Source organism: Lepeophtheirus salmonis, chromosome 1, assembly GCF_016086655.4.
Source record: "Lepeophtheirus salmonis chromosome 1, UVic_Lsal_1.4, whole genome shotgun sequence".
Lineage (NCBI taxonomy): Eukaryota > Metazoa > Arthropoda > Copepoda > Siphonostomatoida > Caligidae > Lepeophtheirus > Lepeophtheirus salmonis.
Window position 1 is genome coordinate 2546289 of NC_052131.2, and position 72089 is coordinate 2618377.

Consider the following 72089-nt stretch of genomic DNA (forward strand, 5'->3'; position numbering starts at 1 on the left):
AGTCTTGTTCAAAAATATGTTGAGGGTCACCGAACTTTCTTTTGTAAATCTACTTACTAATATAATTCACTTTCAAATAGGTACTCAATAAAAAAACTTAAAATTAATTTTTAAAGATTTAATTGATTGTCAAAGGATTGTAAGTGAAGATACATTTTGATTTTAAGCAACAAATTTTAAATTTTGTCATTCTGGATTTTCAATAACTTTGAAGATATACCCTTGAATTAGTACTATTTAGAGATGAGGCAAAGTCCATACACAATAAGTCCCAGTCGAGTCTAAAGTATTTGCTTACAAGTCCAAATCCACGAATATTTCCATTGAGTCCAGTTCAAATACTTTTAGGTGTCCCAATGAAAAAATTGAAATAATTTTGGATTGTCAAGATTTAGCTTTCTAGTCCAATTTACAAGTCTTTGATTGTGTGATCCAGTCGTGTTCTATGTCTTCAAGATATGATTATGGTTGTATTAGACCATGATTAATAGTTTTTAATTGGTCTTAGATTCTATAAAATGGTAATTAAATATGAGAAATTAACATCAATACTAAAACATTTCTCAGATACTAAAGATCTCATTAATTATTCATTAAATCCCTCTTAGGGACAAACCAAAAACATTTTGCTAATGATTGTAAATTATAAAGAAACAATAAATTTTATTTGTACGATAACAACTTAGAATTGTTATGGACAGCCTTGAAATCAACCTCCAGACATTTATAAATACAAAGAAAAACAAAACATTATAATTAAAAAAATTATTATTTTTTCTGTGTAAATGCAAAATCTGTTGTTTTGTCTATATGTAAGTAAATATAAGGGAATAAGATATTATTTCAAACACTACTTATATTTTTCATACATAGAACAACTATTAAAAACTGATGTATCCATAAATTTAATGATTTTCAAATAAAAAAGAAACAGTGTTACATGAATTTTCATGTTATTATACATATTTGATATTTTTACTATGCATTCAATTTATTATAATAATAACGCAAATCAATATAACTTAATTTTTTCCCAAATTATTTCAATATGAATGCACAACCTCAATTTTTGTCGTGAAAATACAGATAAAATCCAAAATTACTGATGTTTGCTTTTTTAATACACACTATGTCACTTCTGGAAAAAACGAGGAACTATGAATATTATGTTGAGTTGTAGATGTTTGAATTTTTTTTTGGATCTTGACAGGAAAAGGCTGCAAAAAAAAAAAAGGCCTAACATATTTATTTTTCATCAAGATCATGACAAACTTCACACATCAATATTCACCAAGAAATAACTTGACTCAAATAATTTTCAATGATTGAAATATGTACTTTAAAACCAAGATTTGGCTCTGTTTGAAAGGTCAATAAGTATTTTTTTTTCCTGTTGATTGTATTTCTACCACAAAAGTTGTGGAATATATCATAATAAAAAACTTATACATATATCAGGTTTCTTTAGTAGGATACGATGAGCAGCAATACAAAAACATCGAGTTGCCTAATTTTGCAAAAAAACAATAAGATAAAAAAACCTTTTTTCCTCTTGGCTAGCAGTGCTGGATAGGTTTATTTCAATAAAGCATAACTTTAAGAGAAAAAAACAAACAACGTCGCACTGCTCAAACTATCAAAAAGGATACATTTATAGTTATAATGATACCCTAGTGTATTATATATATATAATTATCTGTTATTCATATATCAAAGGTGCATTTTCGACAATATCAAGATGTTATTTATTCCCAAAGAAACGCCTTAAAACAATTTTTTTTCCAGCTGATCTCAAAGTTAAATATAAACACACATTGGGTATTCTAATACGGGGTGGTCCATTGAAATCTGAGCATTTACTAAGTCAACAATTAATGAAGGTTGAGTGATTGAAATTAGATCGTATTTCGATATATTAAAGCATAAACAACTAATTACAAAAAAAACAAAAAACAATCTGAGCAATTTAACTTACATACAAGTTGAAAAATGACACTTGAACGTGATCCACAAATTTCTGTTCGCACACTCCAAGCAGTTTGGCGTCACAAGACCATCGTCTACGCCGTCCAAACGTTGGAGAGGAAGGAAGGCTCTCTCAAAAAGGCCAAACTAGACTCCAAAAAGTTACAGAAAACTGCTCAGACCAATTCCATAAGTGTTGAAATTTTAATGTACAGCATTTTATATAAAATATGTATCAAATTACTTCTACAAAAGAACCATTGTGTATTGACGATTTAAAAAAAGTTGTAATTCATATTTTTTTTTCAAACTATGACCTTCTGTTTTATATTATTTTGACCTTGATTTTCACCTTGTAAAACATACACAAACTTTAAATTTTTTCCCATGTAAATTAGAGTAAAAAAAGTTGTTATTTATGCTTTGTTTAATTTTAGACCATATATCCATGTTTAAAAAAAAGGACTCATCTTTAATAAGTTTGAATATTAAAGACAAAATTTCAGGGGGTAATATGATTTATAAAGTTTTTCCAAAACCCCTACATATATTATATACATATACGCCTGCAATATGAATTCTTGTCTGCAAAATCAAAATTGTTTTTTAAGCTAGTTGAATGTACATAAAACATAAAGGAAATTGAATAAAATAACCACAAAAAGTCCAATGCGAAAAAAACTAATTAAAGGTTTTCGTAATCAACATGTCACACACAACTATTTTCAGATATGAAGTCGAATATTTTCTATGTTTTTAAACTATGCAATTCAATTATTTTGTTGTTCTGTTATTTTTACGTTAGAAAAGTGTTCAAAATTAAGTAATTATGAAAGCTAAAAACTACCAAAAAAGAAAAGAAAAAAAGATAACTTTATGCAAGATTTTAAAATGATCATAAAACAGTTCAATTTTATATAACAAGTTGAATTCGTATGTACAATATGAACATGAAGAAAAATGTATGACTTTTTTTTTTAATTATTCAGTTAGTTTAATAAGAAAAAGAATAACCATTTGTCAGAACAAGAAAGACAAATAAAATGTGTAATGTTCATTTAATTTAAAAATAAAACAAAGTGTCATGACATAAGAATATATTTTATTAATGTAAAAGATCAACATTCTATAGAAATGATAAATAAAAAAAGCTATAGAGAATAATTCATTTGAGTTTAACTTTATTTAAATTTTATTCATTCACAAATGGTTAAATAATTTTATTATTTAATTAACTATATAATTTAAAAATGGTCTATTGTACTAACTTTAAAGTTAGTTTGATTAAAGAGATAATTTTGACAATTGATTAAATCTTTTTCGCGAGTTAATTAATAATATAGGTTTTTTTATATATCTTTTGGAAAAATATGCCAATAATTTATATGTTGAAATTTTTGTTATTTTTGGGGGGGTAATTGAATTAATTGCAATGAAGTCTGATCTAAGGAATCAGCTTACCATTGAATGATTGTGCAATTGGTATTTACCTGATGTGCAATTTATCATTGCATCATTAGCTAATTTCATCATATAATGTTTTTAGGCTTTTTTTTACGGCAATATTCTAAATGATATGTATTCACATAAAGTTGATCCGTTATAGAAATAAGTCTTTTTAGTTTGAATGATGTAATCTATTAACTGATAGCCCTAGCTGACATAAATGTTTTGAAAGGAATGAAACAAAGCTACAAAGATGTTTAATTTGAATATTGTAAATTTTTAAGTTTATTAATTAAATTAAAACCTTTATTTTAAAGTACCAGTAAATATTTGGTAAATTTTGCTATCAAAATCCCAAATTTTTTAAGAACATCTTCGAAACAATCAATAAAACGGAAAGTTTCTTTCTTATCTCATTTCAAATTTTGATGTAACATTCTAAAAAACATACGTATACAACTACTTATATATTTGTAAAACTTTGATATGATTTTCAGTATTTAAATATTATAATTGATTGATGAATGTGTTGATATTATGTATTAGCATGATGATTAAAATTCATACCAGGTGTATAGTTTGAATTTTTTTTGTAATATTTACGAGTATTTTGTCTACAGATTACACGGTACAATTTTGGAAGGGGTTTTATATCAGGGCTCAATAAATATGTATAGATGTATTTTTCTATAAAAGCGATACCTATATTTTGCAAGAGAAAAAAATATCATAACAAATGAATTCTCCAATTTTTGTTTCAAAGTAACATCTAAACATATAGTCATCATAGTCCCACAAAATTACATATATTTGCACACTTTTTGTATAATTTTCCTCATCAACTTAATTACAAAGATCTGTCAAAAATCGTAGACATTCCTCCTTTTATAACTGTAACTGTAGATTTATAATTGTTTCGAACACATATGTATATTATATTTTATTGATGCTCGTTGTGGTCATGCCTGGGATTACATTCAGATCTTTAGTCTTTTTATACTAAATAATGATCAAAAGGGAAAGAAGTGATTCAAACTATCTTGAAGATCAGAATAATTAAAACTTTTGATCTATCTCTTTTTTTTTCAAAAGTTTTTGGTTGATTTTCTTTATAATTTAAAATTATAATTAGTAAATATCCTCTTAACAAAAATGTGAAAATCTTTATGAGTATCTTGGTTGTGAAAAATTTAATTGTTAAAATCAAACAATGATTATAATATTTCACTTATTATGTTTTTACTCCCAGACCACAAATTGATAGCTTATATGATTAAAAGGACATAAATAAGACGTACAAATTGTACCTTGTACAATCTGATTGTTATTAGTTGTACCTTTTTTATAACCTGATCAATTAGAAATATTTACAAGTATTTATATCCCCTTAAACATTTTCGATTTATTGAGTAATAGTAACATCATAAATCAATTTTTCTTGGATAGTGATATTTTGCAATAAATATTTAGCCCCATAGAAGTAAACAAGGCGTTACATACTTATTAAATGTGAATGAATTCATTTAATTGATAAGACAAGACAAAAAAAAATGTGACAATTGAAAAAATAAAAGAGAATCTTTCAATTTGGACAATGATATTTCAAAAACCTGAAGGTTATTCTATTTATTGTAAGTAATCAGTGTTACTAATTTTTGTTTTATTTTCTTTTGTTCCGTTATTTTTTTGTTTGCTTTAATTTTTTTGATTTTCCATGGTGCATTTATTGATTTGTCATTCTTAATCCATCTATTTATATGTCATTGTGCGTAAATTTTAGTAATTAAGCCTACATTACTTCCCTTCAAATCCTACCGCGTGTACTTCTCCGAGGGTGTTATGAGCTGTTCTGTAACTGTAATAATCATAGCTTTGTTATTTGGGGAGTGATTGGAGGGGCTATGGATAAAAAATACCTATTAATTGACCCATACTACTGCTACTGAAATTTTTTAGGACCATACCCCCCCCTGGCCCCTGGTGATTACAGCCTTGCTTGTATAGTGTAAAACTTATCACATTCCCAATCCATATTCGTTTTTTCTAATTCGTCTTATGAGTAAATGTATAAATAATAATAACCCATGAAAAGAGCGACCTGAAACCTCAGTAAACAATTGCAGAACTTGTTAAATTATAAGAAACTAATGAAGAAATATACAAATAAATTATATATATATATTATAACGCATAGCATATATTCATAACTTTTATCAAAAATGGAAGAAAAATATGGTACACAAAAGGTATTACACGTATATTCCAGTCTCTAAGGTTGATAAAAAGAAAGGGAAGTAATCGTGTAAGTAAGGCTCTTAAACCATTAAAACAAACTATTTATAATCTATTAATATAATTTAGCATTACTCTATTTGTAAGTACTTTTAACATACAAGTTACAAAATGGAGAAGATTAACTTTAGCAAAACATTAGCTTGATACTTTGATGAATACAGATTAATGATAAAATGAATATTTCTAATAGCTTATATCTTTGACAGAGGAAAAACATAACTAAAACCATATTGCATTTTTGCAACGAATATAATTGAAGAAATTAAATTATAAAACTTAATAATACTTTGCGATCTCATTTCGAATGTACTTTACATCGCATAGTCTTTCAAAAGGTTGCAAATAAAAGCGGAATCAAAAAACATATGTGAAGTATATTGACTGTGGGGCTCTTGGAGGCTTCGTTTCCAACATCGATCCCGAAGACTGATTGGTTGGTGATGGCATCCTCTTCCAAAAACCTTTATATAGTTTTGTCTTTTAAAGAAACGATGTTCAGTTGTATGTCATTGTAGAAGCAGTGAATTAAATTACTGTTGATTGAAGAAAAAAGAAAATATTATAAAATGCCTAATTAACCCAAAGTTGAATCAAACATTTGTTATGTGAGATCGTTGATATGAAATGTGGGATCATTTCCACCATTCAAGAAGAAAATATTTTTCTAATAGCCCATGCCAAATAATAATTTTTTTTCCAGCAAAAATGCAGTGCATATTGAACAAGTTTAGATTATCTCGGAGGTCAATTTTAAAAAATTTAACCCCATTGATTGACAAATTTATAAAACGAATTTTGTAATTTGCTTGTTATTGCTTATGATTTTAGTGTATTAATATTTTTTATGTGAATATACAATATAAGTTTGAATAAAGTATTTTTTTTGTACTCGGGAACGAATGAGTAAATCATTATAATCAATTACAAGTTTTAATTTAATTATATGCAAATAAATGAAATATTCATCTGTAGAAAATAAACGAATATATTGTACCTTTGAAAAAATAAGTATATGAGCTTGTCCAGTGTTATTAAAAAATATTATTGTAAGAATATTTCAGTCTTTGGAGTGTCTTGGAGTGCATAAATATCCCAAGAAAGTAATAGAGGATTTAAAAAAATCGAAGCTAAGCGGATTATAACTCAATATTGCTCAGTTTCTCAGAATTTTCTGATTTTTGAAATTAAAACTCTTGTCCATTTCTATGAAGAGATATTTTTATTTTATTAAAAATTGGTCATATTGGAGATAAATAAAATCTTTATAAAAATTTTTTTTTGTTAAAAATTAATTCTTTTTTATTCAAAGTTACTGGCCACTATTTTTGCTGAGATTAAAAAAAAATTAGTGATTTTATCTGTATAACTCGATTAAAATTAGCTTCACTATTTTTCGATAAACACAAGAACCACATTAAGAAATACGCATTTTTTTCTATTTAACGATCCATTGGTTATATATTTGCAATTATGTTTATGAAGTTTTTGAGCCAAAAAGTTGTCAAACTGCTTAAATGGATGATTTAAAAAATTGTGTATCAAATATGATAAGTATGGCGTTCTATGGTGAAAAACATATTATATCCTATTGTGACTCATGAATTAATTAATGACTGTTACAAAATTGATTGTATTTCTATGAAGGAATTTTGAAAAACAATAAAATAATATACATAGTTAAAAATAATAAATATTAATGAAAGTTGAAAAAGAAAAGAAATACATTAAGATAATAGCTTGCATACAACTATTTAATATTTATGTATGTACTTGTATTTCGTAACAGTTATTTTTTATATGAATAATATATTATAATCCTTAGTAATTATTATTTGGTATGTTTTTCACAAATAAACATTATTTTTGTGCCTTATTTGCTTGTCTTTTTGTTAATAAATAATACTCGTGTTGGGATTCAGTTTGGATATTCTAGACCGCTGTGAGACCGTTAAAAATTTAACAAATTCGGTCTTTTTCGGTCTGAATATGTCTCAGATAAAATGAATCATTATTGATCCATTACCATGCCATTTTTTTTTAAATAAAAAATTGTCAAAATGGGATTTATTTATTGGAAAAGAGAAAAATATTTTTACCATTTATATTTCGGTCTATGATATAAATTTCAAATCTAAGGTATGACTTTCAGTATATTATTTGAACTTATACTGTGATTTTTAAATATTTAAAATAAATAATCATCTGTTTTTGCTGATGTTTTTATAAGAATAACTGATTTTCTTGAATAATATCTCATAAATATTCTTGAAATAAAAACCTTGTTGGTAAGGAAAAAAAAATGGATTCTAATTTTTTCAAAAAACAAGCAGTTTTAGCATTTTTTCAATACACGTTTTTAACATATAAAAGTTATGCGTACTAAATATTTGGTATTTTTTTCCGTTTCAAGATATATTTCATATATATTTGCAATTACATCCATAATGAAAATCCCTCAAATTTTTTTTTCAAACAAAATATAAGCTAGACATTCGTACATTCGTATTCTTATTAAATTGGATTGCTAATTATATATCCAAAATTTTCGATTTCTAGAATGATGACATCACGTAAAATACTTTATTAGTGAAATGTAAGCTCTAATTCTTTTACTTTTTTGCAATATTGGTATAAGCCATGAACAAAACTAATAAATTAATCGAAACCAAAATTATAAAATCCAGGTATAAACCAGGATACCATAAAATATGTTCACTGAGTTGAATAAGATCTTATTTTTTTTGGTAGAAGGGTTTCATTTGTGCCTCACAAAGTATTTGGCCATTATTTTTATATTAAATACGACATGAAATATGTTGACTACTTTATATTCTTTTATAACTAAATAACCAGCAGATTTCTATGACCTTGGTTGACAATTTATTTATAAGTATAAAGTTATAATAGTCGTAATTTATGTAAGGGATATGTAATAACATAAATTATCATCTTTGAGTGGGGCCTTAGATATATATTTAAATCTAAAACTATGGCAAAACATAAACAACGCTGCCTTGTCTTTCACAATACAATTACATATCCCTCTTCAAAAACAAAGTGAGGGAATATCATGATATGTATGTATTTGTAAATGGTTTTGTCTCAGCACATTATAAATACTTTTATTTTATATATAAACTAGGACGTACCCATATTAAATATTTATTTCGAAATATTTTATTAATGCTTTAAATAACTCCAGAATATAGTAAAACTTTTCGAGACACAACATAATAATTAAATTTTGTGTATCTTTCAACCATAATGAAGATAGATACTATGGCTAACTCACTAATCCTCTTATTCTTTTTTTTTTATTTGAATTCAATATACGTTCTCCCTTTTCCCATTTGCACAATAATTTCTTTTTTGTACTTTTAATGAAATGCAGAATCCTATCATACAAACATATAACAATGTCTTATTTTTTTTTTAATGGAATACACATTTAGCACAAGAAAAAAGTTTACTTTGATATTCAATTCCCTGCAAATAGGATACATGTTATTTTTAATCATATGCTATTATTTCCTAGAATCATAAAGGTTCGCTGATTTTACACTAAATTGTATTTTAGGAAAATAAATTATAAATTCATGGATATTAGTGATGCACAATTTATCTCCAGGCCGATTCTTTAACCTGCAGCTCAAACAAATATAAGCTCGTTCATCACTTCTCAGCAACCCAATCCTCGCATCAGTAATGAATTTATCACGGTTCTGAGATATATTTAGTTAATCTACAGATATACAAAGTATATTACATTAAGATATCTACTTCCGTACCTGGTGGAAACTCGAAACTTACACACTTGGAAAGAAAAAAGAAATTAACTTACCGTTCTTTAATTATACCTTTAACAAAAATCTATATTAATCTTTTTCTGATACATGCAAGCTAATGTCAAATTGATCTATTCTATTTGGCTATAGAAGCTTCTTAAAAAAAAATAGTTCCAAGTATTGTGAATGAAGTTTGGGTCCATAGTAGACCAATCCTCGTCAGCGGAGGCCGTCATGGACTCAACACTCGGGTGACAGATTCTAAAACCTCTCCTCTCGATGTGCGGCAGAAAGAAAAGTCGAGGAGATTGACATCCGGACTTTATGGTGGCCACATACTCCTGTCCCAGAAAGCGATGTTGTTAGCTAATACGTTAGTAAGTTTTGCAGTTTGAGTAGGGGCCTCTCTAGATGAAAGACAACGTTGCTGTAGGAGAAATTCTTCTGTGCCCAGGTGAGCAGATTGATCTTTTAAATTTCGATGTACATGGCTGCCGTGAGCCTGTAAACCTCCAGGAACCAGATCAGGGGCGTTTGAGGGCATCTGCCCTAATAATGGGATTTTCCGCAGCCCTCTCTCCTCTCTATGGTTTCGTTGAGGTTTAGTCTCTTCTTAGCATTGTAGATGGTCTTACGAGCCATACCCGTCAGCCTGTTGGAGTGTTCCCCCACGATAACATTTCTCGTTTGATTTAAAAAAATTTAAACAGGAACAGGTGCTTGAGATATATGGCTACACATACAATTACAGACAGTTCTAAAATCTTCTTACAAAACCTCTCAAATCAATATAATTCAAGTTTGATTATTTTAAGCTTCCACCAGGTATAGTAAGTTGCTTCGGTATATTAGTGTTATTGAGTTAAAACGGTACTTACGCATTTAAAACGGTGCTATACTAAATTGTTAATAAACTTATACTTGCAGCATTAAAAAATAGGGTCTGCACATAAATTAATAAGCCCTCAATTAAATTGTCCCCCATAAAAAAAGCGAGAATGCGAGTGGTTGTTTTTATAAAAAAATCATTATTGAAGCTCCTTTCTATTATTGTAGCCGCATGGAAATTGCAATAAACGATATTTTTGTTGAATATTTTCTCAAAAATGATTCAAAACGAATCCAAATAGCGAGAATAATTTCGGACCGAAGCTGAACAAAAATATTGATATCTTCACAAAACTGGTTTTAATAAATAAAAAAAACCTTATTCATTTTTTTTTATAAATATAAAACTATGACAAACTCCCATTACTTACATATCCTGTCCTGAAGTATAAAAATACGAGCAATTAACAAGAAAACTTATATGTTTCCTACAAATCATAAAATAATAATTTCTTGAACAAAATAATTTTCCCTTCTTAATTATACTTACCGAGGTATATACCTATATATATCCCTCTTTAGATTAGACTTTTTCCCCTTTGGCATAAATATAAAATATTACTCCATATTTCTTTCTAGCCTGCAAAAAATGAAAAAATAATAATAATATATATAGATATTTTTTGGAAAGATTGAAAAAATATTTACTGTGTGAAAGTTACAAATAACTCTATTACTCATATAAAAAAATCTGGATCACCTTCAAATTCTACATATGAAGGAATGAACATGAAGGGGGTCAAAATACCAAATTATTGAGTCTCCAATTTATAAATTAACAATGTTATTTTGCAATAATAATGGCACTCCTTAATTATTCAAAAAAAGAATGGGAGGATGTAGGTATAGAAATGAAGAAAAAAGAGAGTTGAAGATAGCCTTGAGATTTATGTGTGTCAAATCTATATATGTAGAAAAGTATGTTCAAGTACAATACACCTGATGATTTTCTTCTTCTCTGATATGTGCCAATCTGGATCCTAATATAAGTTGTACAAGTACTCTAATCCAGGAGTTCTCAAATAGTCTTCCACTAAACCCCACATTCAATCTTTATTTTTAGCCATGACCTCTATGTAGAGCTGGGCTGCGTATCATTTTTTCGGATACCGTATCTCTACCTCCGTACCATGAGTTCGTGGTGTTTCGTATCTGGACCTCTCTATCATTTTTTTCAGATAGTAGATTCACCCTCCCTTTTTATCAGTGATTTGTCGCGAGTCAACTCGGGTTGTGGAGCTATTCAAAGAGTTTTATAAAATAAAATCCTATAGTGAAGTTCTAAAAAACTTATGAACCATCATTACTTATTATTACAGGATGTTTCGAGATATTAAATGAATACGGATATAAAAAGGAACAATTTGTTAGCTAAAATGCATTTTTTAGATTTTTTTACCAACTTAATTTCCCTTTGGTTCGTACCGTATATCCGTACCATTTTATCAGATGGTTCCTAATCCATATATACGCATTGTTACGGCGGAGCACTTTTGATACGGAGCCGCCCAGCTCTGCCTATTTGTATTGTCTTTTGTACATTGTATCATTTAGTGATCAATCAACTTTTAGCAAGCTTACGTATTGAACTGTTTTACGTCTATTACATTCAATAACATAATTAATGTAATTTCAAAAAGTGAATGACTTCAGTTTCTTTATTTTTCTTTTTTATCGAGGTTGCAGTAGCCCTGCATTAGTACCGGATGTTAAAATTTAACATTGAGAAATAGCTGTAACCTACGAACATAATCCACCTATTCTGAGTCCAAGCTCGAATACTACACCTTTATTACATTTGATATTCAATTTTTATTGTAAACCAGTTAAAAAGAACCAAGGTTATTTAACTAATTAGCCCTAGATGACCCTGAACAAGAAAAAAAAAGAAGATGAATTTCATTATTGAATATTTAAGTTGCACCTTGTACAATACATTAATGGGTGGTCTATTGAAATATGATTTATAACTAATTCATAAAAGTTGAGTTCTTGAAATTAATTCATATTTCCATATATTAAAGAATAAACAATTAGGTAGTTACAAAAAAAAAAAAATGAAACTTGAACTCTCCACCTTACGTAAAAATTGAGATGATGACATTTGAACGTGATCGACGTATTTCCATTTGCACACTCAAAGTAGTTAGGCGTCTCCAGAACCATCGTCTACGTCGTCAGCAAGTTCATAACATTACAGAAGAAGAAGAAGGACTCTATCAAAAAGGCCAAACTGAACCTGGAGGAGTTAAATAAAACAGCCCAGGCCAATCCCTTAAGTTCATAAGTGCCCATGCAAGAGATCTCAGGGATTTTTGTGACCAGCAATGAAATAAACCCATCTCGTCCCTTGCAAAACTCTTTTGAATGAGCCTTCTAAACCTTTTTTTGACTCTTTAGGTCCCCCAACAGCCCTAATGCTAACCCCTCGACTATAACTTTTGGGTGCATATTGAGGGGAAGGTCTTCAGTGTCCGTTATCCAAACACTTAGATCCTCAAAACCAAGAATTCATCTGCAGTGGGTTCCAGGGCTTCTGCCGCCGCCTGGAAGCCATCATTGCCGCAAATGGGGGTCAACAGTAATGATTAAGATACTTTAGACACACACATCTATTCGTAGTATTAATTTTGTTGAAATTCTATTCCTAATTAATAAATTATATTTTGTTGAATTTTAAGAATCAAATAATTCAGATTTTAATGCAGCACTCCGTATATATGTGAAAAATAATATTAAAACTCAGGAGAACCTAAATACCTCACAAAATATCTATAATAAATGAAAACTATTCTAAAATAACTTTGAGTCCAAAGATTAAATGCTTGTGAGTCTGAGTTTATATGATTCCGAATCCTTATCCATATAGTTCCATCTTGGCCGAGTTTTGCCTAAGGTAAAAATTATGCGAAATCTTTTCTTTCCTCTTTTCAAATTTGGTTTGTTTTGTTATGAAATAAATTTTTGTTCGTTTTTTTTTAGAAAATAATTTCGAATCTTTGTGCTCTTTTTAGAATATAAAATGTGGGGCCCTTTAGATACTTATTTTTTTTTTATAAGACATTTTTTTTTTTGGATATTTCTTTCTAATTTTACATGAAATGCCATATTTTTGATAGAAAAAAAGTATTAATTGATGCTTATCTACTCTATGAGGGACATCAACAAGTGTGGGAAAATGGTTTCAAGACTAAGACGAGCCCCATTCCGTAAGAATGACTTGAAACTACGTAGGGACTCAAATACTATAGCTATGATTGATGACCTGTGTCCTACCAATTGAAAGGGACTGCTTCAATTTACTTACAAATTCATTTCATTTTCCATAATAAAGCGTTATCATTTTATGTACTCCCAATCCATTTTTATTTAACAATTTAAAAAAAAGATTAAATCATAGTAAGCTGGAAAAATTGAAGGTTTAAAAAAATAATAACTACCCCACCAGAACACTTACATAGTTGGATGTTGCAAAATGTGATACAATTACATATATTTGGTTTATTTTACGATATTGTGATTACATGTCCTAAATAGCACCACACACGATTTTGTATTTTTTAAGATAAAAAAATCAATACCTATTTAAATGAATTGAATACACAATATAAATATACGTTTTATTTTTATATATCGTTCGAATTAGCTGTGCCGACAAAAAACAACAACCCAGTAACAAATAAATGATGCATAAGGAAGTAACGAAATTCAACACACGATTCTCTAAGTAATAATCTCCTTTCTTACTAAATTTGACTTCTTGATTATTTCATTGTATATTATAATAGCGTATTTCTTTTACTTACTTACAATGAATTTATCAGTCTATCATATAATTAAATTCAACATATGTGATCAGTCAAAAAAAGAAAAGAAAAAAAAAGCAAGCCATAATGATTCCCTCATAATTGAGTCTTGATTGTATTTATAATTATTCTATAAGCAACCGTAAATTTCTATCAAGAAACTGTTATCATCAATTGAAATTGCACTTAAAGTATCGAACGTTTAGCGTTAAAATGGAAAAATTAGAGAATTATATATTTTATTTGAGAGACAAAAAAAAGTCTAAAGATTGGATGGTCCTTAACAATAGTTATGATAATGGTGTATTTCAACGCATCTCAAATATTTGAACAAAACGAGCCTATATTTAATCGAAATGCGAGAATGTATATGAAATATAATGCTTTTTGTACAGAACTAGTATGGTGTGCAATATGTCCCACATTTTGTTCAGCTGTAACTCATCTAGCGTCCGTTTTTTTAAATGCAATTTTTAGAGCTTTTTTTTCATTAATAGCAAAATCATAAAAAAAATATTTTTTATGTCCTTAATCTCGAAAAAAAGCCTTAATTATCATTCACTCAGAAAAGTCAAATTCTGACATTTCTGACCCCCTTAGGATGAACATTTGAGCCACACCTCGTATCCGAAACGTACTGGAAGCGTCATATTATGAGTTTAAGACTTTGATGAATATGAATTATCCTTATCGAAGATCAGGCACGATGAAATTTGCAAAAAAACTGCATTACATTATTGAGAATGAAAGATGCACCGAATATTTGAAAATTTGTACTATTTTATCTCGTCAGAAACTCACCTAACTTCATCTCGTAACCTAATCCAAAACCCCCAGTGACTATTATTTTAAGAGTTGCTGAGAAAAGTTCTAATTAATGATCTAGTAACAACAGGGATGAGCAAATGCAGAGAAATTTGCAGCATATAAAAATTCTCCAAAAGGCCAAAATGTTGACACTTTTTTCAAAATAATGGAGGATAATATATTTAAAAAAAAAAGATAGCTGTTTAATTGACATAATTATTCCGATATCTTATTCAGTTCCCGAGTTATAGAGTAAAAATCCTCTCTTTGTTATTCATTTGGGTACACAAATATATAACAAAGAAATGATAATTCTTTAAGGTCTTTACATTCCAAATTTGGTGCATCAGGAAAGTAAAATGTATCTGTAGTATGGTTTTTTTTTGACAGATATATCACAGCTGAATCCAAAGTCATTAGATAAAATAGTGAAAAGTTTTCTAGAAATATAGTATGACCAAAAATTGATGGTGGTATTAAAAATATCTGTTTTATAGTAAAAAACAAAATTATTTCTGGTCGGAATAAAATGAAATTTGGCTGATACAATCATTTGGCAATATCGAATTTTTCTGATGCAATAATTTTTGATGATTGCATCATACATCAATGTAAAAGGGCTAAAAAAACCCAGAGTATGTTAGTTGAAATTCAATATCCCGAATGGTGAGAGAGCACTCTTTGGAGACAAGGGCAAAGGCTGTTGGCATGACAGAGGGTGGACCATGTCAGAGAGACGTTGCTCAAAGGTTACAGATTCCTCTCAGGACCATTGAGAATTCGTGTTAGAAAAGGAAGGATGTGCAAACCCTTGCAAATAAGGAGTCGAGGAAGGAAGAAACAAATTAACAAAGTTCCCAAACTGGTGATTTCAAAATCTTTGACCAAAAAGAGGCAATTCACAAGGAAACTTGCAGCAAGATTGACTTGAAAGGGCTATCCAATATCCAAGTCATCTGTCCACAACTACCTGAGGCACTATTTGAATGCTTTGCCATACAAACCTTGTCTGCACCCCAAACTTTGAGAAAACCAAAGGAAGGCCCGTCTTCAATTCTGTCGTAGCGGAAACGTTGGACTGCAGATGACTGAAAATGTATCCTGTTCAGTGATGAAAGTCCATTTGAACTATTTCCCCAAACAGATCGGGGTTGGGAAAGAGATAAGGGAGATGTGGAGCCCACTCCAACTATGAAATTTCCTCTGAAAATTCAGGTTTGGGCCGTTATCAGCCACCAGGCAGTATCAGATCTTCACCTGATTCCATGAAACCAAACTGTGACGGCCGAGTACTACGTAATAGAGATCCTCAGCATGTCTCTGATGTCAGCTTTGTCTCGTACTGAAGAAACTAGACCTCCTTTTAAGTGAAAAATGTTGTCTGACACATCACAAAACAAAAGACACATTGACAAAAGGCCCAAAAGGGGTGTTCAGACAACTTGGATTCTTTCTGGGGTAAAGGAACATGGCCTGCCAACAGTCCTGATTTGTCTCCCATTGAAAATTTGTGAGCCTTAGTCCAGAGGGAACTCAATGAAAATGTACCAGTAACTTCAGAGGATGAATTTAAAAAAAACTGACAATGGCTCGAGAAAAAAATTATCGACATACTTTGAATAATCTGTATGAAAGGATGCCAAATCGCATAAAAAATGTATTAAGCTTAAAGGTCGTCATATTGGGATGTAAATAAAGTTTTTCGCCAAAAAAAAAAATCACTTGTTTATGTTATTTCATGATTTTTTAAAAACCCACCATCAATTTTTCGACATACTGTATATCTAATATGAACAACTGAACAATTCCTAGCACGAAATGAAATTTAATAGTAATTACAGGAATAAGTACTGGCTTATAAGCTTAATCAAATGTGTAGTTGACATATAAAGATAACCATTGGTTATACAAATAGACGATGTTTATTATCATTAAATCCATTAAAATTTTATTTACCAAATTTGGTAAGTCTGACATTAAATAAATATATATTATATTCAAAACTAAATGGGTTTTTATTACTTTCATATTACTACCATTTTTTTTTCAAATGTAATTGTTAAATCAACACTTATGTTTTACAAGTCAGTTCACAGTGTACATTAGGGGACTCACGCGAACCAAAAAAATGAGTAATCAGGGCTTTAGACATCTCAAAAGTTGCTACTTACAAATATGAATATTTGCATAAAAATAACATTCCCCGGGACTCCTAACTGACCCTAACTCCGGTTGTGCTGAAAGTTTTTGTATAAAGAAATTTTTTCCCTATTCCCTGTATTTAGCAAGAAAATAGACGGAAAAATTTATAAATCCCTCATAAAAAGGAAAAAATTAAACAAATATGTTAATTATTATTCTGTATAAAGTTGGGTAAATGATGTAAATACTAAATAGTAATAATATTTCCTTAATCAATAATGATAATCCTTTTTAAATCAATGATCTATGTTCTGACTTTGTTTTAAATTTCCTTAGCTTTGCTTTTGGTTTTAAAGTGGACAAATGTAGTATCCGTGTCTTTGATTGAATCCGTAAACCTCAGATGAAGCCTTTGAAACATGTTTCAGTGTCCTTTTCACAGATTAAGACTGACATGGATATGTCTCTTATTTCAGGGGCATTTATTGTACTCCAGAAGTGACTGATTTAGCTTTAAGACTATGTATATTACATAATACCCAGAGTGATTTTTCTAAAAATATTATTATTGTAGGCAAAAAAAGTTAACTTCATAAAGAAACCTTTCCAGACAAAAAGATGGATTGGGCAGAGGTCCCAGGCATGTTCATTTCAATCCAATAATATTTATTTAAAAATGGAAACTTTTGAGAGGACTAACCATGATAGCTCATTTTTTGTTTCACGTGATACATAACATATAGATAATTGTTTTAAAACAATACATAAACGATTTAAAAATGTAATATTTTTATAACTAAAATCATTTATTTTATTTTCAATAGATGATGTAGAAGCTTTTTTATATGGTAATATATATATAATAAGGCGTTCTATGGATTCAGGTCTATTATGTAGGACATGCTATAATAATATCTATGCATCCTACAAAGAATACTTAAAAGCATAAAATGAATCTTAAATCTACTTATGTATACGTACTACAATTAAGTATTGAGTAGATTAATGATACGCCATTAAGAGTGTGTTTTTTAGTTCATTAATATCATCGCCTAAATTCAATTATGTTTTAATTATATTTATTCATTGTTTGTGTGAGGATACATATATAAATAATTTGTTAATGCCCAAAGTCTAATGAATAATTCATTACCCCCATACTGATCTCTATATACAAATCTTCTTGATTATTTGTGATGCATCTGCAATCTACATCGTTAGTTTTAGTTTTTTTTGTAATGTTGTTTGAAATTGATTATGTTATAAAAATAGGCTTCAATCTACCTGTGGTTGTCCCAGAGCGAAAGTGTGAGAAGTCAGTTCTGGTCCAAAAATCAGACTTGCTCACATTAACGTACAATCGGGACTACGAAATATGTTAATAAAATTCCCCACTCTAACTTCAGTATTTTGAATGTAACCGACTCCGACACATAAGTAGTATTGAGTCATTTAAGTCTAAAGGCAAAAAATATATATTTAATTTATATCTCTAGGTAGTTAGTAGTTATCTGTAGTAAATAATTGTGGCAGGTATAATGAAAATATTTGGAATATAAGATATTTAACGGGATGAACAACATATGAAATGTATTACAATCTATTGATTGCTAATACATTCATAAGTTTCTGAGCATAATATGTATATGTGCTCGTAACCAAGGAACAACAATACGAACAATCTCTCACTGCAACGTTACTTTTTACTCGATGACATTGACTATTCCCAAGACTAAGTAATGAACTAGCATGGCCAGTGGCTATGGTCTAACGAACATAACAATTTAGACTTTTGTTATGTTTGGGAATTGTGCTTGTATAGACAATAGAACACGTTAGAAATTTTTGAAGTAAAGTTATAAATAAGTTAACTTTCAAATCGGGACATCTTATATTTTTACAAACAAGTCCCAGGAAGATCCGAAGGAGAGAAATTGTTATTTTTTTCCAAAAATAATTGGACACCTCATTTCATCTATTTTACCAATATTTAAAAATCATCTCGATCCTTAGGATGGTGGAGGAAGAAGTCATAATGTTTAAAAATATTTATTAATAATTATTTGTCAGAACTAGTTGAAGATCCTCTCTTCATGATATGATTTATTGATCATATCTCTGGAGTTGCTAGTTTTTTTCTTTTTTATCCTTCTGTCATTGACCTAATATTAATTTAACATGCAGTTGCCGTGTCTTCTTGTTATGTGTTTAAAAAAATAAATCAGAACATGATATTAATGTTTCCAATGTTTTATAGATACATTGTTTAAAATGAATAAATATACATGACCCTTAAAAAGCAAAAAAACGCTCTAGTTCAATAAATTAGTAGTACTTAAGGCCTATAGTTTATAATCATTTAAGAAAAAACTTTATTACACTCAATGTAAGCCTTAAATTATATATAAGTTTTATTTATCATCATTTATAATAATTTTAGTAGACAAAGTTGGAGGTTTCAATTTTAAATTTATGATGCTGAATTTCAAAAGTTTAATTTTACTTCCGCTCCTCAAGCTTTACAGAAGAATATATCCCTGAATTTTTATTTTGAAGAATCAAAGAATCACAAACATTATATTGATCTACAAATCGAATCAAATAATTATCAGAACTAAGTCCACTATTTTATCACAAGTGGATGAATAAATTGAAATATGTCAATCTAGAGGGTCAAAATCAATAGCATACAGAGTTACACAACTGATTACATGTAAGGGAAACTGTTTATGAAATATGAGAAGAAATCAAAAATGATTTTCGTAGAAAAATTAGTCAATATTGCTTAAGGGTAATAAACCTCAATTCCAACGAGTATTAATAATATTTGTTATGTATATATATATATATATTATGTAATTGTTGGATTTATAGCTGTTATAAACTAATTTCTCAGATCAAATACCCTTTATGGGTGAAGGTGTACAATATAGATAGATGGCTGTCATTGTCAGGCTTACATTGTATAATACAATAAGTTTTGACATATTTTATAAATAATTATCTTTTAAAATAAGCTCTTTTACATCATTAAAAGTAAAACGATCAATATTAACAATTTTATAGAATATATAACTTTGGCGATGATTTAAAATGTTTATTGGTTCATTTGATTTATATTCAACTCTCACTAACCAAAAAAAAGATACTATCAAAAAAAGAGATTCAATTTAATGAAATTGTATTTAATGATGCACTGTCTAATTAATCATTTGACAAATTTATAAACTTCTATTAGTTAGAAAGGATCAATTTGCTGTTATCATCAAATCTTCAAAAAAATCTGCTCTTAGTCAATTAAATCCTCCTGTCAGTTTGAAAAGAGCAAGAGCAGACTTTTATAATTCTGCCTGAATTAATTAAAGGACTACCTAGTTAATATGTAGGATATCTTTAGGATTTATTATTTCCTTCATTTTAAGCATTAATTTATTCTATCAAACATTTGTGGGTGTTGCTAATCTTAGGAAAAGTTCTATTGAATAGACATCTAACAATACCTGTCATTGCTGAATAAATTTAGAGAAAATGTACTCCCTCAAATAACAATACAAGTAAAAAATTTGGTACCACGCCCATATTTTGAGTCAAATGATCACCAAGGTACATGATCACGGTACAACAATAAACTCAAACACTAAATTCATATGAATTGATTACATAATGTATGCTTAATATTAAGATTAACATATTGGTGATACAAAGTTAACCTTTTTTGTAATACTATAGTGTTGGCTCGTGACAGTTGTCAAAAACTTGATTTTATTTATATTGTAGCCTATGTCTAAGCCTAAATAAAATTAATGTGTTACTATTTGCCATTTCCAAAAAGATGGTCGTTACTGTATAAATTGCACACAAGGGAAGTACCATACCTCCTCATGGTTTCACTGGTGTGTAGACCTTGTAGTAAAAATTGCTCCTTGATTCTTGGAAAATATGAAATTTATCATTTAAACTATAAATATATTACCAACCCTACACAGCCCTCCAAAACCCTTGTTGGAATTTTAAGTGAACCGATATTTTTTGGTGCAATAGATATTTTTTAATCATAATTATGTGTTACAGAGACTTTGCTAAACAAAAGATATAATTTTCATCTGTGAATACTGATCCTTGCATTCTCTACAAATGTGTAGTAATTTTTTGATCGAGTGTTAACGACTATAAAAATCAAAAATTAAACTAATTAAGCTTTATTTTACAGTAATTTTTGCTAAATAATTGAATGAAACTTTTAAAAAACCATATAAAAAGGTGTTTTTTTAAACCTTCTATGTCAGTTTTTGACCAAAGCAGTCTTCTTTATGCTAAATTATGTGAAAGAACTGACACAAAATGAAATAATACGCCTTATTTAATACCTATGTTATGATCATAAAAGATTGGTATGAAATATGAGAACACTTCTAGTTTTTGTTTAATGACTCGTATAATTGTAATTTACTATAACTCTCAAAAATAGACTGCTCTATCTAAAAAAACTATTAATTATTGAAATTAGGATGTTTCAGAACAATTTAATATTTTATACGGTCGACAAATTAAAATTGATATACCAAAAAAGTAAATACAGACAGAAAATATAACTAATTTACTAATGGTATATAAATGTATACAGAAGAATGATTTTATTTAGAAAAGTACTTCATACAATTTTAAATATAAATACTGGATTCGAGTAACTTAAACCAACAAAATATATAACTTCATAATAAATCATTAAAAGGTTTTCAGTGATATATCTGCAATACATCTAAAAAAAAAAGAAAAAAAAAGAGTATTTGTACTAATATAATATTAAATATGATAATTTTTATAATACTATATATCCCTAATTTGGTCATTAGTAGAGTTATACGCCCTTCTCTCTATTTGAAGGAACATACAGAACCGGCTGGAAAAATCAAAGTGTTCGATACAAGCTTATAAATTATTGTTCATCAAATATATTTCCACTTCTACCACTCCCCAGTGAAGATTCTCTTGATGTTCTAGAAAGGTTAGTTGATCTATTATACGATTTGCTTAAGGTCCAATGCATATCTCATATTAATCAACTTTCAGAACAAACAAAGTTTGGGCAGTAAACCTTAATCTTTGACTTTTACTCATTTTTACCAAACTCAATCAAGTATGTAGAGCTCACATATTGTATAGCAAAAGTTCACAATCTTGGTAAACCCTGTAGTTGCTTCTCTGGAATATATAAAGTAATGATTGAACCCTCATTGAGATCAATTTCATCGAATTGATTATTTTATAGAGTATAAATAAAAATTAGAAAGACAATTTTCTTCTGCAACGGCTCTCTGCCATTGTTGAAGCGGTTGCAAAAATATTTTCAGTAAATCTTCTATCCATCCTACATCAATAATGTTATCCTCAGCAAGTGTGGCTAAGATGGATGTATTTGGAGAACTAATATAATCTATTTCGATCCACTGTTTAAAAAAACAAGTTCCCTTGGAATTTCATAGTATCTGAAGTTCCTTTTCCCATCATCCTAGGCTTGACCATTCTTTGTTTTTATAAGTTTGAAATTGAGTGTGGAATAATAATTATATTTATCATTATACTATATTTCCGATCGTATAATCGTTAAAAGCGAGCCGTAATACAAAACAATTTTATTACCAAACAGGAATATATTCCAATTTTAAACCTCAAGTAGATCTATCCTCAAAGCTTGACAACTTTAACAATAAATCGGGTATAACCATTATATCAATCAATCCATCAGCCACAAAAAAGTATGCTTTATTTCGGAAGTAAAACCATATTTTTTCCATTCTTTAGAAACCAAAATTATAACAGTACCTCATAGGAAGATGGATAATTGCCACAAAGAAACGAGTTTGTTCCCACATACAATTCTAATATACAAATAAAAAATAAAAATCCCAAAAATCGATAGATATCATACTCTCGGGACACAGAGAGAGAAGTATAAGTGAGGGATTGAAGCGAGGACTGCACAATCTATGATTTTGAGAAATTAATAAAGTATGTAGATATATAATTTATATACATTCATTTAGATTTTAATGTTTAACTCTAGTTTAATCCTTGATGCAAGTTAAGACTTCAATATCTCTTCTTGGCCTTCTATGAAAAAATGAAGTGCATATGAATGCCAGTACTTTTTTATAGAAACAGACTGTAGAAATAGTAATTCTGTGATTCCTTTGAAAAACTTTATCTTCTACTCATGAAAGTTTCAGAAATCGTAATTGGTGTGTTAACCATTTTTTGCTTCTAACTTATCCTAATTATAATTACAAACCTAAAGTGGTTCATTTAAACGTTCACAAGCTGCAAAAAAATAAAGTAAAACGCTTGTTATCACTTTGTTTCTTAACCTATTTTATTAAACCTTTGTCACAAAAATCAACATTATAACATAAATTTGGCATTCCATTAGTAAAATTGACGTTATCTCAGACCACACTTTAAAAAAGTTCCCGGAAACATCCCCCTGCCTTCTTATCCTATCTCTCAGAAAACTTGTGTGTGCTGTGGGAACCAACATTGAAAACTTGTTCAATATTACCCAGACAAAATAGTTTAAATGTTTCAATTCCGGCGATTGTGGAGTCCAAGAACTCGACCAGACGTATATCACATTATTGGAATCAAGAAAATGGAGTGTTATGTAGCTGGTGTAATAGGATGGGCGTCTTGTTACCATATCCAAAATGGGTCTTTCATCATGTTGCAGATATAGGAAAATACTTTGGTACCTAGAAACTGGATGTAGAACTTGGCGTTGAATGGAACGCTACTTCGATACTGTCAACAATTACATTCATCGATTGGTCAGGATTCTTCACAATTTTTTTGTTTATTTTACGCAGCAAAGGAGGACTTCCAACCATTTTGGCATGGCGTCCGGAAAATCATCGTAACTGGGTCTATACTATCCTGTTTGACACGTCTTCTAATTTTTTGGACGAATCAAGTAGTATACCCCACCGCTTTAGCCAAAAATGCGCGGTCTATTTTACTACATGGTTGATCTTATGGAGTCGTTCAAATTTTATTATTTTAAATCCAGAATGACATTCGTGCAAAATTACAAAAGAGGACAACAAGACATCTTATTTCTGAACAGAACAAGCTAAAATAGTTGGAAAGAGCAAAGTTGATTCTAAATTTTCTCAAGGCCAATAAAAAATCGGGCCAAGATTTGCTCTTTTCTGAAGAAATACCCCTTTCAATTAGAAGTGTTCATTATATTAAAATCCAAGGAAAAAACGTTACAAAGCGAAAACGTTACCAGGCAAATGTACAAAAGGTGAATGTGTAAAAGACGCGCTTGCTTCAGGCAAATATGTTTGAGGCAAATCCTCCCGGCACAATTTTAGATCTAATTTTTGAAAAAATAGTTCAAGCTATGAAAATAACTTTCAGGAATTTGTAAAATATGAAATAAAATACTGTAAATAATTTATTTAATATGCACTAAAAAATGAATTTGTAGATCACCTAATGAAACTATTCCATTGTTATTTCCGATTTATTTTACATAAAAATAAATATAAAATGACTTTTAATACTTAGACACATAAAAAATTTAAAGCCTTGTTATATAGTATGATCATCCCTATTTAAAAATAACACTACATGAAAATATTCAATATCTGTTACGCAATCTTATTTACAAAAATGTAACATGTAATTTTAATCCCCAATATACAAGAAGACTCCACATCCAAACGTAATGACGCAATTTGAAGATCACTATTTATTTTACGTCAATAAATAGTTTTTAATATTAAATAATGTGATCGTGATAGCTACATTCTAAATAAATCAGAAAGCAAAAGATTTATTTCCTGAAAAAGATAATTATTTATTCGTTATCATTTAGCATATGGTGGCATTTTAAATAGTTCTATATTTTTAATAGCAAATTTAGCCACTAGTATGAAAAATAACGTTTTAGTCGATTTCCTCATAAATATATATCGAAAAAAAGTATTTCAAATATTTGTTTTTGTCGAAAGGAATTATATGGAGGATGAAATTAAGTCGTGTTGCTTTTCAAACACCGGATTTGAAGTTTTTGTAAGCACAAGTACCTACTAAGTTTTCCCAAAGGGAAAGGTTTGCTTTCCACAGAATTGATCGTTTGCTTATGCCGCATAGAAAGTCCAATTTTTGTGGCAAAATAATATGAAACATTTTTAGTACACAAATTGATCATCTTCATCACCAGATCTGAACCTTTCGGATTTCTCCATGTAGGGATTAGTTGAGAGAAAGATCGATGAAGCTTCCAGAAGCAAGAGGTCTAACTTTTAGTACAATATTATTTCATCTTGGGACAAAAGCCTGAAATAGAAATAGAAGGAGATAAAAATGGTTATAAAGAGTAAGGTCGACTGTCGACAAGACCTATGATAGTCATTTTAATAGTTATTATATTTCTTTTTGTATACCTTACGGCGAAATACCACATCTATCGTGCATGTAACTATACAGGGAACACTGAAATGAGTGTTTCTTGATCTATATCTATTAATATATATATGATATCTGGAGAAGAGTTGCTCTCAAGGAGACTTCCTTTCTTCAACTAAAACAGTTAATATATTATATACATATACATACGTGTACACACATGATAGATGTGGTAAACCGCCTTAAGTATTCCAAATGTATTATAAGGATTTTTTCAAATTTGTTTCACTTCAAAATTACTATGAGACCGTTTCAAAAGTAACTCTGTATATTTGTAGTTACAAGAAAAGTTATTTGCCTTTATTGCTAGAAACGAGAGCATTAATTAATTATTCATTTCTAGAAAATGCTTAAGTTGTAACTTATACATACATAAAGAAACATCTGCTTTTATATATTTTTGTATTTATGTATGCATTTTTCAATTATGTTTCATTACAACAAAGAAGTGCCAAAGTTAACGCAAAGATACCGAGTGGTCTAATAAAATCTGAACACTTTAAATTTACACTTCAACAAGATATAATTTATCAATTAACAGTATAATTTCAGCAAAATTAATACTATAAATATATGTGTCTCTGAGATCTCTTAATCATTAATATAACCGCACTTAGAAGCAATCATGGCTTCCTGGCGGTGGTAGAAGGATTGGCCCCCACTGTGGATGTAGTCCTCTTTTATGGTGTCCCACCGCAGGCTGGCAGTGTGTATGAGGGCATTGGTGTTGGGATGACGAATACTGCAGGCCTTCTCCTCAGCATGCACCCTAAAAGTGTAGGGGGGAAATGTCTCAAAAAACATTCAAAAGAGTTTTGCAACGGAGTAGATGGGGTTCTTTCATTGCCGGTGTCAAAAGTGGTCTCTACAACTTTCCAAGGCTGTTTCCTAATCACTTTTTTGTATAGCTCTATGGACAGATTGGTGTAAAACTCCCGGATCTCTTGCATGAACCACCATGGACTTGAGGGGATTGGCCTGGGATGATTACTTTAACTCCCCCAGGTCAACTTTGGCCTTTTTGACTGAGCCCCTCTTCTTCTCCAAACCTTTTGGAGCTGCTGATGGCGTAGAAGGTGGTCCTGGAGACGCCCAACTGCTTGGAGTGCGTAAATGGAAATAGTCGATCACATTCAAGTGTCATTTTCTCGACTTGTTTGTAAGGGACAGATCTCAGACTTGTTTTGTTTTGTAACAAATTGTTTATGCTTTAATATATCGACATATGAATTAATTTCAATCACTCAACCTTAATTAATTATAGAATTAGTAAGCGTTCATATTTCAATAGACACCCGGTAGATATATTTTAAGTATGCAGTGAATCGCTTATGTATATTTAAATTGTCTTTTTTGCAACAACTATAAGCATCCTATGTATGTAAATTTAAATAGTCTAATGAATTATGTAGATAGATAAATATACATACATTAAGCACGAAAACCTCTTTTAAGAACACTTTATCATTACGTTATATTTCTTTGAAGCTGAATAAGGTGAATGCTATTATTATATGTATATATCCTTTACTTTGCTATTTTGAATCCTTATGTAACTAGTAAAAATTTAATATTAACCCTTCCTTACTTCCCTGGGGTGTTTATCCATCTTAGAAGCTGAAACATCCTTGTAATTAGTGTTATTTCATAGTATCATAGTTTTTCTCTAATTTCTATTTTAATACTTAGTTTATACTCTCTGTATCTAATTTTTGGGACACACTACTTCATTTATTTCTAAGATACATATTAACACATTTTGAAATGAACCATCGAGGTTTCAAGGAATTTTTACATGCTTTCTTATAAATCTATTTCCTCAGCTGTGAATATGAAAAAATATATATATATAAAAGAGGAGTGTCTTATTCCGTAAGTAACACGTCTTGTTTGATACCAATTTAATATTTTAGAAATAAATTATCTTTATCATTCTTCAAAATTTAATATTATATTAATCAAATCCTAGATTATAAATTCACAAGTAAAGAACAAGAAATATTCAAAAAACGAAATTCAAAAACGAGTTTTATCCTTGAAATATTATTGTGACCTGATAACAGTATGGAGCGTTTTTGAGAAGGCTCTATTCAAAAAAATTAGAGTTAATACTTTCAGCTATCCAATAAGATACTTTTAAACATTTTAAATCTATTCGTCTTAAAACTATGAGCCTATGAATAAAAATCACATATTTTTCCATTTAAACAAAGATAACTCGAGTAATAAGTATTATCCAAACATTCAAAAAATGTTTTTATAATTTTTTAACATTCTGCTTTAAAATATATTGACATAATTAATCCCCATCTTCCACACCAAGCACTTAAAACAACTTTAAAGCCTAAAAATAGCCAAAAATAACAAAAAAAAAGAACTGTTTGGCCTTTTTTTTGAAGGCCATGAGGCTCTGACAGAAAAAATGAGGTCATATTTGGAATTAGGGGATCAAATTCTATTTAATTGAGCATATATTATTTTGTACTATTTTGCTGATGGACAGTGGTATGTAACATCTGGATAGACATTAAACACGCCAGCTCTATATTATAGCCTTTACGAGAAATAATAATTAAACTATTTGATCAAATAACAATTGTAGAAGATAATAATTAATTTGTATTTAAAAGTAATAAATCATGAACTCAGAGACAGGTACTTAATCCATAGCCTATTGAAAATCTTCATTTATGATCTAAGTAATTAATCATGGAGCTGTCAAGCGTCCGGTTAATGATTTTGTCGGGAAATATCATTTTTTGAGGTGAAACTTAAATGATTGCTTCAAAACAATTATCGAATATGATTCAATGTGGACGAAGAAGGAGCTAATTTTGTATAAAGGATTTCTTAAGATCTAACTTCTAATCGCATATTTCATTTTTTTATGGAATATGGAGGAAGGACCTCTTATTCTCTTATTATGGAATATCTATGGAATTGTTATTAGATTGTCAGTTCTTTCGTAATGCATCATATTTCTCTTGTATTGGAAATGAGCGTCTCTTGATGAACCTGTTTTCATCCATAGATTACTTTTCATTAATCAATTAAGTAATACATGTCACACCTCTTGTAAAATTGATCTAATTTTCTAATTGATTAAAAGTGTTACAAATGGTGTTTCTGATTTGATTTCCAATATCAGTAAATGTTTGTTGGCTTTTTTGAAGAATGTACTATGAAGGATGTCTTCTTTTCTCTTGTACTTATATACAAATGATATTTGTTTAACTTTGTATCTTTAAACTCTGGAATCTTTAAACTTATATTATGGATTAAGAACCTATCATTTAGATTACTCAAGATATTAATCACTTCATTTTTTGCCTATTTTAGTGCAACAAATCGTTGTTATCGCCACTACACACACTGAAGACATTGCACATGATTATATTTGGTTGATATGTGTTTCATTTCAAATTTATTTTGATAATTTATTATGAGATCAAGTTCAACTTTTAATTCCCATTGATTTTTTTAATGCAAATTATAATCATTATATTATATTTACATATAGTTGCTTGGAATTTTCTTCAATTTGTATAACTTACGATCTAAAACATTGATGACGTGATGTAAATTAATTCCTCTTTGCAAATAATATGGGACATTAAACTTATGAAATAAACTTTCAATTCATTTCTCAAATTTTTAAATATAATTTTTATTTGAAAATCCTGTCATGGATTATTCAACGTTAGTGATGAGTATTTATTAATCCTATTTATTATAAATATTGACATATAATGTTAAAGCTGTTCATTTGATTATTTTCCCCTTTGATGTAGAATTATTATTTTTATGGATATACAAACAGACGTTTTCCTTATTTTTTCATTTGTGCAACTACAAAGTTTTTCATTTTAATTATATATATTTTTTAAATATTATGCCCAAAAAAGGATAATATGAAATTGATTAGATTTAGGGCAATCTAGATGACTTAGATATATAACTAAGTCAAGAGATTTACAAAAAGATTTATCTTTACAAGGTTCAAACGAACCACTGAATTATAATCTCTACTGAACAGTAGGAGTGAATTCCTTAGTATTGCAGAGATTACTTCTGCAGGTCAATATATATCAGACGGGAGCCCCCTGTTGGATAACTTCTTTCTATCCCATAGAACACGGCGAATGTTTTATGAACGATATTTCAAAAATAATTATCTCAGTTCTCCGATACTTGCTTTCATTCCTTTAAAAATATTCCAAACGGAATGATAAAGGAAAATCGAGTGTTAGTAGTGAAGAGAAGGATCCTTCATCTATCACAGGGCGAAGATTCGAACGGCTTGTTATTAGCAATGGCATGGAACAGGGGAATCCAAACGTTCTTTTGAAAAATCCATTCACTGACACACGTCAAAAAGGGATGAGGTACAAACTAGGGACGTCCTGTATTTTTACAAATAATTCCGGGCAGATCCTAGAAGAGAATTTGTTATTTTTACCAGAAATAATTGGATACCTCTTTTCATTTATTCAACAAATGTATGTATAAAAATTACACCAAAGAAATAACGTCCTCAAGATATAAGGATAGGTGGAAGATTGAGTGGCTTATCTCCAAAGTACAAATCATAATATATGCAGTGAAGTACAATAATCAAGAGCTCCCTTTGTGGCTGCATGACATCGTCTGTCAGGCAATTATAATCCCCATCTTCTTCTTCATTGATGGGAAATAAATAGTAATACTCAATATTTATAGTTTGTTTACTAATAATTATTTGTCAGAACTCGCATCAGATCCTCTCTTCATGATATGATTTAATTATCAGATCTCTGAATTTGCCAATTTTCTTTTTTGTTTTTATGTTAGTGTCGTTTACCTGATATTTCTTTGTACGTTATTAACTTCTTTACATTATAATTAATACTTTTATTAATTAATATATAAGATTTATTTTTTGAAAAAAATTAATCACAAAAAGGAAGAGGGAATTACAAAAAAAAAGTATTGAAGACGTGAGATTCTTCCAGAAATGCCTCATTCTACACCATCCTGATAAATTTCGGCAATGTAATTGATCATGAAGCATGAAAGGGCCCTTCATTCTCCATTTTCGTTGAAACCATAAGTATATTTTATTTTTTGAGCAGAGTAGACTTAATTCAAATTCAAACTTATCTATCCTTTTTATTTAATTTTTGATACCTTGCATTTAAATAATTAAATAATCCTTTTGATATTCACTTGAGACCTAGAAAATGGATAATAGTTGTTTTAAATATGACATAGTTGGCAGACATAATATTTTTAAACATTTTTTTATAAAAATGAAATTATTTGACTGAAACTGTATGTTTTAATATTTGCATCTTGTTTGTTAACCGCTTTGTATCCACCAAATGGTTTATATAATTCATTAAAATCCTAATTCTAGTGTTTCACATTTGAAATTTTAAGTCTCTCTGAGTTATAACACTAAATTTAGTAATTAGATAACTTCAAATGAATGAACAATAGTTATCAATGATAAATTAAGTAACAATTCATTAATTTTGTGTGTTGTGCAAAATACTTGAAGCAGATTTTGTTGTGCGTAGTTATTTAACTTTATTTTCTATCAAATTTACTCTTATTTTTGTAGGTGCACAATGGATATTTAATTTTTTTATAAGCTTATAAATGTCATTTTCTCTCAAAAACTTTTTGCACCATTAATTCCATTTCAACACTTTTCCGCTTACGTATCACATCAGCCATTGGCATTATATTAGTATTTGATTTAATTGTTGCTTCGGTTTTTAATCCTAAAGATGTTATTTTTTCTTAAGATACGTCTTTTTAGTTATTCATTTGCCCCTCAACTCTCTATTCCATAATCTTTATGCTTAAAATGAAGAGAGCTAATTACTTTTTTTTAGAGCTATCAACGGATTTACGATATATGTATATATGCTGGAATAATTGTGGATACTCATCAAATATTCATAGAATTAATATCAAATATCTTATACCTGGTATTTAATTTATTCGTATAGCTTAATTCCATTTATTTGGGATTTTCAGGTTGAATGTTAGAAATTTATTCAAATAAGTTTTAAATTATTATTATTCAGATTTCACCGCTTCAACAATGTTTTACGTGTAGCAACAAATAACTGCAAAAAGATGGGAGAATAATCACTATGTAAAAAATATATTTATTGATATCTTGTTGACAATAAGATTATATAATTTATTGAATGAAATAGTAATGGTTAAAATAGAAAGGATGTGTGATTTTAAATGTGAATAGTTTATCCAGATGCTAAATAATCCATGACAATATCCATACGTAATGTTATATCTAAAAAAAGGCACAATGTACCTTTTACATACATACAGGACTGAATATATCTACATGACAATTGGTCTATTTTCCAGATACAGACTTTGATATAATTACAAATTTTATATATAATATCTAAGAATGAGGGCGACCACACCTTTTTTGCCCAGAATTTTTCAAAATACAATTTTTAACTATTCTTCGTGGTGTGGGATGGAACATAGTCATTAGCTCCTCCAAGGCATCCCTTAAACAGAGATCATGGCCTTTTATTTTGCCATCTCCCAACCTACTTTATATCAATTTCCATCTTCTGAAGTTGATCCCTGATATTTTGTATTGTTTTAAGGATAATTAATATAGACAGATGATTTTATAGTTACTAAATGATTTTTTGCCAATGTTATTTTTTCCCTTCATCTCGAACTCAAATATAGCAAACTGCACCTTTATCTTAACTTAAAATTAAAATTATCCTAAAGGTGGTGTATTCCATGTTTTTTTTTTGGAATTTTTTGAAATATTCCCCGATTTGGATAATTTTTAGTCAGGATATCTATCCCAAAAAAGAAACAACATGTTTAAATTTTTTTGGGTTGTTGAGGGCGAGGCCTGTTTGGGAGTCCCTCAAATTTGGCCCCCTTCGAAAGGGATACAAACATGAGTAAGTCATACTCAATTTAGAATAGACCGATTTCATTTTTTTGCACTAAAATACTTTCAAAATATCTCACATATATCAACTAATATTTCATAAAAGAATGGCCTATGTACAAAAATAATTTTATAACATTATTCCAAAACATGGAAAAGGATGCCCCTGCCAAGTTTTAAAATAGATTTTACCAATTTTTTGTAGGAACTTTAACCTACTTACAGGGTGTCCACGATAAATTGGAACTATCTTTAAATTCAGCCTGCTTGATAAAAATGAAATTTGGAGTGTATTTGTTAATATGAAAAAGTTAGACATGATATTAAACAATAAATTTATTCAACATGTCCTCCCTCAGGAGCCACCATCTTCTCCATCTGCCCCTAAAGGATTTGCATGCCTGATGACTTCCGCGGAATCGACAGCATTCAACTCCCTCGTAATGGAGCCATTCAGGGGCGCGATGCTCTTGTGGCTGACCTTACACACCTCCCTCTCCAACTTCCCCTACCAGTAGTAATCACACGGATTGAGGTCGGGTGAGTTGGAGGACCAGGTGTTGCGATCCCAGAAAGTGATGTTGTGGGAGTTGAAGAGGTTAGTGGTGCTCATGGCGATGTGTGCGGGCGCGGAGTCTTGTTGGAATATGAACTCCCTCCCAGCGGCCGTATCCTTCATCCAGGGGATGACGAACTCCTCTATGACTTCGCAGTACCTTATCGCGTCAATCCTTTTCTTGGGATTGAAGAAGAGAGGAGGCATCACCTCATCGGTGCTGTAGATGACACCCAGGGTCATCCCGGAGGCCGGTAACTTTGTGGTGAAGACTGCAAAAACCTCTTCTCTCTCCTTGGCAAGCCACCTGTCATTCTGGACGTTGTAGCTTCTGTCGACAGTCCAGTTCTTCTCGTTGGAGAAGAAGATGATTCTTCCTCCATGGCTCTTCAGGTCATGGATTCCGTGAGGATGTGTTGTTTGGCCATTCGGTATGACCTGTACCCAAGGTCCTCATTCACAGCCTTGGAGACCAGCTGGTTCCTCTCTCCACGGTTCTTGACCAACCTGGTTAAGGAAGTCCCTGGCAATGCCTTGATGGAGTTACCGGAGGCCTTCAAGGAAGACCTTGCCCTCAACCTCCCAGGCATTGAAGACCCAGTACACCGTGGTCTTGGGATAGTTAAGAAGCTTGTAGATAGCAGAGGGCTTGTGTCCCGTGCGAGCCAATTCGAGGATGGCGTCTCTCCGTGCTTGTTCCATGATGACTATTGTTAGTTGTCAAAACAATTGTGGTGGAAGTTATAGTGTATTGTTCACGCAACCTTTTATATTAGTATGGTTTAACCCCGAATATCCACATTATGGATCTGGATGGAGTTTAAAGTAGTTCCAATTAATCGTGGACACCCTGTATATTCAATATGTGTGCAAACCATTAGATTAAGATGTCAATGGAATCACTTTCATTTAGGTATATAACTGGAAAAGCTCATAAACACCATAATAGTAAATTCCGTCTTTTTATTCGAAAATTTATGTAATTTTGTGCTATTCTTCTTTTGTATCCCTTCGAACTGTTAAATATTCATAATCTTATCATGTATACATTTGTATCAAAAATCAATTTATATCCTGAGTCGGTGACTGATTTCCTATGAACCACTGATTCCACCCTCGATTCGGCTGCGTCGCTGAATTTCTGAACTCTAAGGGGAAAATTCCATGGGGTCACCCTGTATAATTAATAGCTATCAAGTATCATTTTTTTTCTTCCAATTACATGGATCTATTTACAAAAAATTACTTATTTTGATCATTAAAATGAATTGGATACGTGTAATAATAATATTCTTTGTTGTAGCATAAAACATTTTACATAACAGCATTGATTAGGAGACATAATCTCAATTTGTACTTTTTATAAGCTTTTTATTTCACATTTTCATTCCACTTTATTGAAATGAGTTATCTTTTATATTGAGTTGCATAGGAAATTCACTAATACCAATCATTGTGAAAATTGGTTCTCCTCCCTGACATTTTATACCTTAGGACAGCTGTTATCCCACTCTGGCTTGTGAAGAAATGTAAATAAAAAAAGTTCGTCAAAAACAATGGTGGTAATTGAATAATTGCATATTTCCTAAGGTGGTACACACTATGCAAAGTTTAAGAATAACTGACTTAGGACATTCACCCCCTAAGACATCTTATTCTCATCATATGATTATTTCTTTCTATATTGTTAAATATAATTAGCTATTTAAATATAACTGATAACAAAAAATTATAATTCTGAAACTTTAAAACAACTTAAATGATTTTATTATTTAAATCCTTTACACGGAGTAAATGATAAAAGTATGTAATTAAATTCAATGAATCTCTTGAAATATTTCTAGGCTCAAATGACACATTCAAACGAGAGTAGACTCAGTTAGTTTCCTCATACACTATGCTATAATTATTTTAATATTACTTATCCTTATGCATTTTTAAGGTTTCTAAAAATAGTAAACAATGGTAAAAGTCAATTGCTGATACACTGGTATTTATAAACATTCAAAATCCGCTTTTGGTTCTAGTGATGACACTCATCCTACATAATTATTATAAACATTTAGATAATAGAGTATGATGTGGCGTATACGAATTAGTGCTGCGACGTTAAAAAATATTTTTGTATTAATATCAGTATTTTGAGACTTTCTCGATTAAAATAAATAACAAAAATGTATTTAATGATATGCACTAACCACCAATATCTTTTTTATCCACTCTCAATTATATCAGTACCCCAGTAGTGCTGATATATTGAACAATATAATAAAAATGTGGGGATTTATGTCCTTTGTACAATCAGAATTTGAACAATGTTACAGTCAAATAAATGGTCATTTATCTTAATTTAACTAAACGAAAATAACTATGCTTTATAAAATATCCAATCATTGTTCTTAGGGAGTCAATAGGACAGGTTGAATGTCCTAAAGGGTATACAAATCAATTCCTATAAGAAAGTTTTACATCAGTAAATGAAATCTTTCCCCTTTGTTTGTAATATTATTATAGGTAAAATGTGTGTTATGCCTATTTGATCAAATTAAAAATATAAACTAATTTCTCATCTATTTTCTATATTTTATGTGGTATTTCATTCCACAAGTTTTTTAGTTGAACAAAGGTTATTTTTTTGCCTTTGTTTGTTTGTCTCTTGGTCATCAGGATTTAAGCAAAAGTTACAGATAGATTTTGATTTAACTTGGTACGAAGATTATATATGGACACAGTAAGAGGTCAAGTTAGTACAAAACGTTAAAATACATAATCGACAATAACTTTGGAATATATTAAGGTATATACTTCAAATTGCTGTCATTATGTAGGCTTAATAAAAATAATTTATGTAAGAAAAAATACAAGGTCAAGGCTAAAGGCCAAGTTCTCACAGAAGATCCAAAATACATTCTTGACAAATTAAGATCAAGAGCTGAAATCATCTCTTTGTAGCACACAACACGTCTTTAAACATATTAAAATATGAATTCAATAAACATTATATTTTATTTAAATTCAACATGGCACATTTTTGACTCTAACATGGAGAAGAAATAATGTTTCATTTAGAAAAAATGATTTAGGCTGAGGTTTTGCTCTAGTGAGTACCCATTCAAGTTTATTTAGTTTATCACGAATATAACTTGATAAATACAAGGCTAATTCATTCTGACATCATCACTTTTTTATAGTTTCCTATGGAGTCTACCTACACAAACCAATAACAAAGCAATTACATAAATAGTGCAGTTTTTTTAAGTGAAGTAGGAATTATTTCCTTCTTTGTATTGGGTTTTGTTTGTTCCTGATAATTTATAATATTTGTATGGAAATAAAATATATATGTATAATAGTCCTTCCTTTTGTATGTAGACATAGGAAAGCACATACGACTCCATACATAGGTACATTAATATCAGATCACAGTAAAAATCTATACATATATCTAGAACGATGCAAAATGTCACAGTGAGACATTGATTTTTATATGTTAAAGCATGCATTACAGAAAAATAAATATATCACGATTATATTTTCTAGAATATACATATGTAATAAAAATGCAAATCACGGCCACCTATAATAAAATAGATCTTCAAAATTGATTTTTTTTCCTCCGTCTATTTTTTTCCTACTGCCTTGTTTATAATACTTTAAAAAAAATGAAATATTTGTTATTATGTATTATTTTTTGTGTTAAAACGTGTTTTTTAAACAAAATAATACATAAAATAACCTATTATAGAAAATCTATATTCATGTGCAGGAATAAGAGTTCTAAAATATATTCTTTATTATAATGAAGTGTTATAAATGTTACTATATAAATATTTCCTCGAGCAATTATATTAATATTTATTTAAGAGAATAATAAACGTTAAAGCAAGTTTTAAAAAAAGATACAAATATATTTATCGCCCTAAAACATATTATACTATCGATTATGAAAGTATTCCTAAACAATAATCTATTTTGAGAGGTGGCGTTGTACAGATCCTTGGCCTTCTTCTGGATGGATAATAATCCATTTCGTTTATAATTTTTAAAGAACTGAAATGAAAGAAATTTGAGGAACTCAGAATAAGGCCAAGAATCTGTTATGTTTATATTCAAGGAAATTTTTGCATTTGCTTTAAATGCAAAAATCAAACTCAAATTCTCTCATTATGCAAAAAGAAAAAAAAAAAAATTAAACAAAAAAATAAATGAACTATTATTTTTCTAAAAACATTATGCATACAATCCCGTATTTAAAAGACATATAATTCGTTCAGTTACAGGATTTGCATTCAAACTCTCGGGAAGATTTAAGATACACAAAAGTGTTAATTATATTGTACAACCTTTATTTGATTTATGTTACTTAATTGGAAGCCGTAAGGACTTTTAAATCAAATACATCAATTTCTAATTCTTTCATTGTGACGATGATTTTTGCAAATTTAAGTATAATTTACGGTATCTCCAAAAATTTTATAAGAATATTTTGTTGTACAACATTGACTATCATTTGTAGGAGAATACAAATGTAATCAATATTTCATTTTTGTAAAAAATTATATTTCGAAACATCATTAATTAACTATGCATATAAAATCGTGCAAAAAATATCAAATATAATAATATATAGATGTACCTAAGACAAAAACAAAAAAAAACTACCAGTCAATATTACTCGACGCACTTACGTTATCACTTTCCTAAAGTAACACCACCTGTACAACTCTTTAGTTTAAAAGCAGAGGAAAGCTTAAAAACCAGGATAACAGAAGTTGACTGCGTCATAGGAATCAGTCCCAATTCTCCAAATACTTTGAAAGTAATTGCTATTAAAAGAAAAATGGTAGGAATAACTTACACTCCCGGATGCCATCAGTTCCCGATCCTATACATATAGAAAACTTCTTGGAAATTGAGCTTGATATTCTGGTAAACTTTGAAGAAAACGGACAACGTTTACTTCTTATCTAAGATTATTAACTTCCAATAAATGGAATGAAAAATTCCACAGTTCTAATAACTAATACAATCTTATTATTCATAAATTAACACCTTGTTTTCTCCATCGATCTCAATGTCTGGATATCAAGTATTTCATTTTTGGTAATTATGTTGAATTTGTATATGTTTAATCCATAATTTGTTTTCTATATCTTGTTGTTAGTTTATTTGCTATACATATTTGTTGTTAAATAAAAAGAAATATACCGGTCAATGGTTATAAAGTACAAATCTGAGTTGTTTATTAAATTGTTAAGATATATTTATATCCCCAATTTGATTTACACCATCAAAATTGAACTGCAAATAGATCTATAAATATGAAACGTTGATATAATTTTATTTTGTTAATTAAGAATTCTAAGGAATTAATGAAATAAATCTATAAGTTTTTGAGTAATAATATTGCAGTCATAAAAATTAAGGCTCTTTTAACTTATGAGACTTTTTAAACCTGTGTGTTATGATAATTATTAATTAGCGGGAGGAATACTTCAGAAACCCAAATTTAAACATCACTTTCTAATAAATACAAACGTTAACTTTACATTCTAAACTAAAAGCAACGATAGGAAGGTGCTCTTATTTGATATAATGCACAAATTTCCAAAAAATCTAGAAAGAAACTTAATCAAATGCCTTTAAAATGTAAAGTGACTAACACTAGTATTAAATGACAAAGAAAAACGATAATATTTGAATATCATCTAACAAAAAGAAGATGAAAATACTAATGAAATGACTTGATTTTTATAATTAATTTTGATATTGATGAATTAGAAACGATAAAAGTAGGATAATTATAGGAATTATTTCAGTATAAAATAATATTTTTTGAGATAACAACAGATTTTTGGATTGAACACTCTAAATAATGTCTTAATAAAAGAAAACATTTCTTATCCAGTGGTTAAAATGCTTAATATATCCTTTCTAAGAAGTATTAGAAAATTACGTAATCCATAACCTTAAAAAATGCACTCAATCTATCTAATAAAACCTTAAAAAAGAAATGTGTAAACTTGATCCCTTATAAAATTTCAAATATAGTCCAACAAATTCAAAAATGAACAACGCAGGGGTAAAATGTTTGCAAGAAATTTTCGATAATGCGTTTACAACCAAGTAAATGGGTTTAAAATCAAGATATAGACATAAATTTCTTTATGTTATTGGTGTCTGGAAAATAATTGAAGATAAAATGAAAAGGTATTTTCCAATAATTAAAGTAGAGGACGTGAAATTATTTAGATTATGTGACAGTGAAATAAAATAATAGATGATTGCCAATAAAGTGATGCTATGAAACTCCAAAAAATAGAGCTTGATCTGTCTAAAATACGAAAAAGACTCCACTTCTATTGGTCTGTTCCTAATAAAATTTGTGAGTCCTAGAACCAGTTCCTATCTGTCTTTCATAGAAACTAAACCACAGAAAGAACATAGTTACTAACTACTTTCTTTAAGTTGTTCAGGATAGCATCTTTCTGAGAACGTACATATAATAATCAAGTATGATACATTTAAGCTATTATTCATTATTTTGTTTTCATTTTTATATTCTTCAACCCAAGTTATGATTGAAAAAACTAAAAAGAATGCTCGGAACATAACACTGAAGGATCGATTGAGCTGTCCCTAGGACTATTTAATGGTAAAAAAAGATTGAACCAATAAAAAAAAGTCTGAAAGTGGACGTTTGAAAAAAAAAAAAAACTGATTAGGAAATCATACTACGAAAAAATGATTGCACACACTCGTTAAGAAAATACAATAGTTAATTGATAAGAATTCACATGTGGTCAATTATATCTACATTTTAATGGTCTCAATTATGATTAGTTTAGACAAACGGAATTCTTAAACTCAAAACCGATCTTATTATACACTCAACTTATGTGAAATTTTATAGTACAAATACATTATTTATTGTAATAAAAAAATATCATAATAGTGTCTGATATAGTGATGTAACGGTTTTCTAAATTGCGACTTATGGTTTCTCTGTAGTTTTTAAATCTAACAATTCCCGGTTCCTAACAGATTATCATCAATATTTGAGCAGTTATGATCCAGTTCTGACCCATTAACACGATTTAACTAAATATTCATATTTATCAAGCGACAGATTTTTTTTCTTCACAGCTTGCGATATTTTGACTGCTAATCGTTCTTAGTTTTTACCAGAATATATAGACAAGCCCATCTTATTCCAAAAAATTTTATAAATTCATCAATAATATTATCAAATTTAATGACCACGTTTATTTTATATTTACCTTTGTTTTTCAGAGAAGTTATGTGTATTTAGCAACAAAATAAATTATTTAAGAATAAAATTGAAATACTATATTAATTTTATTGTACCATACCGATCCGCGTATCGTTTTTTTTGAAAAAATAACATTATATTACACTAGTTTTCCTTATTTTTCTTGTTTCCAAGTGTTAATTGTAATTCTTGAGAATAGTTTTTAATTACAATATACATTTACGGGATATTCTTATCAATCACTCAGTATGAAATGACACAAATTCAATACGAATTTATATTGATTTATATTAATTAATATAAAAATACAAATACGATGTAATACCTTTTTTGAGTACACAATAGGTAAAATGAGCTACTTTAAATCCTACATTAGTCAACTTATGAAAATAGTAGGAAGGACAATACATTTTTAATGGTGAAGAGGAAATTAAAAATTCATTGAGGAACCTTGAAAATCTTTGATAATATTTTCAAATATCTTCCGAAGATTATATCAAGAAGATTATTCAATCAAGACGAAATAATAAGTAACACAATGAACAGCAACTTCCTTGTTCATTGTGCAAAAAAAAAAAAGTATTGATTAGCTTTTTCCCATTATTTGGTAAATTAAAAATTGCTGCAAATTGTATTTTGCCCGATTTTTTATACAGATAGTTTAAATTTACTTTTGAATCAATGCATATAACACGTAAATATTCTCTCGAGCTAGTATATTTTAATACTGGATTTTTAAAAATTAAATCTTGAATATTCATATTTAAGTATGGATGTACGTAAATTAGGGTTTCGTGATATCAATTTATTCCTCTACGTATTCATTCATATTGTACCGGTTGATCTCTTTAAGTCATGAAAACATAATTTCAGAATCATAAACATGATTGAGAACTAGCAGAATATGATCTTTTAGTTTATTCAAGACGGAAATGCCATGGTGTCGGTAGAAAATTAACGTGTTTACCCTTACAATTTGAAGAGTGTTTGCTAAGAGAGGACCTTAGCTGTTATGACGGTTCAATAGATCAGCTACAAGCAGATACTATAGGAAGGAAATAAATACAAATCCGTAGAAATTAAAAAAATCCAAAAAAGATAAGGTTCTTCACTACATAAAGTCTGCCTGGGATCATATTCTCGGGTGTTTTCTTTAGTGGGAAATACTTTTAAGACACACGTTCTGTTTTTTCAGAATGCAACAAAATAAAAATAATCACAGAAATTATGAGACTTCAAGCTGTTGAATAAAATCATGGAAATTGTTGGGAATGGGATAGCAGTAAGGATTAGAAGGAGTTCCTCTTTACAGAAACTTCCATACGGTTTTGAGGGAACCAGTGAAATACTTCGTGCAGTATCTAAAGTAATTATTCGACTCCAAGCATTGATCTCCCTGGGTTGATCTAAGCATGTTTATCATTCTCCTAAAATACTAAAAGTAACTCTTTCAGAGTTAGAATTATATAAACAACAGACAATCTTATTTTTATGAACTTGAACTATTACCCTGCGATATAATTTCCCTGGTTTTTTTTCTATTTCTGTTTCTGTGTGTCGTTTTTTTCCTTTTTATTTTTCTGAATGGTCTTTTTTTATTAATGTTTTTATATGATCAGGATTACCTCTGTTGTGTTTATGTGTGTGTGCATGTATTTAGTATTTGTTTTTTGTTATTTCATTTGGGTTTCTATTTGATCATATATTCGATTAGCTCTATCAGAATATTTTTGTCCATGAACTTACAACTTACATATTACTTTCCAAATTGTATTCTATACACAAATATTGAATAAAGAATTTTGTTGTGGATGAAAAAAATAAATAAAATGAGAGGATACCAAATGGTACCTTGTTGTTCCATGCTTCAAAATTTTAAATATGATGTAATTCAAATGAAAATATTTTCTAAAACAACTTTTAATCATTACTATATTTATGAGCTAAAAATTTAAACCAATTTGATTAATATAAAATTTGATTTATGAGGTCAAATGAATGGTTCATAATATAAGGTCAAGGCCCACAAACAGACTAATCCAAAACTAAGTTTATGGATTTTTCAGAAATACTTTGTTTGTTGAAATATAAAAAAAGGTTAAGAATATATGACAATTTGAAATTTATTGTACCATCAGGTTTTGCTAAAATTGCAAAAATAGAGGGATATCTCAGGAACAAATCTTCTAATAGCAAAAATTAATTATGTATAAAACTACTTTTCTTCAAATTTTGAGGTTGTTCAAGTGAACAATTGCTCTTTTTTGGGCAATTTGATAAGATGAATATATAATTATATAATACTCAAGCCAAACATTTTTTGTATTTTTCAAATGTAAATACGTTTATTTTTTAGAAACTACTTAATTTACCGACATCTAATTAAGAAATATATTACTTATTTAGTTAGTTTTTTGTACACTACCTTTATGCTTAAATAAGAATAGTAAAACTAACATATCAAAGTTCATTTAAATATGTCTACATTTGCTTTTAAGTATCTACATATTATGCTCATAATTATTATTTGTTGTAGAAAAAAAAGAAAATATTTATATATTCTATGCATATTATAATCTAATGATATGATATCGAAATATTATATTTGTAAATGTTAAACCAAAATAAATATTATAATGGGATAAAAATTTGCAAAATCCATTGTATTAATGCATAGGTTTGATAATTATTGAAATGATATTTTACAGAAAAAACCCTACTTTCATACAAATATAGGTATGTAAAAAATTACAACACAAAGAGCTAAAATTGACTATTAATTTATATTCCATTTAAAATATGAAAAAAACACCTTGACGGTGTAAAAATTTTTTTTACCAGGAGTCAAAATTCTAAAAAAAGTAAATCATTAACAATATTTGAAAAAAAAAAGAAAATAATAATATAGTTGATGTACATCTTGTGATTCTGAACAAGATGTAACTTCTTTAATCTGCCTGTACAAATTACAATTTATACGGCTCTTTACACTTTTTAAATATATCCTCAATAATTGAAATGACCAATTATTGTTGATGTTATCTTTTCATTTTGATCTATTAAAATTACGCATTTATTATTTGGAAAGGAGCGATTAATTTTAGCCCTTCTTTTTGGATGTAACATCATCTTTTATGCAGTTTAGAAAAAAAAAGTCAGCTTCAGCTAAATTTTTATTTTAGCAAATTTATTAGGGTGGCTTGTTAGTTCGATCTTGTGCTGTATTTTAATGAAAGGTTATGCTTGGAAAATTTTTATCTTTAAAATGCGTTTTTTAACCTATTTAAGCATTTAAAAATTATTTTTTTAACGACATTTTCGGTTTGTAAAGCGATTCAGAAGTTTCATTTTTAAAGTTATGCTGATGAATTGCAGAAGTTTCATTGAAGTTCATTTTCTCAAGTGATACGTGTAGAATAAGAATATAATCCTTATATTTCATTTTGAAGAAAAACAAATGGTAGTCCAACGAAAAACTTTGGTTCCTCAAACGATCAAAACCACTGTATTAATCCTACAATTAGTAACATCCACAAATGTTTGATGCAATAAATTCATGGTGCTTACCAGATGTAACATTATTCTACCCCTATTGTCCAAAGATGGCCGCTTTTGGGTTATAGTTTCCCTCAGACAGTTGACAATACATCTCTTAATTAAGAGTTGACCATAGCGGAGCAGATCATAGTAGATGATTCCCTGCCAACCCCACCAATCATACAACAAAATCTTCTTGGCCGTTAATCCTAGCTTTACCAATGTTTGGGTCACATAATTGCGATTGCAATTTCGCTTGATTTTGTCGTAAATGACTCACTTTTCATCACCAGTAATCATCCGCTTCAGAAATGGATTGATTTTGTTATGATTAATTAGGGATTACCAGATGGAAATTAGGTTCTTGAGGTTTTTTTAAGTTAAGTCATATGGCACCCATACATCCAGCTTCTTTTTGAATCCAGCCTTATTTAAGTGTGTAAAGTTTAGCTCTTGGGCAATTGAAGCAGTCCTTACTTGACGGTTGGCTTCGACTATTTGCATAATTTAACGCTGTTTCCGATAATTGGTCTTCCAGAGCGTGGTGCATCTTTGACATCGAAATTACTGGAACAGAATCTACAAAACCAAAATTGAACATGATTGGCCGTTAAAGTATATGGACCATCGGCATTATTTACATTTTTAGCCACCTAGCTTGCATTTTTGCCTGTATGAAAGAAAAACTGTGAAATATACCGGATTTTCTCTTTCATTGTGTCCATCTTTGATGCTCAATTAAATAATACTGAGTCAAGCATTAATAAAATTGTCTAATATGTACTTTTAATCTTTCTAATACCATTTAGCTTAATCCGATCGGACTTATACAATGCGACATCCAGATTATAAAAGCAATATATTAGAAAATAATGTATTTCTTTATACTAGGCCTATTATTAGATTGGGGAAATAGTAATTTCGTATTTTCTTGCCCCTTTCTTAAACTAAGTATATCTTGTTCATTATTGGTCAAATCGAATTATACGATAAGGCGCTTAAAAGGTATAAGTATATACTACCAACGTTTATAGGACAGTATTGAACGTCACCACTTAGGTTGTGAATTACCGTGCGTAGAGTTTGGAGATGTAAACAGAAATTGCCGTATTTTACATGTTTTCTTAAAGAAAGGGGAAAATGCGTCGAAACCGACAAAGAAAATTTGCAATGTATACAGCGGTAATACTCTTTCGGTTCGTGTTGCACAATACTTATTCGGGCAATTTTGTTATGGTATAGTAGAAATGAATAATGTGCCAAGAACAGACATGCCTGTCGTCGAAAATATCAATAAAGTCATAGAAAACATTGAGATACACCGTCATATTAGTAGACGTAACATCAATCCGGAGCATAACATCAATCATAAATCGTTTGAATCATTTTCAGTAGGGTGAGTATAAAAATAATTGGTGAATTGGAGAGGAATATTCCTTCATAAAGACAACTCTAGACTGCACATATCTTTAATGATGCGGCAGAAGCTCCAGGAGCTCAGATTGGAAGTTCTTATGCATCCATCCTACAGTCCAGACCTGGCACCAAGTGACTAAAACCTGTTCCTGTCTTTATCGTTTGGGGTAAAATTTGGGGCACAATAGAGGCATGTGAAAGTTGGTTGTCTGAGTTTTTGCCAATAAGTACGATAAGGGTATTATGAAGTTGGATTCTCCTTGACAAAAAGTTATCAAACAGAACTGGCCATACTTGGCCTAAGTCGGATGATTACAAACTTCTTATTTTAATTATTTATTTATGAATAACCATTCGCAGTTGATTTTCTATTGAAAATCCATCTTCCCAAATACCAAAAAAAATCTGATCTATATCTTCGTCATATATTATATGGATTACTCTCAAGAGTATTGTCTCAATCTTATATCCATCTTTCTCCCTTGTATTGGTGGACACCAGTCAATCAGATATTTTTGCCTCAATCCCGCACGCATCTCAAGTCACTTAAGAAATTTCTCATAACCACATTACGACTATTTATCAAGTCTTTGTTTTGTTAGAGCTCCAGTCTTTTTCTGCGTTTTCTCACTAAAATAACGGAGAAGATACTTATGAAGTCTTCATCAAAGGTAGACAGATCTATTAGGAATTTAACGCTTCAAAATGCAGGTAAACGGAGTTGGTGGTCCATCAATTGAATCAAGGTTATTTATAATGACAGTTTTTTTTCAGATAAATGAAATTCTGAGGTGTGGTTGATACTTTCGTAATCTAGGATTGTTCTATTATAGTCAGATGAAGATCTTTAAATATGACATCCTGGAACACATTGAAGTTAAAATTTAAAATGTTCTATAAAAGGAAGTATTACTTTAAGAGTGGAAGCCATGAGCTTGATATGTGTCCCCAATAAATCTCAAGCGTTCTCAGACATTTTAATATTTCGTTTTGTCCAATAGCTATTCTATTTTCAAAGAGGTATCAATTAATCTGATTGATATGTGTTCCAATGGCATGCCCCAAAAATCGTCACTAACTCTAACTTTTGTAGCCATTTTAGGTTCAAACTTTTCCATGTTTGAGCCTCCATTCTAGTCATGCCACAGGAATTCCTCACGGAATTTACATAAATCTGAAAAAGTAGTACATGAGAATGGAGTCTACCTTATCAGGTAGGTAGTTTTATGAAGTATATTTTTATTTCACACAATGACTCTTGCAGCAATGTTTATATGAAAGGATTTAAAGAAGTCACCGTTTTCTTTCAAAATTGTCAGATAGATTATAATTATAGATTTCTCATAAAATTCAAACGACAAGCCTGATATTGTAGGGAATTTATATTTTTTTCATTGTAATTTAAATGTAAATGAGGCAATTTCTTCAACAGAAATAGGATGTTCATTTCGGTAGAGATGGTATTTTTTTTTTTGATAACTTAACACATCTATCACTATAATGTTCCTATCACTGAAACATTTTTGAAATTCATAAAGACGTAAGTAGAACGCCGGGATCTCTTCTGAAATGTCATCTTGGTCATTTGACACCATCCCATGACTTAGTTGTAGAAAGTATATTCGTTTTTTTTCCTTTTGAGACATCTTTCAAGATATTTAAACGATGCTTCCCTTTATATTTTTTTTAACTAGGTCTTTTTTTTGAGAGGACCATTCTACCAAGTTGTTTTCATATTCTAGTATATTGTTTATTTTGCACACATTTTTACACTATCCTTACAAATTTCATTAAGCTTTTCTAATTTGATAATCAAATTTGTTTTTTAGTGCTCAGATTTTTTCTATAATACTTTTTTCTTCCTCGTGTTCTTTAGAAGTTATCCACATCGTTCTTTAATCCTTTGTTGAACCCCTATTGAAGGAAATAAGCTTCTGGGAACTTGGGAGTGAATTTTCTTCCCTCTTTTTATCCTCCAGATCCGATCTATATAGAGCTCACATACTTATTTTTAGGATAGGCTAGGTTTTTTTGATTTAAGCCACTTCTTCTGCATAACGATATTCCAATCGTTCCTTTGGGGAGTTCTGTTGGATGTCGAAATATTAGCAGTATTATTTGATTCTTCATTATCGTAAGTAGTCTTTGTAACCTTGTTTATTTTCTCATTTTCTGTATGAGGACCTTACGACCCCTTACTGGTATAACTACTGAACCTCATATATTTAAATTATTTTGAAATTTACATACATAAATATCCGTAAGTATTTTTCTTTTCTGTTTTGCAAAATCCTTTATAATTAGATTTTTTGTTATTAGGCAAAGATTCATAATTTCTACTACTTTGTAAATTTTTTTCAACATGTCTTCCCAACTTACTACAAAGAGTAATTATGTCTTTTGTTTAGTAATATAATTGTCTAATAACCTTTGATATATTAAGAAAATCATTGTAAAATTTTACCTATTCTTTAATTACATTTCCAAAAATAATATTTTGTAATTATTGCATTTAGAGATAATTTTTGTATGAAAAGGTTGTGTGATCTTTTACCTATAATGATTTATACAATATATATGTCTTTTAGTTGCTACTTACATAAGTAAATGTTAGAAATTACTATTTCTTCATCTCGAAATTCATTATTTCATTACAACATGAGTCCTTTTAATTACCAACTATTAATTCATGCTACCATTTAGTTTTGAACGATTAAAATAACTTGTTGTTTTTGGTAATTTTCACGATTTAATTTTTTTTTGATGAAACCTTAACTAATATGAAGTATCCAAAAAATGTCAAAAAAAAAAAAAAAAGCTCGGCTTTTGGACTTAATGACTCGAGTCTAGACTCTACCACACACTCATTTTTTTTCGTACATTTTTGATTCATTAGTAGAGCCAAGGATTTTTTTTCTTATTGGAGTCCCATAACAAGACAAAATATAGTTGAGTTCTAATATATTAACACAGATGGAAATGAAATTTGGATGGCCAATGGGCAGTCCAGTATTCCCGAGGGTAAAATACGTTTGTGTATCCCCTTAACATCCTCTAAGTTGAAATTATAGTATATTCAGGGCTTAACAGCCACGCTAGTTCACCAGCATGTGGCTGGTAACACACCAGTCGGGCTAGTAAGGGTGTCTTGTATCAAGTTCGTTTGTCTTCTTAAAGTTGTATCTTATAGCTCCATTGCTGATGGGGCATTCAAAGATCTCACTAATCAAACTAGTTTCAGTATTAAACATCTCAACAAATATATTTTGTTGAATTGTTTTTATTGTTAACGTAACTAATGATGATTTAGATAATGTCATATTATGTTTTTCTTAACTTAGGTACTTTTAACATGGATATTTGTAGCTCTATTCATGAAATTTAATTGTAAAAAAGGCGCATCTGAAGCATAAAGGATACTTTTTATTTTTCCCATTTTTTTAGCAAACTTTCTTCTATCTTATAACATTTCATATAAGAGTAGTCAAAGAGTATGTGTACAAAATTTGAGACTTATAGATCACCTTTTTATCTAAAAAATATTATATAAATAGAAAGAGGTGTTGTTGATATATGTAGAGTATTTTATCCTGGACTAATAAATTTTTCCCAAGTGAGATAAATTGGAGGTGCATTGATTTAAGTCTAATTAATAAAATCCATGCAAAATCTGACGCAGCCAGCAAAAACAGAACTAACATATTTTGCTATAAATTATTTAATCTTGGAAGGAACACCTGTACAATCAGAGCTCTATTTTTGATGATATAGGTACTTAACTAGCTGACAAAGAGCCAAACATGACAAGCAACTAAATTATCTAAAAAAATTTAGTTATAATTATTCATCGAATTTGTTTGAAAAAGTTAGAAATTTCTATTTTAAAATGTTTGTTCTACGAGTAGTGTTGAATTGAGTCGTTGAGAATCGACTTCAGTCAATAAATCAGAAAAAAACAAAAAACAGAAAATGATTTTTAACTACATATGCCCCTGCCAATTTCTTAATTCAGTGATTTTTTTATATTTAAGAGCTTATTTTTTTTATAGTAATGGTGACGTCATGAAATACCAATGCTGTTTGGGGGTTTCATTAAAAACACACTCAATTTTTATAAAAACAACCCAAACGGGTAATGATTTTACCACATTAATTTTTTTAGAAGAAACAATAAAAATAGAACATTTATGTATAAAAATCGATTTATTTTGCGCAACCACTACGAGCACGTTTATAGAAGTCCAATTGCTGAATCCCATTTTATAATATTTTTTCTTATAAATTGATCAATATTCGTCAATTTTGCGTTGGATATTTACTCTGATTTCTTCTAACGTTACCAGCATATTGGCGTAGAAAAAATGACTTCACGTGACTCCAAAGAAAATAATACAAATGTGTTAAATTGCATGATCGAGGTGGACAATCAAGTGATCCATTTCTCGAAATAAAACGCTTACTTAACTTGCTTTTCAATAAACCGAATTGAATGTTTGGTGTGTGACAAGTTGAAACCACGCGTTTGCCAAGTCCATACCATGTAATTGAGAACAAAAACATCAGTCATCATGGTGCGATAGCGATTTCTGTTTAATTGTACAATCGAAGCGGCTAATTAAGTAGTTCAAATTGCCGCCATAGAATTTGCACGCAATGTTTTAAACATTAAAAATGCTTATTCTACGGAAACAGACGCAAATACTCCTCATCCTATTATTATCTCTTTGGATGAACATATGGAATAATATCTTGGAGGTACGATGAAGCTAGGGTTAAGAAAACCTATTTTCAAGAGGGATGATTCTTTAATGAAAATTGTATTGGGATGTAGATTTCATTGAGGAACATCATTGTCATTTCTACAAGATAAATCCAGAATACGTACAACAATTTAAGGAGAAGGGAATAGTTTTTGTGAGATAAGATAACAGAGGCCACTTGGATGGAAATTATGTACCTTAAAAATCATCATTTTATGTTCTATTCAATATCATCCAGAATACCTCTCTCGACCTTTGAAACCATCTCCCCCGTTTTGGAAAATGGTTTCAGCCTCCATTGGAAGACTAAAAGATTTTTTGAATTGTGATTTCAAGATATCATGAAACTGGGGGAGTATCTTTTGTTTTTATTCAATTAAAGAAACATTTAACTATGGTTATTACCATGTCAAAATAACCCTTACCTGATATTTGATTACTTTCCCTTCTATGATCATGATTATATTATTATTCTCCTACTTATTTTGATCCATCATGTCTAAAATATGACAAACATACTACTTTTAAAAAATTTATGAATTAAAAAGAGCTGCATTAATCTTGATTTGATTCGTACTTATGAAAAATGACCTATTCAAAAAACCTTATTCTTGTAGTCAGTACTAGAAATAAACTTACATTAATTATTCATACCTGTTGAAAAAAAAAAAAAAAAAAGTCGTGTATTTCTCGAAATGACGCTTTCACTTTATTTGTTTCCAATAAATCGATTGTAATTTTTTCTTTGTGACAAGTGGCACCGTTTTGTTGAAACCACATATTTGCCAAGTCCATATCTTGCAATTGATGCCAAAATATCAGTTATCATGGAGCTATAGCGATTTCCACTTACAGTAACCTGGCGATTATCATCATACGAAGAAATATGGATCAATAATTCCTTCCAGCATAAAGTCCACACCAAACAGTAATTATTTTGGGATGCAAGGATGCTTTGTGAATCACTTGTTGATTTCAGCCTGACCAATAATGCATATTTTCTTTATTAACAAAGCCATTGTGCCAAAAATGAGCTTCATCACTGAAAATGACTATGTGATGGAATTCAGTTATCGAAAAACAAATTTTTTGTAAATTTTGATAATTTGCAATCGCTGATCAAGGGTATTTCGCTCTATTATGAAATATATATAAATGAAATTTATTTCTTCTCATATGAAGAGAAGAAATATGGCGTCGTCTTTTCCTTGACAGAAAAAAAGTTGAAGCGTCCCTAATAAAAACCCCTTTTTACCTATGTCTAGTCTGTTTTTTTACAAAAACCTCATTAGAAATTGTGATTAATTAGAAAATCACTTAAAGACAACAGAAACTCAAAACATTTGATGAGGTTTAGTGTACATTTGTGTCTTACAATAAAACTAGAAATTGAAAAGATTATTCCATCAAAAAAGTTACAAGTTACACAATCAATATAATAAATTGTCAATCTAAAGAATATTGAATTATTTTATTATCCTCCTCATAAATATTCTAAATTGACAATTGATTCCTCTTACTTTTGAATTTCAACTTGTAAAACTTATTCACATGTGTTGCAACTTGTACTCAACATATATAGAAATATATTTCCAAAAAATATTATGACTTTATCATTCTATGATGCAAATATTTTGTTCCAAAGATAGATAAATATTTTTTATGGAGCAATATAATGATTACTTGCACATATTTAAGTTATATATACTTTAACTTATAGATCATAATAATATTTCTATCATATTTATTGAATAAATACCCAGTTTTTCTTCAATTTAATAAATGAATAAGCGTATTATTTTGCTATATATTGTATACTGTCAATATACAATTTATTGAATTATTAGATATTATTTACCTTTTTATCAACTTGTTCATGATTGTCAATAATATTTAATCTAAATTAATAAAATGTGACAAAGATATATTTTTTAAGATTTTTATACATCTAAAAATTAATGTAATTCAAAATAAGGGAACGTTTATCACCTTGGGAACGAATAAAGTAGATATTTCTCAAGGAGCTTCAATTTTGTTATGCCTTTCATTCAAAAGAACAAAGAACAATTGCTCAGGACATAGATGTTTCGATCCTTTAATAGGTAGTATGATCTCTTTGAAAAATTAATAATTAGACATGATTATGAAAAGTGTTTCGTAGGTTGGTTTAACTAAGAGTAACATTTTCCATTCCATAACTTTTAAAGTTAAAGGTATTTGAGCATATATTCTAATCGAAAGGTAATTTTAATGATTTTTTTTTAGCTCATGGGCTGTTTTTACTTTTTATACATAGCCTTTTGAGTCAAAATGACCCACCTTCAAAAATATTACAGAAAACAACTTTTACATATGAAGTTTGAGATAAATTATATTATATTTAATCCATTAAAAAACTAAAACCAAACTTTTAATTTTATATATACGATTATCATAAAAAATAACCTATATAGATACAATTCAAAAGAAAATGCTATAAGTTATAGTCAAATTTAATGCTTAGTTGGACTTTGTAGGATCCAAGAAAGTTTTAAGTTGCATTAATGTAAATTAATATTGCGTTTATATATTTTGGTAGCTCTAAATCTACTATTTATTCAATTACAGTGTTCGTATTCTGTCTTTATATCTAAAAACAAGGGTCATATTTAGTCTCTGTAAAATATTACTTAATATTCTATTGGGGTTAAATATGTTTTTAGAATATTTTAAAATATAAAATATCATTTGTAATTACCGGGTTAAAATGACCCTTAAGACAATATTTGTACAAATGTCATTATATAAAATATAAAATAAATTTCAAGTTTGTAAAACATTCATTATGTTTTTTTTGTAGGTTAAAGTTGAAAATGGGTAATTTAGACAGAATAGAAAAAACGAAGGTTAATAAAACTAAATTATGGTCAAATTAATATATATTTTCGGGAATTTTGATTCTTTAAAAAATATTTAAAAAATTTGACAATTCCTAATATATTAGTAACAAGAAAGTCATCGTCCTCTTACCATTCTGCAACTTAACTCACGTCTCACAATTTATACGAACTAAGACTCTCAAGAATCGAGACCAAAAATTTAATAAAAATAATAATATTTATGAAAAGGAATACTTTAATCTAGTAATAGTTATAATTACAGAGCTCAAGACAAAAGCAGAACATGAGAATAATAAGACAGTTCTTGTGGACCCCATCACTATTACAAATAAAATCTTTATTTTTTTTTTGCAAATATATTTAGGGGATTAATTTTATAAAAGGATCCATAAATGAAATGCTTACGATATCAAACTTGTTTTATAGGGAGTAAATTAAATACTTGCAAGAAACTATGAAACAATTATGATCATAAGACAAGGTCAAACTTGATTATGTAATTTAAAAAGTTATAAGGCATAGATAGTTTCAAAAAAAAAAGTTGAAATTTTTTATTAATTATATATAGTGTATAGAAATAAGTTATGTAATAAAACATCCCATCCCTATGACAATTTTTTTAGCATCAGAAGAATGTATTATTTATCTTCTAAATAATTTTATAAAATCTTTTTCAGCGAAATATTGTCATAAAATAAACATCATTGTTTTTATTTTTTAATGGACATCAAAAGTGTATTTTGTAAAAAAAAAGTTTATGTGAACTTCTCAAACTGGGATTTACAAACTTCGTTTAGGTAAGGTACGTAGAGGCGTAACAAAACTTTTTCTTAAATTTGCATTATTTTCTTAAATTACGAGATCAATTTAAGTAAATGTTGTCAAATAAATAAATATTAGGTATTTTGTAAAAAAAACACATCAAAATTATAAAAAAAAGTAATCTAAATTTTTTTTATATAAAATTCTGTCAAATTAAAAAAAAATAAAAAAATAAAATAATGTTCGTTTTATATGATCTTAATATTTTTTCAGATGGTACACAGTCTAATAAGTTTAAAAACCATAGATAGAAGTCATTTTATTTAGACTAAAATATTTGCAGTTCATATATATAATATAAAGGAACTTTTTTTGTTTGTGTTCTATTATTGTTTAGAACAATTTGGGTAAGTACATGTAGTATGCATTGGTAGACTTGTTCTCTTAAAAAAACAAAATGTTGGAGACACATGGTCCGAAAAAAAAATTATTAGTAAGAAATTAAGAAATATGCGGTTCGGACTATATTAATCATTGTTTTGAGGTTGCGAGTAGTCTTTGAAGTTTTAAAGTGGTTTACTTTTTTGGAAAAAAATAATATTTTTACCTGAAAATTGTCAATATTGGTTAAAATAGAGCAATTTGTCATAAATAGCTATTTTAATAAATAACAAATTTAGTCACTAAGGGGTTTCGTTTAAATGATTGTTGACATCCTTCACATATAACAAATCGAGTAAACTATGAATTTTTGATATCTTAAAACAACTCCTTTCTTTTGACTTATTTCGAGTAATTTTTACATTCCAATGCATTTTTAGAATTTAATAAATTGTATAGAGAGTAACAATATTAATAAAAATATAAGAAATCCTTCTCAGGGTTAATATAATTTCCTTCAACAATGATTATTTTCTTATTAAAAATGATAAATAAAGTATGGTTGTGGTCGGAATATTGTCTAAATTATATTGAGGGCATATTTAATAAAATAACATCTTGGTGAAAGTAGAATATGAATGCTCAAATTAATTATTCCCCTCCCCTATTTTGAAAAAAAGTTTAACGGTCCAGCAAGTAAGGACTCCTAGTTTAAAGCAAATATGTCGTCTTTCAAAGTTACCATATTTTTTGTGACATTATCTCAGACGTAGTTCTTACATTATATTCCCATCTCTAGTCATAAAATTTAGATAAGTTTAGAGCTTATGTCATGCATAACGGACAACAAAACTACTACAAATATTTTTTACATTTTATACCAGAAGGAACATTTTTGGACTATGTATAAGAACCAATCTAATACACATATTAAATGCAAGATAATTTAAATTAATATATTTACCATATAATGAACTAAGCCTCTTTACAAAGTTGATTACAGATTAAATTAGACTCAGTTGGGTGTGATGAAGTATGGTTTGATATTTACAAGTGTATACTCAACACAAGTGTATTTACTATATGGGATATTAATTATATAGTAGAATATTCTAAGGAATATATTCCATTATCTTAAGCTCCTACTACAAAAAATATCTATTAAGCCTTCATTCAAATATTTATAATACTATTTTATTCTTTGTAGTCTTAAAATTTTATGTAACAAAGATTGAAGTATTATTTAAAAGAAACATAAAACATTTAAATGTAATAGTGTATCCAATTTTAGATATTTGCCCAATTAACTAAAACCTAGATAATTTATTTTTTAAATGATTAATTATTATTTAATAACACGGATTCCGTTAAAAATTGTTTCATAGATATATTTAAGAAGAAGCTTAGAGCACCATTGCGGCAAAATTTCTATTTTCTCTTCTTCTGATCATTGTTCGATAATTATGAAGTATTATAAAACAATAAATTTTTTTATTCAAAAAAATATCTTTGAGTAATAATCAATCATCTCTATTCATTTATTGTTAAGAAAATTATTATCTATTAAGTATCAATTGCCCTCAATTCGACACATTTTACATAATAATTTATTATATTTTTTTCATTTTCAAACTAGGTTTATATTAGGGGAGTGTTTTTCAAAAATTTTAAATTGGGTGCGTTTTGAATTAATGTTAAGATCTACAATTTTACTATTATTTAAAACTTTCAAAATTTAACATAATGTTTTCAAAATTGAGGATGACCTATGTACTGAGTGGTCCATTGATATCTAAGCATTAATTAATTCAATAATTAATGAAGGTTGGGTAATTAAAATTACTCTATTTTGAAAAAAATAATATGAATTTTAATATTAAAACTTTTATTCCTCTATTCTCTTTCTCTGCTACACAGTTAGTTACAAAAACAATGATTAAGAGTGCTCAGACTCACATCTATTTATAGTAATAATTTTGATGAAATTTTATAGTTATTTTAAAAATTATATCTTGTTGAAGTTTAAAATTTAAAGTGTCCGAATACACCACCTAGTCACATGGTTTTTTTATTGATAAGAATCATCTCGATTACAATTGTATTTTTAAACGATAATTATTGTTAATTTATATCAATAAACTATTATGATTAAACCTTTAGTGCCACTGTAAATTTTTATTAAAATATAAAAAATTCGGCTTGACAATGAAATAACTAGAAATTGACTTATTCTATTTGAAAAGCGCCATATTGGGGCTAAAATACTTTATCATAAATAAAATGAAGATTTAAACTTATATCTAACATTCTTTAGTATCTTAAACCATCCCAGAAATTTGAATACCTAAATATGTCTATGGAATTAGGCTGGGTCGTACTTTTCATTTTTTGAAAATCAAAAACGGTTCGTGTTTTTTATACTTTATTTTTCACGTAAACTTCATAAAGATATGATAGCCCTAAGCTACATCAATTTTTTCTTTGAAAATTAGAGAAAATGCAGATTTTTTCTAGATTTTCCAGTACTTATTTTCTTTATGTAACTTAGAGATATTAATATAAAAAGAATGTTTATTTATTGTCCTTGATATGAAGAATTCAAATATGAAAAAATGTCAATCATAACTTAACACTAAGTTTACAATTCGATAATGCTATACTTGTTGCTAATATAAAAGTCATAATTGAGCCCAATCGCTAGTTTAACTGAACTTTTAAATATTTTATAAATTTATACCCCAAATCTATATCAATATAATAATGAAGACATTGGAAAGGAAGGACACGGAAAAGAAAGCAGAGACACGGAGATTAGATAAGGCAACTAAAGTTACTTGCAAAATATTTACATCAGAGGAGGACAAAGACATTGAACGAGGGACGATGAAGCTATGTTTGCCATGTTTGTAATGATCATTCCCAAGAATTGACCTCATTATTCAGAGGATCTATTTTGAATAAATCATTTGGTTGACTGGACATTAAATATTAACGACGGTATTAAGGAGCACATGCACCATGTCCAAAGGGAACGCAGAGATTATAATAAGAGGGTTGAATACTTGAACAATCATCATGAATATGTTGAGTTATTAACTATGGACTTTTTTTAAGCTCAATCAATTCCTTACTCGTCAATTCAAATAGGAATATATATACAATTAACTTTTTTGCTATTGATAATGAAGGAAAAGGAATATCCAATATTTATATTTTTGATGTGGCTGAGCAGGTACATTTTTATTTTAAGTTTTCTGACTTTGTAATCTTGCTCTAAAATAATTTTAGGAAACTATGAAGAAAGGCTTAAATTGTGTGGCATCTTTCATATATCATATAATCATACAAGTGGTGTTCTACGTCTCGAAATTCAATGTTATAATTCTGGGTATGAAAGTTAAAATAAGATAAGAAGTTCTTCTACTTTTGACTATTAATTTCCTTTACAGAGGTCAGAATAAACTTATATAATTATGGCTTTTGTAGCATAACTGGTTATTGGGGGTGAAGTTTCTATACACTTTCTTGTTGAAAATCATTCAAAGTTTTGGCCACATCTTAGCTTTGGCGTAATTTCCAAATCTTATTATAATCAAAAACATTTAATGTGAGAAGTTGTCGTTGTTAAATCCTCTAAGAAGAGGGAATGCACACAAATACAGTAGAATAATAGGGGGAAACTTTTTTACGAGTATTTCTTTCCAATAAAAGGAATAAAGAACTTCAAATCTACATCTCCTGGAGTGGTACTCGTGAATAATGATCCGATAGTTAACAATCTCTTACTGTAAACATTTTAAAACTTGGAATTTTGTCCAGTGAATTCCCTCTCTCGATTTGTGAAGAGTATATTGTAAAGAAAAAAATATTACAAGAAAGAACAGAATAACTAATGATGAACGTCGTTCCTTTGCTTTCTTGTAATGAAAGGAAACAAACTTTCTTAAAATCTATAAAAAATGAAACGAACTTCTCCAACAAAGAATAAAAAATACTTTTCCTCAACATAACAATTCCATACCTACGTTCACTTTACTTAAAATACAATTTAGGATGTCTTATACTAGGAAGCAAAAGACATTGGCTGTATAAATATCTCTTAGAAACAAATTTTGGCAAAGAAAACAGATACTCTCTATACAAGGCAAATAGATATTCTATTAATTCAAAACATGGTACAAATTTGATTGAAGAATTTGAAAATTTTTAGTGAATTTAAAGATTTTTTGCAGTTCAATTCAACTCAAATCTAACAAAAATTGTTGCTTTTCCGTGTATTTATAATAAAGGCATCTCCCATTATGTTCAGCTGTACCAACTATTATAGCTACATTATTGTTTACCGGAATAATTTGATAAAAATTAACCCTAATTTACGCACTCTACAGAGAGTTACTTAAAATACTTATATAATAGAAATTGTAGAACCTTATACAAAAAATAGTAAACTAACATGGACTTAATTTATGAAAAAACAATCTTATGTTGTTTTGTTCTAATTGCCTTACATATTATGTAAAAAAATACAGTTCTAATTTTCTTGATATTTATTAAAGTTTGTTTGTGTGTTTAACCACCACAACTCTGATATCTTGATCAGTTACAACCTAATAAAAAATACAACAAAATGAATTGGTTTTTTAATCCTTTTCACTTAAGACATAAGGAAGTATTTAAATCATAAGAGAGTCTCGTATGTTCATTTATATGAACAACATAGATGGAGTGATTCATGGGGAAATACATTTGCAAAAAAATTTACTTATATTAAAAAAAAGAAGATCTGTCAATGGTGATAAATGTTTCTTTGCAAATAGAGACCAAACTATTGTTGTTCCCTTGATTCAATCTAATGCATCGTCCATTGTAGTCAACGTAAGAGCTTTTTCGACCTTATATGTTAGCACATCACTTCATTTTACAATTGTAATTTGCATAAATTCACTCATTGAAGTTGTATTTTTTTCCACCATATTATTGTGATTTATTTCAAGGAAATCAATCTTATTTGTAAGGAAGGGCTATATACCTTGTCTTCAATATTGCATTGATTCTTTGTTGCAAAGATACATTTCATTTATATGAAGGCGTATTATTAGAATCCATTTTATGCTTGAGTGCATTGCCTAACAAATTATGCGACTGATATTCATCTAGTGATATGAAACGGAAATATCAAAAAGGGGGTAACCTGTTCTCTGTTTTCTATACTTAAGTATATCTATATTGTAAATTATAAGCACTATCGGTGTGTAAAAATATAAGAAATCCCAAACATGGCAATTTTAATAAAAGTTTGAGAGGAGAGCAGCTGAGCTTTAATGATGTATAATTAGAATATCTACAAGCTGCTATAAGAAGAATGAAACAAACTAAAATTCCCCTCTGTATCTAGTAAAGGCATAGGCGGAGATAACTCTGATATCGATTTTCAATTATTTTATTCTCAGTTTAACAAGGGTCTATCAGTATAAATTCACTACAAATCTTAAGTGTTACTCTCTGTGTTTTCTGAAGACCAAGGCTATAATACAAGTTGCAAAAAGTGCTTGTTAGCTTTATGATACAACATAATTTTTTCTTCTTTTCACAGAATTTACATTATTAATCAAACTGAAAAAAAAAAAAGATACATCATTGGATGCTCCTTAGTTCGAACACAACTTTTTAGAAAGTGGTCTTCGTTTCCCCATTTGGTTTGACCCTAACTTTGATGAACACACACATTCTGGTTACAATATACTCCACCTAAAACATTACGGAATAATAACCCCATTGAAAAATAAAATAAAAACTGCTCAGATGGCTAACTACATTTTTTTAGACGCGAGTAAATGCTTAAAATTTGCAACTCTATCTGCCTATATACCTTTATAGTTTGACCCTGATATTCACATGTATATTTTGCACCTAGTTCTTTATTCCTGCTGAATATGGCCTTAATGATTTAATACTAATTAGTTTTTTTGATAAATATGTAATACACTTATTATTACATTGTATATTATTATGTGTACGCAATAAAGCCACAGAACATTAAGCCCCTAATATGCATGATATGTACTTACAACTCATGAACTCTTAATGAAAGAATCTCAAGCGTAATTGCCCATTATTATTAAAAACAATGCATAAATTCTACTTGTAACATATTTGGTTTGTTGCATAACTCTTTCCTTGAGTTATACAAAAAGATATACCTACGTAAAAAAGTGAAATACTATTTTGACTCAAAGATATATTCGTTGCATCAATTTTTTTATCCTTATGATCAACAATTGCCCTTCTAGAGCGTTGTGCATTTTTGACATTAAATTACCCGAACGGAATCGAGGTAACCAAAATTGAGTTTGATTTGCTGTTACAATATCAAAATCATAAACATTATTCAAATTTTCAGCCGCCTGGTCTGCGTGTTTGCCTTTATTCTAGAATAATTGTAAAATGTAGCATATTTTCTCTTTGCTGGTGCCAATATTTGACTTGCACACAAACAATACTGAGTAAAAAACCCATAAAAATGTCTAAAATTTTTTTTTGTAAGGAATCTTATCTTTAGATTGTTATCTAGCGTATACTGATTGCACTTATAAAACGCGAGATATACTTTACTAAAGACATCTATTGAAAAAATAATTTTTTGCCTTTTACCACACCAATCCAAAGTATTATATTTAGTTTCATGAATAGAATGGATTGGTTGCGTTGTTCAATTTCTAGGAAAACTGCGGTACTTTTGTAAAACAAACAACTGTTATTCTGACTCTTTAAGTGTGCAAAATAATGTTAAAGTTGAGCTGTGAAGCATTTTCTTATTTTTAAATCTCAAAGTAATGTTTTTCCTATTATTTTTTTCTTTAAACTCATGTATTGCCTTAAATTCTTAAAGAATTGTTATTTTAAGAAAATATATATATATTTCATTAATTTAAGTGTTAAACAAAAGTAATCAATCAACTATTCAGTGAAATATTATTGATTGAAGTTAAAGAGTAGCTTAGGAAAGGGGGAAGTTGCCTAAAAATATTGTTAATATTAAAATTGATATATTAGGTTTTTGGAAAAAGTAATTTCGTATTTTCAGCCCTCTTCTTTTAACTAAGTATATCTTGTTCATTATTGGTCACATCAAATCATAAGATCAGGTGTTGTAAATGTATAATTGCATATTACAAACACTTTTGGACAGTATTGCATTTGGCCAGTTTAGTCGTGAATTATCGTGTGGCAAGTATGGAGGTATCAATAGAAGAAATTCGCCATATATTATACATTTTTACTACCTAAAACGGTTAAACGTTTTGAATGCTACCAAGAAAATTTGTATAAAGGACCGATACTCTTTCGGTTCGTGTTGCACAACAGTGGTTTGAGCGATTTTTATCGACCGCTTTATTCTGCCCTCTACATTGAATAACTCGACTGTTTGAAACTGGCATTTGAACAGAAGCAGCCAGTATTGGTAAATAGGAGACAACAAGATATTATCAAGATAGCCCCAGGCTACAAATATCTTTCATGACGGGCCAGAAGCTCGGGGAGCTCGGATTGGAGTTTCTTATACATCCATTCTTGAGTATGGACCTGGTATTGAGTGATTACTACCTGTTCCCGTCTATGACCATCGCGCTTGGGAGTACAAATTTGGCCTCAATAGAGACCTCTGAAAATTGGTGTCCAATTTTTTTACCCATAGGGACAAGGCCTTCTACGAAATGGGCATTTTGAAGTTGGATTCTTGTTAGCATTAAATTATCGAACAGAATGGTGCATCATATTTGGGTTACATTGGATGATCATGAAACTTCTTATAAAGCATTGAAATAAAGCGAAGAGTACAGAATAATTTTTTCCTCTAACCTATCATAGTCGTAAAGTATCTTTACGAGTAGCTATGTTAGAAACTGATGGCAAAAGTCATATATTGGTTTGAACTTTGCAATGAGCCTTCAGATCTCAATTTCATTACAATATGCAAAAAGGGACAATTCCGCATTGTACTCAAATATATGCAGGGTTCCACAGTTGTTAAAATTAACCACTAGTGTGTTTTGTCAAAATCTGCTTGTTTTGCCCAATAGTCGGTACAATACAACATATTGAAAATTCTAGCCAGCCCAATTACATCTTACAGAGCTAGTCAATTATTAAAAATTATACTAGACCTGTTGGAAAATTTACTAGCCCACAACTGCATAAAGAGCTCACCTTCATTAACAAATTTCACCACCCACTGAACATAGTGTGTGAGGTCTTCATAGATATCAAATGTGGAATTCCAGAGCAGATGCTTTAGCTTACAGAAGAGAAATCGGTCACAGAGATTGAGATCTGGGCTGTAGGGAGTCTGTTTGATCGTTGCCACCTTTCACCGCGTTAATAACTACTTGGCTGTAGTCGGCTATATGGGAGCGTGCGTTGTCCCACATGAGTAAAAGTTCCTTCAGGTGAGTTTTGCTCTTCTTTAGTCTGGAAAACTGATTTCCTGTCGTCTTCTGGCACTTTATCATCGTCTCTAGACTGGCCATTGCCCAAGCAGGCAGGCTTGGACCGAAACTCGGTCGGATTTATAGGTAAAGCCTATCAGGATCATTTCTTTCATGCCGTCTGTTTTGAACGAGCAGTAGAGGGGGCTTGCCATTTGAGTCTTCCCATACATCCATCCGCTCGTTTCTGTCCCAGAAGAACCAGACCTCGTCCTGTACAAATAGATGGAATAAAAAAAACTGCTTCCTGTGGTCTTGGAAGAGCTTCTTCAGGCCCCTACAGAACTTCACTCGCTCATCATTGTTGGCTAGAGAGAGAGAATGAGGTACCGACAGGCTGAGAAGGTTTTTGAAGGTTGAGATCATCAGTCTGGATTCTAAAAACCGCCGTGGGCAGTAAGAAAAGCTCTGTTTGGACCTCTCGAACGCTCCCTTCGGGTTTGTTCTTTAATTAGTTCTTGACTTGTGGGTGATATTGTTGGGTGTCCTTGTCTCCCGAGGACGCCATGATGAGACACCATTCTCGAACTTAAAAGTGCCTTCACGGATCTCCCCTGCCCACCAAAAGATGATTGCACGACTCGGGCAAGCATCAGGGAAAACGATAGTGATGTTGGAGTAGATCTCAGACCCTGTTTTGCCCAGTTTTTATTGTTTCAAAAAGTACGTGCGAAAATTGTGAGTCTCCGTGTTCAGCGACAAAAGGAGAAACATTTGCAAATATGGTATGCAGGCATAAGCTATTTACTCTTTGAATAACTATGAATTTTTTTCCCTCAACAAAATTCATGAGAAAATCGATGCTGGAGGACTTTTGGAGCTAACTCTTCTATTTTCCCTTCAAATGAACCTGTCTCAATCATTTCAGAGTAGGCTAATTATAAAGGTACATTTTCTAGATAATGAGTCTTCTAGTTTCAATTTTCATTTAAAATAATTTCAAATGACGAAACAAAATTTAATAATTATTTATATTTTACTTTAAAAATAAAGATTATTCAAATTTATTTAATTATTTATGAGAATATTGATGATTGATAGAATATTCATTTAATCAATTTATATTCATTTGCACACTTTTCGATTTTCCATTATTTATCGACCTTTGAAAAAAAAAAAATAGACAAAGTAGGGCTTGAAAAATCGATATAATATTAAAAAGGTTAATGCCCTAGATAAAAGAAATCAATAAATATTGATGTAGAAGACGGACATACTACAAGTGATACTATACTACAATATTGATTATGATGAAAGCAGGTAAATGCAAAAAAAAAAAACTAGAGTAATGGACATGTAATATATTAATATTTAGGTCATAGAAAGATACATTGAAAAGTGTGTCAAATTCAAAACTATTCATGTGATACAAAGAAAATTTCTGGAAAATATTTTTCAAAATGAAAATTTGTCAAACTCAGAACACAACTTATGTCAAAAATTTATTATTTCTAAATTTATGTAAATCCTCAAGTTCAGTATTTCTTACTTTAGTCTAACTTTAGTAACATTCTTACTTTAGTAAAATTCTTGTAAAAGTAATAAGAATCTGAAATTTATCTCTCTTTTGGGCCCTTGCAAACCCCAATTCATGTTAATTTTAAAATTTATGTAAGATGTCTTAATTATAATTTATTAATTTAGAAATACTTTATCGTGTACAGTCAAGAAAATTTATTATTCTTTTCTCCAATTACTTCCACTGTAGATTATTAGGATTAAGATAAGGTATAAAATACCCATCACCTAATATTACTAATGGGGTCACTACCCCCTACCCTCCCCCGGGAAAAGTATTCGGGTTAGGATATATAGGTCAGTAACAAAAGATTAACATAAATTGCTGATATACTCGTAGTTTCTTCTCGCTGTTTCTCGACTATTATCAAAGTTTGTATTAATTATTTATTGTATTAGCTCTTTCTGATCGACGTTTTATAAACTTAAAATGTAAGTATTGTATTATAATTCACTTTGAACGACAAAATTATTTCAAAAAAGATCAAAAGAAGAAACTTACTGACTACAACACTTCTGTATAAATGAAACATTTATTTTTTAATTCACAAATTATGATTAAGCTTATACTAATTTAATTGTTCTAACTTAAATTATATTAGTTTATATAATAAGAAAGACGCAAAAATATTAAAATAAGAACTATTGTAAATATTATGTTAAAGTTAGTTCTGTATTAGTAAATAAATTAATTTTATAAAATAAAAAAAAAATATCAAAGTATTCATCAATACACGCACCTTGATATGAAACATATTATAAGGTCAAATTTACATTTACAAATATTCATAAAAATACATTTTTTTTTCGGATGCTGAAAGTTGTAAGAAAATTGTTCACGTTAGTATTTAAAGGGAAAGCAACAAAGTATTAATTATATAAAGCTTGATGAAAAACGATATTTGCCCTGTCAATGCGTTTGGTGAAATGCCTACTCAAAATTCTCTGTAGTCCATTTATGTATGAACACAAAGGAGAAAAAAATTCAAAATGAGAACCAATTTATTCCTTTCATAGAAAAAATCATATTGTATACCGAAACAAAAACGACAGAAAAAAAAAAATAACTGGACTAGGAAGTGACTTTTTGTATTTATCTTAATATTGAGGCAATTCTTGGAAGATTTTTTGACCAATAAAATGCTTGTAGTGAATTTTTCTTCAAATCTTATCATTTACGAAGCTATTGTTCAACGGTAAAGATATTGATTTATTTCAAGAATACTCAATTATTTCAATAATTTATGCATATGCCAACAATGGCTATACGTCCTTCAAAGGTCTTATTTGTTTGGCAATGGAAAAAAATGTGCTTCAATTATTTGTAGCATTGTGTATAATTCAATGTAAATAGCAAATTGCCAATTTTATAATTATTGTAAATGGAAATTATTTTACATTATCGTAGATAATGTAATTGTTATAAAAATATCAAAATTGTTGCACAAACTTATTTATTGTAACAAGACCCTAATTACCTAGATAATGTACAAACTTTATAAAATACAAAAAATGGTTACAATTATTTTCAATTATTTTTTTGATAAAAAGGAGGCTTTAATAGATCAAAAATGATATTTGTTAACATATAGGAAGCAACAAGGAAAAAGCAAATATTTGACATCTAACTTAATTTTTTTGTTTACCCTCCAATATTTCCCTGGGGTATTTATTCACCCAAGAAACAGAAGTATAATGGAAATATCTTATGTGACTCATATTTTGGATTCACTGTCTATGCATATGTTTTTTTTATTATTTATGAGTTATGAAGAAATTATGTAATTAATTATCCAGCTTTCAAAGGTTGTTATTTATGTATTTTTTTTATTGATCTACTCTGACGAGAAATATCTTTTTTAGTAAAAGTTCAATAATTTAAAAGTAATCTATTCTTTACAGTCTGCAAAATTTAATTTTATCTTCTCTAAGTACTATAATATAAGAAAATCTTACAATTAAAAATTATAACGGTAAATTAATGTATTTAATTGGCTCACTGTTACTTAGGGTGTCAAATATGTACTTTGTTTTATAAGGATAAAATATATACTCTAACATTGGGGCGGCTAACAAGCCAGGGATATACTTGCGTTAGGGCTGAAAAGAACAGTATAGAGTAATGAACTGTTGTTATTTAATCTTGAAAATAAGTTAAGATGATGTTAATTTAATATTATTATAATATTCTATTAGGTAGAGAGTTGGGCTAGCTGACACGAAATAATTTTTTGTCATATGAATCAGCATGTAGAAATGCTAAGGAGATTTGATTTTTTTCAAAGTTAAAAAAAACAAAACACTTCTAATACCAATTTTATAACATATTGTGTTGATGATAACATGTATTTCAATTTTGACTATTTGTTACCGCATCTTCGTGATTATCGATAGATAACTATATATTTTTTAATAATTTAATTTAACTTAAAGTTTAAAATAATTGATTTGTGATTTTTATATATGTATTAATACAAAATTAATTGGTAGTTATTCCACGGAAATGCTTTAGGATATCTTTTTGGAATATTTATAGAAAATTGTGTCTATCAACTTATACAAATTATAACTAGCCTCCTTCTTCTCTTTGTTTTGTAATAGAGATTTTCCTATATTAAGATGATAAGGTGGGAGCTATACTTGTTAACATCAACTTCTCATTAGGTTTTATGCGGAGAAAATGTATTTTTGCTATTGAGAGGAGAACTTTTTATATATTTAAAATAGTATTTCTGTAAGGGAAATATTATAATGATATTTAAATACATATATTTTTATTTTGTTATGGATGTTTAAAACAATTTAAACCAAAGATAGGCAAAAATTAAATAAAGAGGTGAAGATGCGCGATGACGTAGTTATTGCCTACGTCCCTTCAGAAAAGAGATAGAAAAAAGACCCAATAATCTGCTGAGTACTACCACTAGAACTAAATAATACACATTTTTAGAGGGATATGTTATTGGTAGGAAATTTATATCAGAGGTAGTTGTTACCGCTGCAAAGATCTATCAAAGCGAAAAATATTAATATTGTCAATCATTTTTCCTTTATAAGTCTTAAATTAGGTTTCTTTACATTTTGCCCATCCCAAAATATATTTCCTTTCCTATTATTTACATTTTTTGTATCATATTTTATTTGAAATACCAAAACTGTGTTAATATATATATATGTATTAATCATAATTTATCACGATCGAAGTTTTTTACGGGTATACTTTATTGGTCAGAGATTGATTTATAATTTTTAAAGAATAATAATATATTTGGCATTTTCAAGTACAAAAATTTTCTCATGAGAAATGAAAACTTCTTCCAAACTGATCACTATAATCATCAAAGCATTATCTAGATTGGTAAAATTATGGATATGATTGACAAAACTAGATATATTGATAATTTTATTAGACAAGGCCAATATTATTAATACAGATATTTTTTTTATGATTCTTAGCATTTTCATAGGTACATATCAATTTGCAATCAGATGGACACGTTATACAATTTGTGATGAAATATATTTACATATACAAAAATCCTCTATTTGTATTTTCACACAACGTAATTATTTTATAAGTTGGCCATTTTGGTGACAATATAAATGACAAAACTTTATTAGAATAAAAATAGAGGTCTAAAAAAACTGAGGTCCGTATTTTTTTTCACCTGTAGACTTTTCTACTTTTCTTTCTCTAATCAGTGTTCAGAAAGTTCTTGATTTCGATTTCAATTCGTTGTTGCTAAGCAATAAAAAATTTACTTAAAAAATTATTTTGATGTTGAAATGGGACCAGTGAATAAAAAGACATAAAACTGTTACTCTCTTTAGCAAAAAAATATATCCAACGTCTAGACTTATTATATATCCTTATGATTAAATATGTATTAATCATATATTTTATATAGATTCTTATATACATAGTGCAGACAATTAATTGATGGTAATTTTTGCAGGAATAATATATATTATTCTCCAATTATCATATAATTGTCATGCAATGACATACCCAAAACTAAATTAATTGTAAAAATTGGTACATTTCAAGGGAATTTATTGTATCTATTATTGGATTTTTTCCCTTAAGTATCAATTAGTATTGATAAATTTGCTCAGTCTTCCTTCATTTTGAAAGCCATTTGAGCAAGTGTCTTACAGTGTTTTTTTGTAAATTTGTCCATTTAAAATAAATAAATATATCAATTCTACTAATGCCCCAAATATGACATTGCTTTGGGTGTATAATGCAATCTGTGATGCTATGGAAAACGTGTAAAGGCATTACATGAAGTTACGAAAAGTTATTCATTATGATTATTAAAAATATCAATAGCAGTGTCTCAAATATGAAATTCATAACGCAAGTAATAACACCCTATTTCATTGTGTCTCATTAGGAAGGACACAAAGTGGTTAGCTGATCTCTTATAGATGGACTGGAAAGAGTTGCCCCTAATGTAGAAAATTATTCCTGTTCATCCCATGTAAAATAATAAAGAACAATCTCAACCTCCATTGATCAGAAATAATGAAAAATAAATAAATTCAAGTCATTTACTATTTAGAGTCACATCATAAAATATTTTGTTATTGTGTAATATCACGTCTCCTTAGTTAGAAAGAGTTGGACTACTAAACAAGTGATTTATACCTTTTTTTTTTATTTTTTTTTTGGATAAAAGGTTCTGATATACGATAAGAGTATTGACATGTTATACTTAAAAAATCCAGATATCCAAGCCAATCAAATCCCTGTCTTCATGAAATAATTGAAATATCTGGCTATAAAGATAATACAAACTGTTTTATTCAAAATGTGCATGGAAAAAATATGTAATTTAAGTGCAAGATCATTTGATAATTCCTAATGAATAGGAAAATAATTATTAACCCAAATTACATATGATATATTACAATCAGAAAGAGATTAGTAAAACAATCTATCAAGTTTGATAAGTGGTAATAATATTGATAATAGGACATATACACTTATTTGATAAAACTTTCAAAATATAGTGCCTATTTTGTGCCTCAAAAATGTCGCATAAATGAAAAAAATATTTGATCTTATAACTTTAAAAATAGATTTGATTACATACCATTAATTCCCTATTGATATAGGTTAATGCTTCAATATTTGCATGCAAACAAAATACGTGTTAAAAAATCCATTGTATCATGAAGTCAGTAAAAACCATCAATACAAAACAAATTAATGATTAGAAAAACAATCCATTTATATATAATTATAACTGTAGCCATAAACAGACATCAATTTGGTTTAAAATTTTTTTAGAGCTATCTATTAATATATTGACTATTACAAAAATATAGGTTTTTTTTCAATGTGCTTTGTATGAACATCAACACATAACATCAAATTGATTCAATACATTTTGTATTCTTCTTATAGGATCATAAATATTTATTTTACGACGGTTAAATTGAAGCTGTGAACCTACATTGTAATTTCCCAAAACAAGACTTCCGCATTCAGGATTAAAATATATGACCAAAAAAAAAAAATTATGAGTTGTAGTAAATAATACACTTTTGTCTATTAAGCATTAGATTTGGAGGAGACACTAAATATTATGGTTCTTAAAAAAAATGATTTTATCATACGAACTTTGAAAAAAAAAAAAAAAAAAATGCATATTTGACAAAAATAGATTCTTACAATTTTTTTACGTAATTTGTCAATATATATTATTGTTAAATTTTACTCATCTAAGCGTTAAATATAATAATAAATTACTTCGGTTTTTAATTAAATTCGTTCAATAAAACTTAAAAGCATTTTTCATTTTTATACCTATAGAAACCGACCAAATGTATGATAATGGATTGCCATAATTCTTAGTTATAAAGGATTAATAAACGGCATTATTCTTTAAAAAATAGGTAAACTTTTAGTGGAGCATCAGGCATGGTAAAACTTTGCTTTATTGCCCTGTGGACTATGCAATATTGCCCGTATAGTTTTTCGTTTTTGTTATTTTTGGCTGGGTTTTTGTAGTTTTTTTTTGGAAAAAATTTCAATTCTTTATTTTTTGAAAACAATTGAATAACTCACAGCTATTCACAAAAAATTTCAAATATTAAAGTTTTTAGGAAAATATTTCAAAAATCCATAACTATTCCCTAAAAATTTCAAAAAAACAACAGTTGTTGACAAAAAAAAAAATCATTTGGAAAGTAATTTCAAAAGTTAAATTTCAAATATTAAACTTTTGGGAATTTGGTATTTCAAATATTAAATTTTTTGGAAAAAATATTTCAAATATTAAATTTTTTGGAAAATAATTTCAAAAATTAAATACTTTTTGAGAAAAGAAATTTAAAACCCACAGTTATTTATAACAAAATTTCGAAAAAATTGCAAAATTATATTTTTATAATAAAATATTTCGAAAAAAATTGCAAATATTAAAGTTTTTAGAGAAAAATTAGAATTCTTTAGTAATTTGGAGAAAATGAGTTTTTGTAAAAAAAATTGAAAATTATATTTCAGATATTAATTTTTTTGGAATTTTTTTTTGAAAAGTTAAATCAAATTTCAGATACTAATTTTTTAAAAATAAAATTTCAATTTTTTAGTAAAATAAAAAGCAAAAAATAAGTCACAGTCCCCCCAGCCCACCCCCACGCAAATTTCGTCAGCTATTACTGGACGAAATGTATTTGTCAACAAACATTTTTGTAAAATAAGAAAATACAATTTATTTGAATGTTTCATTTGGATAAAACAAATTGTTGCTTTTCTTGAGTAAATAAAAACACTAAGATATCATAAGGACGGGGGGAAATTTTATAAAAAGAAATGTGAAAAAAACAAAACTTGACATTACAGAGTTAGAAAATCAAAACTTTGCTTCTTTCAACAAAATTTTGTATGTGTCTCCAACAAGTTAAACAAAAATGTAGTTAGGTTTAATTCAACCAATTTTTATTAAAGGTTTGAAAAGTTAACGTTTAGAAATTAACATAAAATACAGTTAAATTTACAATATTGCCATGAATATATAACTATGTATAAGCCTCATTACTTTTCAATGTCCTACTACAGTTTGCCGTATATATTTTGAAATTGAATATTTTAAATTTATTCTAAAGTGTAAGAAGTAATTCAATTTATGTCACAAAGTTAAGTCCCCAAAAAAAAAAAATATATATATATAATTTTTAGAAACTTTGTAATGTTTTATTGGATGTTATTAAATAAGTAAAAAACTATAAGTATAAAACGTTTTAGACACTATATGTATGAAATGTACCTGTTTATATACTCGTAATTTCAGGTTGGGGATGATAACCATATCATTAAAAGAAATCTTTGGTATTTTGTCATTTAAAATGTAGGGAAGGCCAAAGACAGTCGCAACACGGAACAGTCTCCTTTGCTCAAAAAAAAAAAAGCTATAGCCATAAAGTCTACATCACAATTGTAAAATATAATGTAGACACTAGTAGCTTTGCCCGTCCTTGCCCAGAACATTAAGAAATTCAAATTAACTCTAACCTTTTTAGATGCAAAGTTAATTGTTAAAAAAATATGATTCAGGATATTTCTTTGGTTAATCAACTCTATGTATTGTTAAAAACCTTCCTTTTGGTTTGGACAAGACCAGGATGATTTTAATGTTATCACCCACGCTTTAAGCCCAATCATTTAAAGAATTACGTAAAATTGATACTCGAAGCAATGAAGTCATTTTTTTTTGAGTAATTAGAGCAGATATTACAAGCATCTCTTCGTTGATTCATATTACCAATGCTGGACTTTGAACTTTCCATTGATTTATAAAAGGATTTATGGAATCATATATTATAGATTATTAGAGTAGGTTTTCCAGGCGTTGCCTGGGACATAAAAATTAACTAAGAACATTTTCTTTTTAATATAAAACAAAAAAATGTAATAATTATTCTCGCTGAATGTTGGTATTGGCATGTATCTTTCTAGCCTGGAAGCCAT